At 41.7% G+C, this 72,089-nt stretch overlaps 2 protein-coding genes and 1 long non-coding RNA gene across 3 annotated transcripts; 1 reads left to right on the top strand and 2 right to left on the bottom strand.

Annotated features, from left to right (window-relative positions):
- Positions 1–13,527: 13,527 nt before the first annotated feature.
- On the bottom strand, positions 13,528–15,042 carry LOC120548444 (D(1)-like dopamine receptor). Its single transcript, XM_039784703.1, has 2 exons — positions 14,505–15,042; positions 13,528–14,432 (listed from the first exon to the last, which is right to left on the bottom strand). Exons 1-2 carry the CDS (start codon positions 15,040–15,042, stop codon positions 13,528–13,530), a joined length of 1,443 nt encoding a protein of 480 aa, XP_039640637.1.
- A 2,331-nt stretch (positions 15,043–17,373) lies between these two features.
- On the top strand, positions 17,374–59,355 carry LOC120548519. The gene is made up of 3 exons (XR_005637183.1): positions 17,374–17,578; positions 21,708–21,792; positions 59,248–59,355. It is a non-coding gene; the product is annotated as an uncharacterized LOC120548519 (long non-coding RNA).
- On the bottom strand, positions 55,383–67,435 carry LOC120548518 (cytochrome P450 26C1). Its single transcript, XM_039784798.1, has 7 exons — positions 67,261–67,435; positions 65,689–66,052; positions 62,655–62,879; positions 60,428–60,703; positions 59,953–60,111; positions 59,227–59,619; positions 55,383–56,999 (listed from the first exon to the last, which is right to left on the bottom strand). Exons 2-7 carry the CDS (start codon positions 65,893–65,895, stop codon positions 56,658–56,660), a joined length of 1,602 nt encoding a protein of 533 aa, XP_039640732.1. The 5' UTR covers positions 65,896–66,052; positions 67,261–67,435; the 3' UTR covers positions 55,383–56,657.
- Positions 67,436–72,089: the final 4,654 nt, after the last annotated feature.

Genomic DNA, 72,089 nt, shown 5'->3' with positions numbered 1-72,089 from the left:
TTTTTTAAGTAGCTCACAGTAAGCAGCTGCGGAAATCAGGAGTGCACTAAAAATGTTTCAGGCTCGGACACAAAATGACATTTTACAAACCATTAAAAGTGTGTGTGTGTGTGTGTGTGTGTGTGTGTGTGTGTGTGTGTGTGTGTGTGTGTGTGTGTGTGTGTGTGACGACACCTCGAGGGTTTTGGATGCTTCAGTGTCCTCTAGCCTCTATAAGCAAGTATTTGCAGGTCAAAACACTTTCTTTCCTTCTTTTTAAAATTCGTGTGAATGCTGAAAGCTGAAAAGCTAACCTCGACTGCTGGCTTGAATGCAGAAGAACAATGTTTTAGGAAAAGTGGAAACGGTTTTTAATTAGTTGGAATTTGATTGAAAAGTGAAGAAGAAAAAAAAAACAGTGAAAACACTTTTACAAGTTCAGGTTAAAACTGGGTTGAATTTAATGTAAAAGTTTTAGACAGCTACTCGAGCAAGCAGCTCTGAACTGTAGAATATGGAAATACGTAGAAGCCGACTGTTCCTCCTGAATGGGAATGTGACATGAGCTCCCGCAGAGCCAGTGGCCTTTACTGCACAAACCTGCAGCCCATTTACAATGACCGATAAACAAAGAGAATTATAAATCAAAATCTGATGAGCTTCTCATTTGCATGTATCCCCAAAATAATCCATAATACATGTCCCGTCGCACGAAAGAACATTGAAACTCAAAGTCACTTTTTCTCCTTTTCTATTGGCCCAAGTCTCTCTCTCTCTCTCTCCCCCTGTCACTGCATTCATACCAGTAAGTAACTCGGCCCTCAGCGAGATGAATGAGGAGAATCTTCTCTCTCCTCCAAGACAAAGAGTCGTGCGGGAATCTGGGTCACAGCTTAACCCCCCGCAGACACCCTGCCATCGCCGCCCAGCTCCTTCGCATTCAGCCTATGGGTTGCTGGAGATCCGAGGACGGCTCTTTCCCTCGCGCACGCTGCCAAAAATCTGCTTGGCGAGAGAAGGATGTTCTGAAAAACAAGCACGACGACGGTAAACATGTTGTTCCGCCCAGTCAGGGCCAATCAGGAACAAATATGTCACCTTGTTTTCAGCTGGAAATGCACTTTTAGCAGCAACAATCTGAAAGGCAAAATGGTAGCACTAAGAAGCACCATTTACTCAAGTTTTGCCAGAGGCAAGTCAGCGGCGTCAGGGTTTAACTCATGGAGGAGAGAATAAATGATGTGTGGAACTGAGATGTTTCTCATCCAATTTGGTAAATTGTTTTTGTTGGGTTTGTTTTTGTACCGGATCATTTTTTCTTCTTCTTTTCCAACAAGTTTTTATTTCACATTTACTTGTTTTTAGGGCTGCAACTGACGATTATTTTCATAGTCGATTAATCTGTCGATTATTTTATGGATGAATGGATTAGTTGTTTGGTTTATAAAATGTCACAAAATGGTGAAAAAAGTGGATCAGTGTTCCCCGAAGGCCAAGATGACGTCCTCAAATGTCTTGTTTTGTCCACAACTCAAAGATATTCAGTTTACTGTCCCAGAGGAGAGAAGAAACTAGAAAATATTCCCATTTAACATGGTGACATCAGAGAAGTTTTTGCTTTTTTCACTAAAAATGACTCAAACCGATTAAACGATTATCAAATTAGTTAGCGTTAAATTTAAAAGTTGACAACTAATCCATTAATCTTTGTAGCTTTCACACAGTGGAAGAATAGAACCCACATCCTTTATTTCCACACATCCTTTTACTTAAAGCTGCATTCATTGTTGTCAGGCCACCAGGGGGCAGAATAACTCCAAAACAAGCTGACATACACGCAAGTATGACAATCACAATATTTACTCTCATTTGGTCTCCACCAACTCCACCAAATATATGGCTCTTTAGCTGCTAGATTTTCCACTTTGTTCCAGTTTTGCAAACCTGTAACTGCCCGACACCGACAAAGGTCAATACTGGAACCAACCAGGCCCCCAGGAAGTGCTCCGCTTTGCTTTGAAGCAAATTGAACATAGCAGCCAAGCTCCGGGCCTGTCATGTGATGCCCCCTGGCCCAAAAACACTCTCTCCATAGACTTACATGGCGAAAGAGACGTCACAACCCCGAGGAAATGACTCGTTTCAATGTCAAAATTGTATCCATTCCGTCCATTTTCGAATGTCTAGACGAGCCGCACAATTAAACCATTTCAAAACATTCAAGTTAGCAGAGCTTTAGTCTATATCCACGACGTTCCACTTCTGGGATTGCTCCGTTGCTGCCAGAAATTCCGCCGATGCATGTCTTTTCGGCCGGCTGTCCGTTACCTTCCTCTTTCTTTGTGTTGGCGTTCTAACCTCCGGTGGATTTGTGAGGACTGTGGTTAACTGCTCCTCAGATCTCTGCAGGGTAAATCCAGACAGCTAGCTAGACTATCTGTCCAATCTGAGTTTTCTGTTGCACAACTAAAACTACTTTTAAAAACAACAACGTACACATGTTCCATCAAAACAAGTTCCTTCCCGAGGCTATTTTTCAGAGGCACCGTGGCTCTGTCCGGCATTTAGCGCCACCCATGACGTTTGTTATTGGTTGAAAGAAATAATGGCAATAAACCAGAGTTTTTCTCCCATCCTGGAAAGCTTTGTGGACTCGCTAGACCTTCCTCCGCGGCGCTGTGGAGGAAGGTCTAGCAGAACTCTAAACAGGAAGTAGCCGGTCTCTAGCGCACCTGCTAGTGTAGATCATCCGAGTAATATTTGGCTCTATGAAGGCTTCATCCGCCACTGAGCAACTCTCATAGGACATGCTGTATCCAGGTCCTATACATGCATGGAACCAACCCATTACCTACAATTATGTGCAAGTCCATTCTGGACCGGACCCAATCCCTTTTAAGACCTGCAAACCTGAAATCAAATACATGGGCCCAAAGACGGCTGCGCGCATTCCAGACATCTATTCATATAGATGCATAACAGCTGTGGAAAGTCTATAAATAAATACATAAGTGATACAAAACAACAAAGCAATATGTGTCAATAGATGATACACCTGATGAGACCAAATGGCATGTCACCAACAATTGGCATTGTCACACTCCAACTTCTCCAAAATAAAGAGCCTACTTTGAGATTAGCTGTTTTCTGTGCTATACATTTTTAATCCAACAGAGATTTAAATATGCATTTTAATACAAGACAGAAAAAGTCAAAAGCACAGTAAGAGATGGTAGTAACGATTGGAAAAGAAACCTGTGGTCTGATCTACAGTAAGTAGTACCGTGTGTGTGTGTGTGTGTGTGTGTGTGTGTGTGTGTCTGTGTGTGTGTGTGTGCTGTTATATGTGCCTCTGGTGTGCGTGTCTTGTCAGAGATGTCCACAAGTCATTTTTTGGAAGTCCAAGTCAAGTCTCAAGTCTCTGGCCATCTAAATATACAATGTGCCTGTTCCCAGCATTAGCACAACACTTAGCGATGGTTAGCTTGTTTCCTGTGACGATATATGCTAAATGTAACTTCTCTTTCACATTAGATAGTGACTGACCTATCTGGGTGCGTTTTGGAGATGCCTGATGAAGTTCGACGTTGTTGACCCGGCATCATTTATCTTGGTGCCACACACACCTTGCATGTAGAACATTATTCTACATATGTTGCATCCTCCAATCCCTTTTGAGCCTTGGTTTGATTCTTTAAATGGAGGCTGTAACAGTGCCTCCTTCCTCTCTTTCCCCAGGTTGGTGATTGCTGAGAGAGCACACACCTGTGTTGAGCTCCCTGGATAAAGGAGAGGAAACCTCCCCCCTCCCACCACCACCACTTTGGCCTTCCAGAGTCTTTGTTGTGCTGGCTGGCAGCAGACAGTGCTCTCTGGAGCATGTTTCAGTAGTTTTGCTCCTTTTTCCTCAAAAGGAGGGTGTTTGTCTTGTGCTTAGGTTTTGGTTTGGTCATTTACCAACGCTGTTGTTCTGTTTCATCGTAGATTGGCCTCCGCCTGAGGCCGTGGCAAGCTCGCCTTTGTTTGTCATTGTCCTCCGCTGCCGTGGAGCAGCGTTGCACGTTACTGTTGGTTTTGCTAATAAATTGAACTGATAATTTTGTTACAAGCGCCTCCCATCCTTCCTTCAGTTATTTTTACATCAATGGCCACTCTCTGATTTCACAGGGTCGTAACAGTAAGTGTGAGTGGCTGTGTGTCCTTGTGTGTTTGCTACATGTCCCAATTCATTGGAGAAGAGGTATGCAGCTGTTGCCTCCTGTTGGTGGTTTCTAGAAACAAACTCAATCAAGAGAGAAAGCACTGCATAATCTTAGAGGAAAAGTCTGACGTGCAAAATCAAAATGAGATGATGGAAAAAATATGCCAAAGCTTTACATCTGTACTTCCAAAGAGACATATGATCACCTGTTCTATGTTAAAATCAACTGCAGATTTCATCTTTGCACACTTCTACACATCTGTTCTTGCCACCAAGCACGTGCAACACATGTCTTCATATATAACGTTAAATATACACATACAGTCAAAGTCTGTAATCCCTGAACGGAAATTCAAACTAAAATGAGTAAATGTTTTATTATAGATTCAGTATTTTTATCATTATTATTCCTTTTTAACCCTTGTGTTGTCCTCAGGTCAAATTTTTTATATCAGAAATATCTTTCAACCAAATTCCCCAAAAATAACATGGAAGCATGGATGTATGTTGTATGGAACCTATACATCGTTTTAAAGAATGAATGCTTATTTCCATAACATTTTGGGTGTTTTATTGAATTTCATAGCATTTGAAAAAAAACTAATTCAATGGTTTTAACACAGTATCCTGGCTAAACTTCGACAGTCTGTGATCCATTTAACATCCTCTGATCTTAACTAACAGTCAAAATAATTCATAATTTATGCATATTTTTTATCTTAAAAAAAAAAAATATATATATATATATATATATATATATATATAATGTCACATAAATTAGGTTTATTGACTATGAATTAGAAAAAGCATTGAAAAAAGTGACAAATGTCGTAAAAAGCGGAAAACGTTCATTTTAAATTTTGCCCCGGAAGGACAGCAACTATTATTAACTTATTTAACTACATTATTAACTTATTTCAATATATTATTGTACTATTTTATCTTGTTTTTACCTTGTTTTATCTATTCTAAAATGTTTCCATATATGTTGTACCTCCTTTTGCTATTTCTTATCTTATTTTTTTGTCAAGCACGATTTTTGCCTATTTTTTTCTTGCTTGCTTTTATTTTGAAGCACATTGAGTTTACGCCTGTCGTAGGAGAAGTGCTGTATACATAAACTTGACTTGACTTTACTCCACATCTGAGTGTGTGTGTGTGTGTGTGTGTCTCTCTGTGTGGCTTTTTGCAAGTGTGTGTGAGTGTGTCTGCAAGGTCACTTGTCTCCAACTGTGTCTGTGTGGCTCTGTTTGTGTGTGTGTGTGTGTGTGTGTGTGTTGTGTGTGTCTCTCTCTGTGCGAGTGTGTGTGTGTCTCTGTGCGCGTGTGTGTGTGTGTGTGTGTGTGTGTGTGAGATGAGCCCTTGACAGCAACCAAGGAGTCCACTTTCTAGTTTTCAACGGTCGTTGAGAGGCGGCCGCAATCAGCGCTCCATCACCGCCGCCACCTCCTCTGCCGTGATTACTGCAGTCATTAGGACTCTGAACCACTACCTCGAGTGTGTGTGTATGAGTGTTTTTTTTTTTTTTTGTCAGAGAGACAAAAGGGAAACAGATAGAAGGTGACATGGACAGAAAATGGTATGGGACTGAAAAAGAGATGCCTGTCATTAAAAAATCAATTTATAGCTGAGAGAGCTGTTATCTGTTTAAACTGCTGCTGGAGATGATCATCAGGATGTTCCACGTCTTAGCTGCAATAACAACGGTTGAGTTGGAGATGTTAGTATTCATTTTCATTCTTCCTGTTCGTCTTTTATTTGCAGGTTAACTAATTATGTTCATATACAACTATTTAGTTTTCATGATATTGTACAAAAACGTATGCACAACAATTCAGGTGATATCTTATGAAATTACGGCGACAGTTGGCTGGTCATGTGACGGAAAAAAATGGCCAAAAAAAAGGTGACTGTGAGCCGGGTTCAGTGCACCTTGAGGTGATGGGTGTTTCAGTTAAAGTGCTCATATTATGCTTTTTGGCTTTTTCCCTTTCCCTTTATTCTGTCATATATGTTTTTTGTGCATGTTATAGGTTTACAAAGTACTGTCAGAGCACGCCCTCATACTCATACGGCGGCTCATACTCATACGTGACGGTGACTGGAGGTGGAAGGGGGGAGGAGGAGGGTTTCACTCTTTGCCTGAAATGACAGCTGACAGCAGCAGAGAGAAGAACAGATTTTAAGCAGGGATGTAATGCTGTCATTGGCCGATTCTGATTGGTTTAACTGAAAAATGAATGCCTCGAAACAGCTGATCAGTATTAGGAAGCGAGAAAGAGGTGATGAAGTTTTCCTGAAAGAATTTACACTGAGCTTCATAAAGACACCGGTCTTCCAAAGACTCGATGCCAGATTATTGTTTACCAGTATAGCCATGGTCTCTCAGTCCAACAAACAAATACTGACTTCTGGGGCGGCTGTGGCTCAGGTGGTTAAAAAAGGAAGGTAGGTGGTTCGATCCCTGGCCCTGCAGTCCCATGCCGAAAAAGTGTGCTCTAATGTATTTTAGCAACCCGTTCTCACTCCGAACTCGTAAAACACGGACGTTTGACAGTGGCGGTCGGAGTCTGAAGCGACGAAAAAAGCGCCCTGCAGCGTTTTTGTAGACCGTACCGAGGAGAGCAGGCAGCTACACGGGGTTTAGCGAGTAGTATGGCCGAAATTCCGCGTAGGGAAGTTGTCACACACAGGACTATTACCCAGGAGAAGTCACTTTCTTCTTTAACCGTCCCGTTATTCCCGTGTGTCACGGAAGCGTAAGCCCACCCACGACCTTTTCCTTAACATAACTGCGTCAAAAGTCCCGACCAAGCGCGTTATGTGACGCTAAAGGATACTTTTAGCGGCAATAACAACGACAAAGACACCTGACCAAGCGTCCGTATTTTTACGAGATGGGCGTGAGAATCTGTTGATTTTAGCGGGTATACTGGACCTATATAAATATATGGACTGAAAATTTTTAGCGTCACAGACTTCATTTCCTGCAATCTGATACACTTTTTTGCACCAACTTACGGTGGAAATACCTTTATTTAGCCTATGTGAAGGAAAACACAGATGACAATTCAAAATATATCAAAAATATAATGGAAAGTACGTTGTTATGCGTCATTGTGCGTTTTTAAGTGGGTATATGGAAATCCTGGAGCTTTCTTAGTGGGTATACTGCGTATACCTGCGAATCACGTAGACTACACCATTGTGTCGAAGTGTCCTTGGGCAAGACACTGAACCCCAAAGTGCTTCCGATGCTGCGCCATCGGAGTGTAAATGTGTGTGAGTGTTTATCTGATGAGCAGGTGGCTCCTTGTACGGCAGCCTCGGCCACAGTGTGTGAATGTGTGTGAATGTGTGTGAATGGTGAAAGGTGAATAGTTCCTGTGGTATGTTAAAGCACTTTGAGTAGAAAAGCACTACATAATAAATACAGTCCATTTCCATTTCCATTCTAGTCTCTTGTAGCTACCTATTGCTTGACTCCCCCAAACACACACAAACACACACACACACACACACACAACACAGCCTTATCCTTGGTTATCTGTGCTTTAACCCTTGTGTTCTCTTCCCGTTGACCATGAACTTTTCATTTTGGTCACTTTTTTAGGATTTTTAAACATTTGTCACTTTTATCAATGTTTTTTTTATTCATGGTCGTTAAACCTAATTTTATATATAATTATACCTCATTTTTTTGTTTAAAAAGGCATAAATTATGAATTATTTCGACTAATAGTTAAGATAAGAGGATGTTGAGTCAATTACAAACTGGTATATGTCAAAGTTTAGTCAGGATACTGTTTTGAAACCAAGTGCTATAAAAATGAATTAAACACCCAACATTCAATAGAAGTAATCATTCATTTTATCGGCAAAGAATGTTGTATGGGTTCCATACTGTACAACGTGCATCCATGTTTTGGGCAATTTGGTTAAAAAAAACAACCATATTTCTGATATGAAAAACTTTGAAAACGGGTCAAATTTGACCCAAGGACAGCAGAAGGGTTAAATAAATCCTGTTCCTCTTTACTCCGTCTCCCATGCTCTGTCCCTGCACCCAAGTCCTCCTCTACACTAACATCCTTAACATAGGTTACATATTAATATTCCTGACAGCATTTTACTGACAATATTTTAACTAGTACCTAAGACATGTAACATTAAAAGGTATTATGTCTGCAAATAACTGTATAAAACAAAAGTGAATACTACAAGGAAGAAAGATAATGGAAGGTGTGAAACAATCCACGTGAACATTTTGTCATTAAACTGATGAAAATATAACTAACTAGTGGATTTGGTTTTTGTAAACCCTGTTCATTGCTGAGCCGACACACGATGCACACTATTTTTCTGAAAAATAAGCCCTGTTTGCTTTGCACCCTCAGGAACACACAGGTCCTCCTCTGCAGAACACCATCCCCCTTTCTGTTAGACTCTCCTCCAGTCTGACCGCACAGACCTTGGATCCCTTTCACTCTCCACTAAAATCAGAGTGGAGTACAGTCTCCTACTATTAGTGCCCTTTTGCCACCCTGTCTACTCACCAGCTTTAAATGATGCTTCTCCAAAACAATGAAATCAGTGTGTGGGCAGACAGACAGACAGACAGACAGACAGACAGACAGACAGAGAGACAGCAGGTTTGAATGTGACCTGATCGTTTGTTATCTGGATACAGCCTGATGCAGATTGCATTTTAATAGCAGCTGTTTAAAGGGCTCTACGTGTGTGTGTGTGTGTGTGTGTGTGTGTGTGTGTGTGTGTGTGTGTGTGTGTGTGTGTGTGTATGTGTGTGTGTGTGTGTGTGTGTGTGTGTGTTTTCACATTAACAATGCAACGGACGTTACTAGGGGCTCGGAAACACCAGAGCAGGGGGAATGAGAGGGGGAAAAGCCAGAGCAGGGGGAATGAGAGGGGGAAAAGCCAGACCAGGGGGATTGAGAGGGGGGAAATGCCAGAGCAGGGGGATTGAGAGGGGGGAAATGCCAAAGCAGGGGGAATGAGAGGAGGAAACGCCAGACCAGGGGGATTGAGAGGGGGAAATGCCAGAGCAGGGGGAATGAGAGGAGGAAACGCCAGAGCAGGGGGAATGAGAGGGAGAAACGTAGCAAAAGGTATTTGTTTGTAAACCAAAACATAGCGATGTAAATGTAACCTAGGTTTCCATATTTACAGCCTAAACTGCCAACGCTCCGTCATACTCGTCACATACAGAAACACAGTGATGATGCACTGCGAGTCTGAAGCTGTAGGAGACACCTGTGGGGTTCAGGGTGTCATCCCCTCTGTGGCCCCTGGGTGCCTCTGCTCTGTTTTAACTATACTACCGACTGAAGATGAAAGGAGCAAGCAGAAGATGTGGGTGGAAAAAGACAGAAATACTGAACCTAGCTGAGCAAATATGAGCGGAACAAAAGGCAAAGCCCAGAATGCCCCTGTTCTCTTTGTTCATCTCTAATTTAGGTTTTATTTCATCGTGAAAGATTTCTTTATTAAAGTGAATTTGTGATGGATCACCCACAGGCATGAATCGCACCATCAGAGATATTTTTTACTGAAAGATTTTTTGGTCACATTAGCGACTTAGACACCAATACATGGAAAAAATAGGGTCCAGTTAACAAAAACAACTTTGATTTGTGTTCATTGTATCAACCTTTTTCACAAAAAAGAGCTGATGACATAATTTGCATGTGCATACAGTTAAAGAAATTGAGACATTCAGTGGTTCCGTGTAATAAATTAGGTTTTAATGTCTGACAAAGCATTTCGTTTCCCTAAAAGTCATCATTTAATGTCCAACTTTACTGTGTCCAGGATGTTTTCATGAACCGTTCATACATATAGCTCCGAAAAATCACTGTTATTCATATGTATTCAATGTATTTTATTTTTTTTTTTCAATAACTGCTGCTGTTTAAGAAAACCCGGGGACGCGTAGGGAGGAAACACGGGGACTGCCCATTTCTCCGCCGCTCCATTGTTCCGACCTCTCAATAACCCGAAAAATTCCCTTTGGTCCTACAGCCCACTAGTCCGACGTCCCTTTGGTGGCGAAATTACGAATGCCTCTATGGCCACGCAAAGACCCGCCCTACGAAGCAGCTCGATTGGTTGGGATCAGGCATTTGACCTCGAATGGTTAAGGTTAGGATAGCCGATTGGTCAGGGGGTAGGACCTGTACAAACGGGGTTACGTTACCTTGCGTAAGCATGGACGCCTGGCCAATAAATGCTATTGAAGGGCGGGTCTTGGCGTGGCCATAGTGGGATTCATAATATTCAAGATTTACTTTATTGTCCCACATCGTGGAAAATTTGTCTAGGGCACTTAACCCATGCTGCAGCCATAGTAAAAACACAGTCAGCATGTACTAACAACAGACACTGTACAATACCATACAACATTCTATGTACTGGGTAGTACTATGGTCCTGATGGTGTATAAAAAACCCAACATGGTGTCATGCAATGCATTAGTTAAACATTGCTCAAAATAAATAAATAAAATAAATTAAGATCAGAAATAGACCATTTTGTGCTGGCCACCACGAAAAAAACGTCCCTGTCAACACGAATCAATAGACTAAAAATAACGTGACCATTTCACGAACTGCCGTGAGACCGTGTTGGGATGACCAGATATTGCTGGCCAGATATTGCTGATGGACGTCGGACTAGTGGGCTGTATGACCAATGGGAATTTTTCGAGTTATTGAGAGGTCGGAACAATGGAGCGTTGGAGAAATGACATGGCACCGGAAACACGGGGCTTTCAAGCCAGGGAGCGGAGTTCGAAACAAAAGACTTCCACCCAGGAAACGCGTGTTCGTTCCTCGGAGAGCGTTCCAATCCAAGCCACGATCTTTTTCCTAAACTTAACTAGTCGTCGCCGCAGAACGCTCTCTTTTTTGTCGCCCAAAAATAATTGTAATGTCCGCCGAAATGACTGGAGGTTCGAACATATTCAAATATCAATTTTCTCGCATTAAGTCATTAAGGGGGCAAACCAATACAACGGCAGACATAACTACTTGAGAAGCGTTAGTCCTCTCTCCATCTCTCTCTCTCTGGAGCGATCAGGCGGCAGACAATACAATACTCAGCAGATTACACCGCCGTCACGGAGCAATTCCTAATTTGGCCGTTCGGTGAATTTGTCCGACGATGTTTTCTTGTCTCTGCAGTTAGAGATTAACGTTAGCGTCTTTGTGCCATCTCCTTCTTCTTCGCCTTCATTGTTTGTTTACTTCCGGTAGCAGCAGCCACGTGATAGAACGTCAACACGCCCACTCGCTCGCTCTTCCCGACTGGCTCAATCAGGACAGGAAACTGAATGCAGCAGCGGCGCAGATAGCTGCAATAGTCTGTTTGTTTTTTACTATTCATGTATGTTCCAATTTAGAATATTCATTGACAGCCCTAGCTCGCAACGCTCTGTACCCGGCTCAAAGTCACCTTTTATCAGGTAAACTTAACTACTAACTGTAGCTGATTCGGCGACATCTCGCGGAGCTCTGTAGCCCAGCGTCACGCTACCGGCCGGTGAACGCCTATTTTCGTACCATATCGTACGAACCCGTTCACGAGAATACTTTGCTGTGTCAAGCAGGTCTAATAACTAAATCTGCTTCCATTTGTACAAGTACACCAACACAAAAGTTCAACAAAACAACCCAGCAGTCACATAAAAATAAAATATATATATATATATTGGCAAGATATTGGCGTTTTATCTAAGGGCTCCTGCACACTGGCTGCGTGGCGTGAGTGTGGCGGCTGCGTGGCGTTTTCTATGTCATTGCACACCAGAAACGTGTCTGACGCGGCGCTGCTGCTGCTGCTAGCCTCGTCTGGTTTCCCATTGATAAAATTAAATACCATGTTAAACATAAATATATACTGATTTGATTACAACAAAGACAACGTCGGCAGCACTGACGGCAAAATAGGCTCCAGAATATTTCGTTCTGTATTGACCGGTGCGATATTTCAAAATCGATAATTATTTATTATTTTTTTAAATTACATTTATATCTGCATTTATATCAAAACCTAGAGACTTTCAAACATCAGAATGTCATTTATAAATATGTATTTGTGTCAAAATGACATATAAACATCTTTTCCTATGGAAACGCTTCCAACACGCGTGCGTGTCGCGTGAAAAATAGGCCTCGGTTCTATTTCTAGCATGACAGCTGACACGCTCACTCCACGCAGGCAGTGTGCCGGAGCCCTAAAGCTCTGACTTTACAGTCGACTGTCTCTCATGTGTTTTAAAGAGCTTAAAGGGTTATAAAGTCCTCCATTATTTCAAATGAATCAACATCAAACATTTTGGAGGACAAGTTTGATTACAGTTGAATCAAAGTTCATGTTTTTTTTATTTTTAGGGCAACACAACCTAACTTTAGGGCTGGGCAATATATCAATATTATATTGACGCCGATATATGAGGCTGGATATCATCTTAAATGTTGTCGTCTTTTCCTGGTTTTAAACGCTGCATTACAGTAAAGTAATGTCATTTTCTGACCTTACCAGACTTCCTAGCTGTTTTATTATTTGCTTTTACCCACTTAGTCATTGTTTCGACATTATTGGTGAAAATGTATAGAGATGTTCCGATACCGATAACGGTATTGGAAATGCCTTGGCGAAACTTTTCAGAGGTTATGCGAAATTATGCACCGATCCGATACCAAGTGATTTGAAGCCCTGAACAAAATTCTAATGACTGACAAAATAGACAATAAAAAAGTTTTATGTCATTCATTCTCTGTCTGTATTTGTTCATGTTTCACAAAGGGTTTAACCTGAGCCTGGCCGTGCAACAATGACAGCAATCATATCACATCTGTACAGGGTTATACAGCTGTTAAAACACAATTCTTTTTTTTTCCCTTTCGCATTGGTATCTGATCAGTACTCTGCATCGGCCAATATGCAAATTCAGGTATTGGAATCGGTATTGGGAAGCAAAAAATGGTATCGGAACATCTCTAGGTATTTATCAAAACTCTCATTGTGTTAAAGGTGCTCTAAGGGATGTCACACGTTTTTTAGGCTACAATATTTTTGGTCACATACAGCAAACATCTCCTCACTATCTGCGAGCTGCCTGTCCCCTGAACACACTGTAAAAAACGCGGTCTCTGTAGACAGCCCAGGCTCCACAAACGGCAACAAAAACAAACTGCGCCAACCTGCACCACCAAACATAACAAATGTTATTGGCGTTCCAGCCAATAACAGACAAGAAGGATTTGGGGGTGGGGGTTGGACTTCCTGTTTAGTTATGGCCGTTTGCCAGCTCAATGCCGTTTTCTGTCCTAGCCGTCGTGGTGGACTTGTCCTGGTATCAGTGCATCGCTCTCCAGCCCCCCCGCGGCCGCCGCAGCCGCTGACGTGAACGGCGTGATCGTCTCCAGGGAGATTTCGTGGTCGTCCTCGAGCTGCACGGTTGCGGGAAGCAGCAGCAGTCTGTTGCAGCTCCGAGAAGCATTGGAGATCATCGACTCTTCGTCGAACTGCGCGCTCACGTCCTCCAGGTGATCGGACCCGACAATGATGTTGCGGGGAAGTGGCTGGGTCGGCGCCAGCTGCGGCGCCGCCTCCTTGTGGAGCGTCGTGTCGTGGTGGTAGGAAACCAGCTCGTCGCTGAAGTTCACCGCTTCCACCGCATTGTTGGAGCGCATCTGGCCGCAGCCCAGGATGGTGGCGAAGGCGCGGCGGAAGTCGGCGTTGAAAGCGTAGATGATGGGGTTGAGCGAGGAGTTGGCCCAGCCGAACCACACGAAGACGGTGAAGGTGGCGTCGCTGACGCACGGCGGGTCGCAGAACGGGACAGCGCAGTTGAGGACGAAGAACGGCAGCCAGCAGAAGACGAAGACGCCCATGATGATGGAGAGCGTCTTCAGGACTTTGGTTTCCTTCTTAAACGACGACTTGAGCGAGGCTTCGTCATTGGTCCGGGGGTGCTGCTGCCACTGCTGCTGCTGCTGCCGGTTCCGGTTGGCGCCGTGGCCGTGGCTCTGCGCCTGCTCCGCCGCCCGCTCCAAAGAGGTGATGCGGCGGATTTGGGTCTGAGCGATCCGGAAGATGCGGGTGTAGGTGGCGATCATGATCACCACCGGGATGTAGAAGCTGATGAGTGAGGAAGAGATGGCGTAGGTTTTGTTCAGGTTGGCGACGCAGCTTCTGGCATTGGCGTTGCTGCTGTTTGTGAAGTTCCTGCCACCACTGTTGGCGCTGGCGGCGGCCATCATTTCCACCACCTCTGCCATCACGTCCACTTCCTCTTCCACTTGGTGCCAGTTGAGCTGCACCGGGATGAAGGAGATGAGGATGGACAGCAACCACGCCACCCCGATCATGACAAACGCCACCCGCTGAGTCATCTTCTGCTCGTATTTGAAGGGGCTGGCGATGGCCCAGTAGCGGTCCACGCTGATGATGCACAGGTGCAAGATGGACGCCGTGGAGCACATGATGTCGAAGGCGATCCAGACGCCGCAGAAGCGCCCAAACAGCCACGTGCCGGTCACCTCCGTGATGGCCTCCCAGGGCATCACGAGCACCGCCACGAGCAGGTCCGACACGGCCAGCGAGATGACGAAGAAGTTGGTGACTTTGGAGCGCAGGTGGCGGAAGCGGACCACCGCGGCGCACACCAGCGCGTTCCCGAGCAGCGTGGACACGATGAGCAGGGACAGGACGCAGCCGACGAGGACGCGCAGTCCCCTGCCGCCTCCCCCGTCCTCCTCCTCCTCTCCCTCTCCCCCGCCGCCCGGCCCGTCCAGCTCCGACAGAACTCGGGTGAAATTACTCCACGTCGTGTTTTCCATTTTCTTTCACCTGCGCGCACGTATTAAAAAGTGGCACAACGGGCGATTAATATGCACACGGAAAGGCGCGTCTCTTCTTCTCTGCGTCTCCTGACACACAAACCATCCTCTGATGTCTCAGTGAAGAAGACAAAAACAGCAAGGGAAACTGATGTCTTCAATATATCATATAAAATCCTGTATGCGTCTTTTTTTTTTTTTTTAATAAGATCCACACTCCGGACGCAGAAAGCAATGCATTTATCCAGAAAAAAAAGCGCTCGGCAAATAGCCCGTTTATCCTCAGAAATGTAAACAACAATAAGTGCTTTTTTTAAACTTTGCTAATAAATGAATAGCAGTGATACTTATAAATCCAGTCGTTGTTCAATGTCTCCAAAGAGGGGGTAAAAAAAGCTCTCTGTCCCGTGTCTTTTTGTCCCGGTGTGCCTGGACTCCGCTTTCTTTATGTGACGCTCGGACTCAGTCAGCCGTCTCTGCGCGGCTCGTTACCTCTTCAGGACAGGTAATAGATTACTGTCATCCAATCCGGTGCAGAGCGTTAGTCGAAATGAATGTCTGGAATACGTATATTCTGAGGAAAAGAGGTGCTCTTGTGTGTTTCAGTGAGAGAGAGAAACCAACCTCTAATTTAACAGAAGATAAACACGACTCTAAAAAGACTCTTTTGAACTGAATCTACGCAGTTCTCTACAGGGAACATAGGTTGTCGTTTGGACTATAATTACTATATTATCATCATTATTACTTTATATGTGACAGGGTGTGCATGAACTCCTCAGATAAAAGCAGAAGCTCAACACTAGGGTGGGTATTTCAGAATAAAATGCAGAAATTAACAACGAATAAATGAATGAATGAATGTCTTTATTGTCGTTGTATGTGAGCATGCAACGACATTCTTCTGTCTCTCATGAAAGAAAACGGTTACCATTCACTCTGCTCAAACACACACACACACACACACACACACACACACACACACCCCATAGACAAACAGTATTATTTTCTTTTATTATTATTATAATAATAAATAATTAAATAGAAACATATTTTCCTGCCTCCTAAATCATTGTGTTGGTAACACTTTACAATAAGGTACACAAAACAAATAGGTAGTTAATGATTATTGAAAGAGTAACGAATCGTTACTCATTCCAAAAACAGTAACTACCATTCTGAAAAACAGTAACTAATCATTAACTACCTATTTTTTTCTGTACCTTATTGTAAAATTGTGTTTTTCTGCCCTCTCTCCCGGTCTGCTTTTATTACAGAAACTAGAGACTATAGAATAATAATAAGCCAATCAACTTCCACTCAATAGGAAATAAGCAAGAAAACATCAGCACTGACTGTGATCCTCTCTCTGCCCATATCCGTTTCAAAATTAAACCCACATCAGCTAAAGAAAGTCATCATAAAAGCATCACATTTCACAATGACTGCCTGTCCCAGATGGATGCAGTCATGCAGAAGCATCCTTCACATTTAAGAGCTTAAAGACCAAAGTTTGGTTTTTTTCCGAACAACAAAATAATAAAATAAAATATTAAAACACAATAAGTGCGTAGCAACACGCCAAAAGGAAAAACAATATCTATAAAGTGTTACAAACATGTTCAATCTGTCCGAAAAGAAGCGTGAGGAAGCCGAAGCTTGTTATTTTTCCCTCCCCTCATTTCACTTGAAATAGTTCCTGATGTATATTACAGCTCAAAGACCAACGTTATAATGACAGAGACGAAGAAGTTTTGATCTTTTTGAGGGCTTTTCCCTTTATTCCATAGTGACAGTGGATAGACAGGAAAGGGGGGAGAGAGAGAGAGAGAGAGACACAGCAAAGGGCCACAGGTCAGAATCAAATATGGGCCGCTGCAAGGGACTCCGCCTTCACGGGGCGCACGCTCTAGTGAGCTAGAGGCCGCCCCACATTTCCTGGATTTAATGAATGCATTTTTTGTCAGTGTTACGTTTTAGACAGAATTGAACCCAAATGACAACAACACAGAGCCGGAGAAGGTTTAACAGATTTATTCCAATGTTCAAAGTTCCAGGTTTTAAGAAAAGGGGAGAACAAGTCCAGGTCTACAGAGGGGTACAGGTCCAGGGGTTCTGAGCAGGAATAATACCGTACAGTCCAAGTGTCTGTGTTGAGTCCTTTGTGAGGTCCAGTAGTGGCTAGCAGGATAGGTGGATGGCAGGAGTGAAGCGGAGGTAGGAGTCCGGTTCCAATATACTGTAGCACAAAAGAAAACAATTAGGACAGGCCAAAAAATACACAAAGAGCAACTAGCAGGTTGCATCAGCAGCAAGACTAACATTGTTGTCTTGACTATGATCCAATGAGGAGTGGTAGGTTGACCAGGTATTTGTAACAGAGGTGATTAGTGTACATGAGCTGCAGCTGGAACCCTGACTCCCACACACCAGACTTCACTCCTGCAATTAAGGACAGACAGAGGGGAGGGGGAGAGCAGAGACAGAGAGCTACCTAGCAGCAGCAGCCACCGCAGCCCTAACAGTCAATTTAAGGGTGAGTGAGGGGGCCAGGATATTGTGTTATGTGTGTATATCTGTGTGTGAAAAGCGCTATATAAATTCAATTTATTATTATTATTATTATTATATGTGTGTGTGTATGTGGGGGAGACTTGTTTTGGTGGAACATGTGTACGTTCAAAAGTAGTTTTAGTCGTGCAACAGAAAGCTCAGATAGGACAGATAGTCTAGCTAGCTGTCTGGATTTACCCTGCAGAGATCTGAGGAGCAGTTAACCATAGTCCTCACAAATCCACCGGAGGCTAGAACGCCAACACAAAGGAAGAGGAAGGAAATGGAAAATACATGTAGGCGGAATTTCCTGCAGCACCGGAGAAATCCCGGAAGTGGAACGCGAAGGATATTTGTAATTTGTAATTTATTTATTTGATCAGGGACAGTGCACAAAAAACATTAATACATGTCTTGTGCCAGGTTGTAGCAAATTGCTAGTTTCCGGGTGTAGTCCCTGGGCAGGTAGATGGCGCAATAAAATACAGTATTTACAGTATACAATACAGATACATAAAGTCATAAAAATCTACAGACATTAATTTCCCCCTATCACACCCCATCTAGAGCTAAAACTAGCCCCAGAGACACACTAATTTAGCATCAATTCACTGGTGGGCGCAAGGCTGCTTTGTTAACAACCAATGCTTTGCTAAGCGTGAGAATGAGTGGAAGTTAGTGCATGAAATTAGCTCTGTAGGAAGAGTACTCCACTGATATACTACTCTATACTATATACTACATCAGCTGAGAGTCTGGATCCAAGGCCTCGGGAGACACTGCAGTGTAAAAGATTGAACTCCTAAAAATCACCATGAAGCAGCCGGTTACTCACATTAAGACCTGTTCTGAAATTGTATGGTTGAATATGCAAATTAGGCATTATCTTACGCTAACTATTGGTGGATTTAGGAGGCATCTAAGAACACAAATAGACAAAGTGTGGTTCTTTCCACTAGTCTGAAAAAAGACAGAGTGCTAAGGCACATTGTATTTCATTGCTGTGGTACTTCGTACTAATATGCATATGACAATAAACTTGAACTTGAACATTTTATGGAAGCAAAAGTGACAGTCTAGCGCATGAAACTCATTGTTTTGGCCTGTACAGGGTTTTCCGCCGCCATTATAAGGTTTGGGTGCAGCACCCGAGCCATTTTTGCAGCACCTAAACCCAATGAATGTAACTAAAAGACTTTTCTCAGATGTAGTGACTGTACCTAGACTTCTTTAGCACAAAGAGATGCAAAAACTCATAAAATGGCCAAATAAGCGCACCTAAGTCTTCCACAAAGCTAGGGAAACCACTGTACTGTAGTGTCTGGCCTTCAACCTAAAGAAATGATCTGACCATGGAAGATTTATTGCAATATATTATTCCACCGAAGACATTTTGACTAAAGCTCAGATGCAACCACCAGATGGCGCCAGCTGTATGCTGTCTTACATATATTGTACTCCCAACACATGAAGTAGTTAGAGAAATGTTCTGGATATACACACTTAACCAAGGGCGTAGGTTTTGTTTCAACATTGGAAACATTGAAATTGGGGGGGGTCTGGTTCCTCCCGCAGAAAATGTTGAGCGTCAAACACTGCATTTCCTGCACTCTGGTGAATTTTTATGCACAAATTTGTGCCTTTTCTGCATCAATTTATGGTGCAAATGTCTTTATTTATACAAAGGAAATGATTACACTACTGTATTACTTAAAACTTTCTGCATATTCAAAGCATCACACATTTCGGGATGTTTTTTTTAGTTACAACGTACATCTCAAAACAAATCTGTTAGAGAATGAGACCTTGTTGAAGCCAGACGCTCCAAAGTTTAAATCTACAGAAATCTATCTTTATTTTTCATGCTCCTGTTGTGTACTTTAACCCCCCGATGTAGTAACCCTACAGTCACATTAGCTACAAGAGACAGAGACAAAGACTACAGTTTATAATGCTTTCTGAGTTGAGTCTTTCTGGAACATACTGTATGTCCCATTAATGCCAACCAACGTACGGTCTCAATGGGCTGAAACTGTGTGCTGTAGGGCTTTGTTAAATTGTATGTAATGGAGTTTGAATCACGTGTGATTTCACTGTATCTTTAGTGCAATGGGATGGGGTGATCTGATTGGTTGCAGTGTGTATCTCACCAAACTGAACCTGATTATTTCAAACGCTCTGAAGAAGGCTTTGTGCTGCATTGCCAATCATAGGTGTAATTTACAATAATCAGTGTTGGGAGTAATGCGCTACAACGCGTTACTGTAATTCCATTACTTTTAGCGGTAATGAGCATGTAACTAAATATATATTTTTTTAATCAAGTAACGCAATTACAATGACTGAAATTTCATACACTAATCGCACAATGAGCATTAAACCACAGCATGGCCGATAGTGCGGATAGAATGAGCTTTCTCTCCTGGAAGTATGGACATTACTTTTAGCTCGTCGAAATTAAAGACAAAAATGTAGTGGTGAGTTGTCAATTATGTGCAGGTGTAAAGAACCTATCCACATCTAAGAGTAGCAATTCAATTCTTATGAAGCACCTGTTGATTACAATAAATAGGTCTAAAAATTATGTTTGTGTTTGACTTCAATGCTGACATAAAATAACTTAAAAGTGACTTTCCCTAGTAACCAATTACTTTTGATATACAGTAATTGGTAAAGTAATTCAATTACTTTTAAAGAAGTAACTAGTAACTGTAACTAATCGCAAATTTTCAGCAACTTGCCCCCCCCCCCCAATAATCAGAACTGGCCAGTGCAACCCCCACCCCAAAAACCTATTATAGTTTCCTTTACATTAATAAGGACAATTGCACTATGAATTGATGCAGAACCTTTCACCACAATGCAGAGAATGAAGTGTTTGCTGTTCAAAATTAAAATTTTGCTCAAAAGTGGAGCTCACCCCCCCCCACAATGTGGAACCCCGAGTTACGCCCTCACTGTATCTTTAGTGCAATGGGATGGGATGACCTGATTGGTTGCTGTAGTGACTCTGCCCTTGAATGTTTTTTTATTGTGATGTGAGCATAATTAAATAAGAGAAATGACAGTATGTCGTTAATTTGGCAACTTCAGATGTGTTCCCTTTTCTTCACTTTCTGGAAACATGCCTGTTGGATTTTGGATTTAGCACTCCAACGAGAATCTCCATTGTTGAAGCACAATTCAGGCTGGGCAATATATCGATATCATATCGACATCGGTATATGAGGTTAGATATAGATTTTGGATATCCTAATACGACTTACAAATACGAAGTGTTGTCTTTTCCTGGTTTTAAAGGCAAGTCATGTCATTTTCTGAACTTACCAGACTGTTCCAGTTGTTCTATTATTTGCCTTTACCCACTTAGTCATTGTTTCCACAGCATTGGTGATTATTTATCAAAAATCTCATTGTGATGATATTTTGTGTCGAATTGTCAACCCTAGAACATCAGCGCATTGACATCGATGTATTTGGTAAAACATATGGTGATATTTGATTTTCCCCATATCCCCAAACTCTATGCGCAATCTCCTTTTTCAACTCATGAAGTAGTTATTCTGAGTTACTCATTAAGCTCATTTTTGTCCTTTTCAAATTTTATTAAAGATGATCTGATGAACACTTGTTGTGGACATCAGCATACCGAAACTACTTATTACCACTGGATTTCAAGTGTTGTTGTTTGGCAGCTTTTCTACTGGCACAATTTCAGTTAATTTAGATAAGTTTAAAGGATCAAAACATTGATTTCGATGCTGCCCTCAAGCCTCAAAATTAATCTGTCATCAAAGTGACTTACATAAACCCCGGAAACACGAATACCTGTTTGTCTGCCTGGAGATCAAAGTCAGTTCAACACCTTCACTTACTGCATTTGTAGCTGTGAGACTCAGTACGAGTGTGTGTGTGTTGTGTGTGTGTGTGTGTGTGTGTGTGTGTGTGTGTGTGTGTGTGTCAGACTGTTTACCTGCACATACCTGAGCTGAACACTTTTTTAACATCCCTAATTCTTTGTGGTTGCTTCTGTACACTTAGTTTTTAGATGCACTCACTTAACCTAACCATGCGTGTGCATGTGTGTGTGTGTTGGCGTGTCTCTGACGCAGGTTGCCTGGACCACGCCCCGTCTCCTCCCCTCCGGTGGTTGAGCCCGGTGGCAGATCTGGCGGCGTCTGACGGTTCAACGGCGAGGTGAAGAGTTGAAACTCTTAATTACTGTTTTTGGCGCGACTGTTGAGGGGCGGGGACGGCTGCTTAGTGTGAGTGTGGGATGTTTGTGAAAGTGTGTACACTTTTTGTCTTTGCATGTTTATGCATGTGTTTTGTGCAACCCCATTCTCGCTCCAAACTCATAAAATATAACTGATGCTGTGTCAGTGTCTCTCAGCGTCAGATACCGACAAAATAATCACCCTTCAGCGTCTTTATGGAGCAGCAGCTCGACCGCGGCGTTGTAAAATGACGTAGTATTAAGAGAGACAACGGTAGCGAGTAGTATGTAAGACCGAAAATCCGCGTTAGGAGGCAGGTTGGGGGGGGGTGGATGGGTCAAATAACACAGGACTGTCCGCCAGGAGACCGCGGTTCATGTCCCGTTCTTCTCCCGCCAGGGCCGGCGATTGCTATAGGCGACCTAGGCGATTGCCTGAGATTTACCGCATCAGCAGAGCAATCACGTAATGCACAGCAGACTATGGTGTAGGTGGATTATGTTCCGAAATATAGTGACTTTATTCTAGTAATAGCCTATTGTATTATCACTTAATTTTTCTCAAAATATCACGACTCCTCCAAACCTCAGAGAACACAGATGAGATATACTGTATTTTGAATGTGCACAAAGTTTTGAACATGAGCAGAAATCTTGCTCAAACACATCTAAAATATTACAGTCCAGGGGTTTATTAATTCATTAAAATGAATTCATGAATCATTCAGGTGAATAATCGTCATATGCACATTTAAGGAGGTTACTTCCTCAACAAAAGAAGCAAAAGTGGGAAGAGTATATGATGCCTAGGCTACATGTGTGCTGACTCAGATATAATTAGAAACATTGATCCAAAGGAGAATAAATAGATGAAAGCAATACAGAATGCCTGAGAGCATTACTGAAATATATTCCATTATGTTTTTATATTTGGATTGTAATCTATTTTCCCTTTAGATAAAGATATTTCCAGCATAAATTGATTCAGAAAAAGGTAAAGAAAAATAAGTACATATTCACCAGAATGCAGGAAATTAAGTATTTAATGCTAAAAAGTTTCAGGGGGTGGACCCCCAGACCCCCCCCCCATCATAAGTCACCATGCACACGTAAAACTCAATCTCGCCTAGGGCAACCAAGGGGCTAGAACCGGCCCTGTCTCCCGCGCCACCATCTTTTCCTAAACCTAACTGTAGCGTTGGGAGCGTGCCTATGTTCCCACAGCCCTATGTTCCCACAGTTACCACATTTCTAAGATTCTTTTCCAAAATTAGGCCCACGTTTCCGTTTTCATAAATTTGTATGAGATTGTATCCCCCTTTCTCCCAATTTGGTAGCCAATTACACCCAACCTATTATCCAGTAGTAAATGGACTACATATGGAATTCAATTTTCAATTCAATTCAATTTTATTTATAGTATCAAATCATAACAAGAGTTATCTTGAGACACTTTACTAGAGTAGGTCTAGACCACACTCTATAATTTACAAAGCCCCAACAATTCCAATAATTCCCCCAAGAGCAAGCAGAGCGACAATGGCGAGGAAAAACTCCCTATTAGGAAGAAACCTGGGACAGACCCAGGCTCTTGGTAGGCGGTGTCTGGCGGTGCCAGTTGGGGATGTGAAGAACAGAGGCAATAATAGTCACTTTAAAGATAAGGAACAGTAACTTCAAATGGTAGTCGTAGTAGTTCATGTCATATCAGTGCTCTGCAGGGCGTTACAGGATGTAGCGTGGCACAGCAGAGCATGGATGGACGTAGCAGGAAGCAGCAGGGTTCAGCAGGATGAAGCAGGACACTGCAGGGCACCGCAGAGCTTAGCAGGGAGTGCAGCAGGACCACGGCGACAGCTGCAACCAAGATCTTGGTGCCAACGTGCTCCAAGGAAATATGCTGGGTGAGAAAAAATCCAAACACAAGGACTCCGGGGAGTAAACTACTCAGAGCCTGTTTACTAACAGGCATCCCGTGGGACGGGATACACAGAAATGAAAAGTGAGAGGAGAGAGCAGTCAAAGGAAAGAGGAGAGGAGAGAGTCAAAGGAAGGAAGGAAGGAAGGAAAGAAGTCCCCCAGACAGTCTAAAACTATAACAGCATAACTAAGAGCATAACTAAGAGAGACAGGCAGTTTAAGGAGAGGAGCCTGTTCGGGTGTTCTTTTATAAAAGGGTCAATGACGTGACATGCAACTTTTTGTGTCCAAGTGCATTAATTTGGTTTAAAATAATTTAAAAGAATTCATACAAGCATCATTTTATTCTATAAAATCTGTATAGTTTGAACATATTTTAGTGTAATAAAATGGTATATATTTTATGTTTGCATCAAAACCCTCAAACTCAGGTGGTGCAACCGTCCAAGCAAATTAACACCATGTGAAAAGTATTAAATATGGAATTTAAAAGTTAAGGAAAAAAATAAATATGGGGCATACTTTGAATGAAACAAATAAAAAATTTACTAGTTAAAGCTTAAAGTTAGAAAATTGAAAAAAACTTTGTGAATGCATATTGAAATTAGAACCACATAGAACTTATTTGAAGTGAAGAGGTAAAAGAGAAGGATATTGCACACAAGAGACCCCAACTACTGAGAGTGAAAGTGTAAACTCTCATATTATAAAATAGCAACTCTCATAGTTAGATTGTAAGTTTACATGTAGGTGGTACAACCAAAAAAATAGCAAAGAAAATTTTAGGTTCAAAAAGTTGTATATTGAAATTATAAAAAGTAGGTGGCACAACAGTAAGTAGTGGCCAAAGAAGGAATACTTCTGATTAAATAAAATTTAACTCAATTATTTTATTGTATATTTTACAAATATTATTAATTGTACATTAATAGTTACTATATAATAAATATTTTTATGATTATATTAAAAAATATTCTTTCAATATTTTAGATGCACTACAGAAGGAAAAGCTGCACCTAAGGAAGGCATAAAATATAGCTGCAACAGAAAGATATCTTGCAAAAGGAAAGAAAGGTAATAATCTTAATAACACAGTTTTGTGTAATTGATAATTTTGTAAGCAATCAGTAGGCTTTATTTTAAATAGAATATGCAGTTAACCTTAGTGTTATGATGTTTTATAGTTATCAAAAGAGGAAGAGAGAGGGAAAATAGTGAAGCCCCAATCACGAGCTGTCCAGAGCAGAACAAAAAGTGAGGAAACAATGGAAGGAAGATCAGAGACGCACAGGGAAAGGGAAAGAGCTATGAAGGAAATCTTAAATTGACACCAGAGTCATGGATACAACTCCCATTGAAGCACCTGAGTCAGTGGATCCACTTCCCATAGCACAGCTAGCCTACCCCGACATTGATGCAGAGACAGTTTAGATCAACAGCAAACAAGAGCCTCTTCCACACCACTGAGAGCAAGTAGCTTTAGATGGCAAAGAGAGAGAGCAAAGTTCGCCGTGATGAACATGAAAAAGGGAAATGGAGGCTGCCAGAAAAGAAACCGAAAATTTCGAAAACGCCTAGAGATTAAGACAGAAAAGAACCAGGAGACAGGGAAATGCTAAATCTACTACAGAAGAAAACAGGGGTGCAAAGAAACTGGCTGTAGAAAGGAAAGAGAAAGTTGTGGAGTTCCTCTGTCGTGTGAGAACAGTCGCTTGCTGCCAGGGAAAAAGACACAGTGACAATGAAAAAAAAAACAGCAGAGGCGTGTTCTCGTTAAACCCTAGCTGAACTCCATTTATCATTTAGTTCTGAAATGGAAAGGTCCCACAGGCTCTCTCTTACAGACAGTTTGTCAGATATTGTCTTTCTATGTACTCAGCCAAAAACGTCTGACAGGAACACATGTCTGCATGGAACATGAGAATGTCAAACTGTTGTCTGAAAAACTGCAGCAGAAAGGTCTTCTGAAAACAACCAGTGTCTCTCAGCTGTTGTCGCAATTGTGTGCAATCCAGACAACAAGGCCTGCATGTACCGAGTGTGTGCAAAATGCTGCTATGATGAAGTGGAAGTTCAAAACCCCAGACAGAAGAGATGGTGATGTGGTCTCAGTGGGTAAGAAAACCTGTCACGGAGGAGCAGAGGACCTTTATGAACTTCGTCAAAGAGACACAGAAGGGCAATTTCACTGATTTGTTGAACTTTTTAATGAAGCTTGATGGCCTGCGAAACACCACTAATTGGCTTCACCAGGCCAAAGAGTGCAGGGCATTAAAGGAAAGCCTGAGAGGGATGAAATGGTCCTACATGTTGATTTTGCAGAAAACTTTGGCTGCAAACTGAACAGAGAAGTGCAGGCTTTACTTGGTGGGAACAGAAGGCAGGCTACTGTCCACTCCTGTGTTGCCTACACCTCTGCTGGTGTGCAGTCCTATGCCAGTATCTGGTGCCTCGCATGATGAGAGAGCTGTGTGGGCCACCTTGAGCTGTGATAAAAGATGTGTTGGGCAGTGGAACCCGTCCTACTACTCTCATGTGATGAGCGATGGACCTGTCACTCAGTACCGTAACAAAAGAACTTTGCTGGCACCATCCCCTTCCTTTCAGGATTCAATCAGGTCACTTGAACTTCTCTGAGAGGTCTCACGGAAAGGTGCACCAGATGGGGTTGGGGGTGTGTAAAGGATTGTGACTCTTCTGTCAACCGGGGGCAGACATCCAAACCCTGAGGATTTTACAGATTTTAATGGAGAGACAGGCATCAAGTGAAGTAAAGTTCTCTGGGTGGAGGAGGACATCAGAAGATTTGATGAAGCTGTTCCTGACGTCGTCCCTTGAGGAATTTGGGAATACACCAGGTGATCTCATCAGAACCAGGAAAAATACTGCACCGAACTCTTTCTGCAGGCCCCACATCTGTGAGTGCCATAACACCACATGGTCAGATTTCCAACAAGCAGTGCGAGGCAAGTTCAGGATCAGATTCATTGGAAAGTTTTTGGTGAAATAGAGGAGACATTTGTGGGGAGGTTCTTCAGGTGGTTGGTGAGGAGATTGAGGTCAGCTGCATGCAGCAGTTGGGAATAAAATGTGTACTTGCCCCATCCTGCAGATGTGATATATTACTACCTAACCGATGTTCTCCAGTGATACGAACCAGAGCCTCTTAATTCACGGCACACAGAGCTTACCCATGCAGACTGGGCTAGCTTCAAGACACACCTAAAAATAAGAAATTACAGAGAAAACCACCGGAGCTCATAGAGCCAACGTGGGTAGATAAATGCCTGATCCGCCTGATTCATACGGACGATTTCTACATGCCAGTCACAAAACGAGTGTTAAACATTTCAGAATGTCTTGTTAAGAAAAGCTTTAGTTGTTTGTTATATTATCTATGTTTAAGTTATATGTTCAATGTTACTATTTGAGGGGATTAATGTTTTAAATTGAGTATTTGATATTTACATATTTAAAATACATATTTTAGTGGACCTAATCAGATGTGTTTTTTTAACCAAACTAAAACAACTCGTTCAACTACAGTACAATTTAATTAATCAAATTTAGCTATTTTCTAACAAGATGAAGTGTATTTTGTCATTAATATTCCAAACAATTTGTTCTGATCAGTTTATAGGTTTACTTAAATAGATAACAGTTTTAATCTTTACCAATTGTACTTTAATAATGTTAACCGAAACCTGTATTATTGTATTAATAAAATGCAATATATTGTATTATAATCTCGGGGTACAACCGCATCAGGTGGTGCAACCAGGTAAAATACTACTTTAAACCAATAAATAATAGATTCAAGTGAAGATATGGTTGGAAAATGTGATGTACATAATTATTCTATAAAATATATTAATTTCTAAAGTATTTATTCACATTTTAAATGTAAGTTGGATGTTGAAAAAAACCCTACAATAAATTATGCAATAGTTGTTTTAATACCAAGCTCAACTACAAAATAATAATGTGTTAGGCACAGTAGACACTCTCATATACTTACCAAAAAAAACACTTAGAAAAGAAAGAAGGGTGTTGTGTTGTTTAAACTTTGGTTGCCTAACTGACATTTTGGGTGGTGAAATTGCAAATACAGTCTAAAAATGTATCAAAACCCCTGTAAATGTTGTGCAACCATTAAGACTTGTTTAAACACACTCTTCCAAATTCAAAATAATGTATTCTGTCCATTTTTAAAGATTATTTTAAAAACACATTTTTAAAAGCCTTATTTGTCATTGACCCAAAAATGTTTTCAAATGCAATAAAATGGAATAAAACGTAGTGAACTGATTATGTATTTTATTATTATTTATTGGTTATTTTTTTTTACACTTTTGTTTTACAAAATCCAAATTTTTTATATAGAAACTTTTTATAAATGGGTCAATTTTGACCGAAGGACAACATGAGGGTTAATTGATGCAGAAAAGGCACAAATTGTTGCAGAAAAATTCACCAGAATGCAGGAAATGAAGTGTTTGATATGCTCATAATTTTTGCTCAAAAGTGGAGATCCCAAAGTTACGCCCTTGCATCTCGCTAACATAAACAAGAGTGTTGCGGCTAACAGGGCGCGGCTCACCTGCAAGGTAGTCTGCATAATTAAAAAGAAGCAAAAGAAAAACTTGAATCCATCTCTTCCAAGGCTCTGTATAGTTTACACAAACATTGAATCCACTTTGAACAAGAATCTGATGACAAAATAGACCAATAGTTGGTTTAATTCACAAGAACACTAGTTTAGCACATTGGCTACGGCAACACTTAAAATCACTGCTGACTTTTCTTTTAGATGGTTTTGTTCCAGGTTTTAGTTCATTTCAGTACATCATAAAAAAAAATAAAAAAAACCTTGCAGAGACTTGACATGTTTTTGATAATGAGTTGAACGGGAGCGTGCCTGTATTCCCACAGCCCTATGTTCCCACATTTCCTTTTTCATAAATTTGTATCACATTTTATACCCCTAACCCTAACCCTAATTGTAGGGACACAAGACCTAATTTTGAAAACGTCCTAGAAATGTGGGAACATGGGGGCTTAATTTTAAGAAAAATCTTAAATATGTGGGAACATAGGGCTGTGGGAACATAGGGCTTAATTTTCAGTGAAAAACAAATTCATAGAAATCTGGGAACATAGGGCTGTGGGAACATAGGGCTGACCCCCGAGCTGAACAGTGACAGCCTGCTCTTTGAACGCCTCCGATTCCAGAAGTGACTTTTCCCCATTCATTAAATGCTTATATAAAAAGTTTTAAGCCTGGAAGGAATCCAACCAGCTATGTGATGAATCATAACCATAAAACATTGGGTTCAGCACAAAAAAAAACATTTTGAAAACAGCAAAAAAGGCAAAAGGTACAAGACTGTGTACAGAAACTATCACAGACTTTAGTTGTAGCAGCTCACTTTAGCCATTCACAGGTGCAGTAAACATTTTCATGGTAACAGCGAGCTCCACTAATCAGAGACGTCGCTGTTAGGCTTAGGATTGTGGGTAGTGTAGTACTTCTCCATGACATCGCAAATAAAACATGTTTTGTCTTAAAACAAGGTTGAGTTCATACTGACTTGTGGCTTCTACAGGAGCAGAAAACTTTGTTTCACAATCATGGAGCTCGTGGTCAATCTACCTTGGATGGTTTAGACTTTATGGCTGATAATCAAAATCCTGAGCTGCTGAGCTCTATAGGAAGGCTAATCTAGCCAGAGAACTAGACGATCTGCGATCTGAAATTTGTTATTTGATCTGGCAGATGCATTTTGATGGGTGGGCGTTAAAACACAGGACTTTAATGCCATAGAGCAGAGTTTGCTTCCTCTGGGTAAATCTTTGTTCCTTGGGAGTGTTTTAATCCAAACCACAATCTTTTTTCCTGAACTTAACTAGTCGTTTTGGTGCCTAAACTTAGCTTTCCTCGCTGTGTAATGCTCACGTTTTGTGGCCTGAACGTAACCATATTGTCCGCCGAAACGACCGGCAGCTCACGGTGCTCCGGACCCGGCTCAAAGTCACCTATTCTCGGGTAACTGAACCACCAACCGGAGCAGCGTAGCCGGTGTCGCAGAGCTCTGTAGTGGCTAAACACATCTACTAACTGCCACTGATCAGACCAAGCTGTGACAGAGGTCTGGGGGTCAATGTTCCCACATTTCTACGATTTTTCTTAAAATTAGGCCCCATGTTCCCACAGCCCAATGTTCCCACAGTCCTAAGATTTTTCTTAAAATTAGGCCCTATGTTCCCACATTTCTAGGACATTTTCAAAATATGGTCTTGTGTTCCTACATTTCCCTTCAATTTAAGCCCCAACAGTTTTTAGGGTTAGGTTTAGGGGTTAGGGATAGGGTTAGAGGGATAAAATCTGATACAAAGATATGAGAAAGTAAATGTGGCCTAATAAGGCCTAATTTTGGAAAAGAAAATCTTAGAAATGTGGGAACATAGGGCTGTGGGAACATAGGCATGCTTCCGAGATCTGTAGCCAACATCCCAAAACTCTGCAGCGGCTTAAACAATTAGCAACTGGCAATCAGCATCATGGAGCTGGTAGCCGGTCACCTGACCAGCCAGTGGTTTCCTAGTTTGGTACAATAGCTTACGTTTTGTTGTGCAAATATTTTCGTACTATATCATACGAACCCGTTCATGAGATTGCGTTGTGAAGCTACACCATCACAGGTCATCTCTGTTTACATTTGTCAACATGTTCTAAGACGACTGGGCACCATAAAAACAGAAATACATTCAAAGAAAAGTTATGTATTTTACAATCTTGCCACACCATAACGTGTCGGAAAACATCCAATCCATAGCAGAGGTTTAGTGAGGGGAAAAAAAACTGAAGTTGGGTTAAAGGGGGGAAAAAAAGAGAGGAGAGAGAGAGAGAGAGAGAAGGGCAAGGAGGGCAGAAAAAGCCAGACAAAGGAAAGTGGATGCTGACCCACTGCTGAACCATGGAGGAATAATGACCCTGGAGGACAAGTGTGTGTGTGTGTGTGTGTGTGTGTGTGTGTGTGTGTGTGTGTGTGTGTGTGTGTGTGTGTGTGTGTTGAACATGTTATCGCGGCGGCCATGCTTGCTTTAGATCTTATCGTATAGTTTTCAGGGTTCATGTGTTTTAGAGTTAATAGCTTTTATCGGCCATGTTGGCTCAGAGTTTTAAAAACACTTCACCGTCAGGATATTTTTAGCTTTTGGGGGATTTTGAAAGGTTCATTTCTCATGATGGTCATCTTGTAAACCATAAAGACGATAGACGTGTTTCCATTTATTTGTCAGGTGAATTTTAAGCAAACTTTGTAAATGTGAATAAGGTGCATTTCCATTAACTACTTTGGAGCGAATAAACTCAACTACAGCGGAGTTCGGTCAGAAGTTGGTTAACTTTATTTGGCTAAACTGGGCAAGTTTGTAGTAGCAAAGCACTAGCCTGGTCCTACCAGACTCTGGTACACTAATCTGGTCCTACCAGACTCTGGTACACTAGTCTGGTCCTACCAGACTCTGGTACATTTCATTTGTACAGAGACTCTGGCCACTCTCCATTGACAAGTGTTAAGTTCCTTGAAGTTTCAAATTATTGGATCTGCCCAGAGCCACTCTGGATCTGACATAACCAATCGCTAACATTTGGTCGTGACATCGGTTTAGCGTCGCTAGCGTTAGCTTTCACCAACTCCTTCACCGCTAACCGAGCGAGCTGGAAAATTGAACTTTTCCCGAACCCCGTGGGGAGGAGGGCCACGACATCATGGCCACCAACACAACTCAGCAAAGACTGTTCTTGCTCAGGCTTTAACTTCTGGATTTTCGGCAGCATTGCCACAACGGTCTGAATGGCTTCGCTCACATCTTTCTACGCCGCCATTACGGAACTACAACTCAAACTAGCGCACGACCTCAACGTCATCGTTCTCAGCCACTCCCTCTGTTCGCTGATTGGACCGGTAAAGACTGGCTGGAGAAAAACCAGACAGAGTACTGAAGGAAAATGAAAATTGAGCAGAAGTATGTATGGAGGGCAGAGCCAGGCTAGCAAAGCAGCACAGGACAGAAAATAAGCAGAGGCGACAGATAAGTCGGACCTTTGTGTTTAACTATATATCTTTAAATGTTACAGTTAAGAATAAATTTCACATATCTCTGCAATTCAAATCAACCGTACTTTGTCTCCCCGGAGATGATTGTTGTGTTTGTGCAACGTCGCAGTGATTCGGTTTATAGTATTCCAAGAAGAAGAACCATTCTTCACAGTTAATACTTTTACTCAGTGGTGGTATTGGGGGGGAGGGGCCGTAATATTAAGGCTTGACCCCACCTCTGTCCCCCCTGACTTTGGCAAATATTTTCTATCATTTTTAAACCCACCGTCATCCCCAATGAGAAAAGGGGATATTATTCATGTGCAGTGATAAATAAAATGTAGGTTTGTTGTTATGTGTGTATCGTTAGTCTATTGTAGAACCAAACCTATGGTGGTATGTGACACTTATATAACAATATATTTGGTAGCCCTAAAATCGCATGTGGCCCCAGCCTGGCCCCTCCATTTGAAATGGTCTAGAAACTCCACTGCTTTTACTTTTGATACTTGCACTTGTACTTTGAACACCTTTTTGCCTCTGTGATTGCCACAGAAAGCGGTCCAGTCATAAATCCTGCTCTTTGACAGCAAACACACGGCAGGGTCAATGAGAGAAACACACACACACACCGGTGGTCTGTAGCCCCTGGCTGCCAAGAGGCTGAGAGAGAAACACAGAAGTGTGTGTGTGTGTTCACTATATATCAGTTCATCAGCTAAATGAGAAACAAAGATCTCTGTCAGCAGCTGTGTTTACATGGAGTAGGAGCCGAATCTGTTGTTGTACAATAACTAAACCTTAATTTGTATTCACTGTGTGTGCATTAGGTGTCGCTGTGCTGGTATCTAAGGCTCAAGTTCAGGCCTCTAGGAAGGAAAGTCACAGTTGTCGTCAGGTGTTTGAACCCAGAAGGGGAAAGGGTTTTTGACCGCTGTGGCGCTAAAAGATTAAGTAACTAACTATATTACAAGACAATTGCCTTGGTGGATGGTGCATACAACATAAACATATTAAAATTAAAATAAAACTATAAATGTAAAAGAAACGGAAACATAAAAAAAACGTGTGATAAAACTGTTCGGTAACACTTTACTTGAAGGTATCTACATAAGAGTGACATGACACTGTCATGACACATGAACCCTAACTCTAACTCTAACCCTAACTTGTCATGACAAAAACCAAATGACACTTGCTAACAGAAGAGTTATGTCATAAACGTTTATGACTTGTTTATGTTAATGACAGTGTCATGTCACTCTTATGTAGATACCTTCAGGTAAAGTGCAACCAACTGTTCTAACAATGAGAAAAGAAGGCTTTATGGTTTAGTGCAGGGTGGGCAGAGATGTCGATGAATGTGCAAAAAGTCCAGGATATGTACTTTGTGCAATGTCATGCTGGTAGTTAGGTGTTGTTTTATCGATGGAAACTGGAAAATGGGATTTATTCTCATTTATGCACCGAGGAAACAATAAAAAGGATTGTTATTCTGGGTCGAGGCATAACCACACTTTGACTTACTCGTGCATTAATAACTACAAGAGCTAAACACACGGTTTTGCCAGGCCGCATGTAAAATCAGTGGGCTTACCTGTCGTTCTGGCCTCAGCGGTTCTTTGCTCTGTCATTGACCAGCTCGGCCATTGATGCAGCGTCGACACTCCATTGGTAGTTCCTTTGTAGACATTTAACCCTTGTGTTTTCCCCCGGTATAATTCAGAAATATGTTTTTCTTTCACTAAATTGTCCAAATATAACATGGATGCATATGTTGTATGGAAGGAAGCCATAAACATAAAAAAATATATTATTTCCTTAAAATTTTGGGTGTTTTATTCAATTTTATAGTGTTTGAAAAAAAAATAATTGTAATGGTTTAAAACCCCTAACCCATACTAAACTTTAACAGTCTGTGATCCACTCAACATCCTCTGATTGTAACTAATTGAAATAAAAATTAGGTATAATGTCATATAAATTAGGTTTATTGACCATGAATTTAAAAAAGCGTTGAGAAAATGTCACTTTATGAGCTTTTTTAATGTTAAAATGCATTCTCTCCCAGCCTGCCTATGGTCCCCCAGTGGCTAGAAATGGTGATAGGTGTAAAGCCCTGGGTATCCTGCTCTGCCTTTTGAGAAAATGAAAGCTCAGATGGGCCGATCTGGAATCTTCTCCTTATGAGGTCATAAGGAGCAAGGTTACCCCCCCTCTCTGCTTTGCCCGCCCAGAGAATTTTGCCCCCATGAGAGAGAGAGATCATGGCTTTCAAAGGAGCAAAGTGGCACCACTAAGGTCTATATAAAAGAGACTTCAGATACAGTATTAGGGGACCACTAAGGTCTATATAAAAGAGACTTCAGATACAGTATTAGGGGACCACTAAGGTCTATATAAAAGAGACTTCAGATACAGTATTAGGGGACCACTAATGGCTATATAAAAGAGACTTAAGATACAGTATTAGGGGACCACTAAGGCCTATATAAAAGAGACTTCAGATACAGTATTAGGGGACCACTAAGGCCTATATAAAAGAGACTTCAGATACAGTATTAGGGGACCACTAAGGTCTATATAAAAGAGACTTCAGATACAGTATTAGGGGACCACTAATGTCTCTATAAAAGCATCCAAAAAGCACCATGTCATGGGACCTTTAAATGCTTACCTGCTTCATGTAGTTCTACTCTAACATAGGGTCAGTTTCAGCAAATATGAAGTATTTATAAGTTTCATAAGTGTTACCTACTGCACCTTTAAGTGAGGACTAACTTACAGTCAACATGCTGACAAGAGTGAGACAGACACCTGATACGGAGACCAAAAGGAGAAGACATGCGGACGCTGAGCTGTCTGAGAAAAGAATCCGTCTCAACAGTGGGAAGAGCTTTTAGGTCTGACAGCAACGCTGAGTGAACGTCTGAGCAACAGGAAGACGAGGAAACCTCAGTCCTAAATATTTACAGTGAGAACAGACAGGAGTCATTTTGGATCTGTGATTGTGTTTTTGTCACACGGATTAGAGAAGAAAGAGCAGAGGGTCAAAGACAAAAGTGCAATCCTCTCATTCAGTGTGTGTGCATTTTCTGAACCAAGAGAAACCGATGAGCAGAAGTACATTTATTTTTATTATTTTGTACATTATTTTGTTTGGTGTTATTCTCTATTTTTTTAACAGTTTGTCTGAGTAATTATTACAGATGCAATTAACTTCTTTTTAAACGTGATTGTATAAATTATTATACAATTATTATAAATTGCACGCCACATTTGAGAAGATTTCGTTTGTCAAGTTTATGCATTCTTTTTTTTTTTTTAAGATTATTTTTTGGGCATTTTAGGCTTTATTTATATAGTACAGCTGAAGACAGGGCGCAGTCGAACCTGCGGCTGCTGCGTCGAGGAGTACACCACCATAGTTGGGCGCGCGCTCTACCAGGTGAGCTACTCAGGCAGCCAAATTTATGCATTTTAAACTCTTCCCGTTCCCTGTTCTAACTTCGCTTTTTTGGCGACGAGGATTCCTTCCCCTGTGGCTCGGCATAAGTAAGATCCTCCGTTATGAACTAAAGGGCAGTGCAGACTTTCAAATTTCCCGGGGGCAGTGACAACCGCCTCTCACTGATCTCCTTCTCAGTTTCAGCTGGTTTCAGTCTCGTGATGCTGGCTCCGAACAAAAACGCGTTGTGGATTAGCTAGACAGGTCGGCTAGCGCTTTATGTCCCTCTCAGCGATTATAGTTTTTCAAAAAAGGCAGAACGACGTGGAAGCCTCCTTGGACTTGCCCATCCAATGGAAATACAGATAAGAAAATCTTTGCTTACGAGGATAAGTCAGATCATTGGCAGAGGTCATTTTACACCAATGAGGATATATTTATGAATGAAGACATTGATTTTAGCTAATAAAATACTTAAACCTACAATATGTAACTTTCTGCCGCTAGGGGTCTCTCAACCAAAACCATGGATTGTAAACACAGACGTTTGATGACGTTGGGAAGTTGCGTGGAGTTATGATAGTTTTTATTGCTAAACACTATCGTCGATTAGAATGCATCTGTTCACGGACGAGTTTAACCATTCAAGTTTATTCATGTCATGCTAATAAAATAGCTGCAGTTTCCCCAACACTATTACGTTTTACTTGATTCAATCTGTATTGGTAGCTAGCTGACCAGTTAGCTAGTGAGCCAGCAAGCTAACATCAGCGGCTAACGGTAGCAGGTTTTACCACACTATCACAGTATATTTGACATGCCAATGTCACCTTTTGGATTTTACCGGGCGGACGAGGTTGGTTGTAACGCTAGCTAGCTACTCAATGAGGCTGAGAGACGGGTGTGGGTGAGGATTGCAGGGGGAATCTCCGCGACGGCGAGGATGTTCGATGCCTGTTGTCAGTAGCAGAACATCTCCCAGCTGCCCGATCTCCCCCTTCACTTTTCTGTAATCTTAACTATTCGTTTTGGTGCTTAACTCAGCTTTTGTCGGGTTAATTTAGCTAGCTAACTGTAAAGACAGCTAAACGCGAAGGGGGGAGAAATTCGGCAGGGAGGAGATTTTCAGTACAAACACCAGTAGCGTTTACAGAGACGTAGCTAGCTAGCTAATATTATGGATGGCCGATGTTGTGACTAGGATGTCTGGGTCTGATAGTCTCTGTTTCCCGATGCTTCATTAAACTGCGTAAGCACCCGGCACCGGCTGAGGCTAACGGTAACTAGCTATTGCTACATGTCCCAGCTGTGTTGTCAGCTATCATCCCGAATGAAGTCTCTTTGTGCCGGGGAGTGAGGCAGGCAGATCGGAGTGTGCTAGCTGGCTAAATTAGCATTAGATTAATCATCTATCTATACAGCTAATATTAACGTTCCTAGTGAACTTATTCGTAGGTTAGCGCAGTGCTGCAGTGATCCATGGTCAAAACAATCATACTACTAATAACTTGATGAGCGTGTTGAACGATGTTGTAACCCTATAATGTTATCCACCAAGCATTAGCTAGCATTAATGTTAGCTACTTGTCAACCAGCACATACATTGTAGTAACATTAAGCTGGATTAATATTGATATGTATCAATAAATAAGGTTTCTGCTGTATTACTGTGTTGCAAAGTGGCATGTAATTAATCACAAAATGATGCCTTTTGGCAGAAAAAGCAGTGTTAGCAGTATTTTTTTCTGGGACATTGTATGATTTACAATTACTCTCAAACGTAGCATCTGGGTGCCCGTGTTTTGACGGAAGTTATGAGTAACTAGATGGTGAAAGGTTCTACGACGCCACTGACTGGCGACTAAATGAAACGTGACGTGTCTGAAAATAAAATAACAGATTTCTCTGGGTTTGCCATTTGATGGAAACATTTGCCACACCACTCAAAAATATATATAACATAGGTATGGTCGTTTTTAGACATTTTAATGCAGAAAGGTTACATATTGTACCTTTAAAACACTACACAGTGTACCTATAAAGGGTTAAAGAGACAGAGCAGCTCTCACTCTCTGTCTCTAAAAGCTTCCAACAGCCAGAAGCTCCGACAGGATCCGAGCTTTCAGACCACTTGTTGCTAATAGAGGGATATTTACCCTAACGGGAACAGAGAGAGAGTGTAACCACAGGTCACTGCACTCAGCAACAACACTGAAACAAAGACACACAGACAGCCTGTTCTGCTTTTACAGCGGGGACAGACGGATACACTGTCAAAAAAAAAAAAATATATATATATATTGTTAGTCTGATGCAGTCATGTAAGCTCTGTTTAAACAGGCAGCTGGTTCAGTATGGGTCACGCTTGTTTTCAAAAATATCAGCAGGGATCAAAGCAACACAATTCACAGTTTTCATCTAATTTTTTTAAAAGTCTTAATTTCACTCCTGCCCCGCAAATTCTCAAGCATGTCACGTTTGCCAAGCAATCAATCAGTGATTACAGCAGGTGTTTTGCGTCCGCTGTGAAAGCACCTGCACCTGCTGTGACATCACTGGCTGGGGCGTGGCTAGAAGTGCAACAGGGAGAATCAACAAGTCAACATAACTGCCCGTTGATTCAATGTTTTTTTTTTTGTCTGCTTCCTGTTGTAATGATGTGATTTAATGTACTCATGCACGCTCTTTAAATCATGACTAGAAAATATAACAAAAGCAGTGACAATTTGGGTTCCCTGCAGGATAAATTGGGATAAATCTGGTGCCATTTTCTTGATAGCAGTAAAGTTTCTGAACAGATCCATAAGCAAAATACAAAACTAAAAACTCAAGTCGTGCATTTGTTGAGATGAACGTTTTCTGCACCGTGGGCTCAATATCATTACGTTAGATGAATATTATGCTATATTGTCTGTCCGTAACTAACTAAAACTGCATGGTAATTTAAATACACAGAGTCAGAAAACACAAGACACATTGAAATAAAATTTCCATTAAAAACCTGGTAACTCCATTGGTTGGGTGGTTGTCGGTTCATGTCCTTTTTTGTTTTCATGGTGGTTCTTTGTTATCTGAAGAGGCTGCTGAATTATGACAGCCAATCATAACAATTTAAAGCCGATGAAAGGAAGCTATTACAACAGAACCAGGGCCCGACCGGGCTCCGCTGGACTGAGTTAAGTTCTGCGGGGGAGGGGGACTGAGGGCCACAACAACACCTTACGTGAAAAATAAATGGATTAAAAAAAAAACGGAACACTGATTGAGTTAAACGTCCAGTGTTGTCAGCTAAGCCCCGGCTTTGGGAAAACACCATCAAATTAGCCGGAACAACATCCCGGCCGTGTTTGTTGTCATTCCGGAGCCAGTTATGCCTGGCGCTGCTCCGCTGTAACCCCGCCGCGGTGACACCTATCTCGGCGTTAAACAAATACGCCGAGGTCCTGACCCCTTCCGTGTTTGGATTTGCAGGCTGGGAGCCCAGACAGCCGCGCAGCACCACGACGCACGTATCAACACAAACCTCCATACTGGAATGCAGCCGCGGCCCGTTTGACTCGGCCAAGGACCCCATCGTGACCCGGTGTGTGTGTGTGTGTTCATGTTCACTCATGAGTCTATGTTTCTGTCTCTGAAACACAGATCAAACTGCCTCCAGTACACACTGACAGAACTGCAAACGCACAGCGAAGCGCAGGAGCAGATTTGGATTGTTTGTTGTTGCTCTTTAGAACGTAGCTAATTGCTGCCATTAAACTCTTTAATTTATGGATTTTTCTTTTGTCTAAGAGTGAGTCAAACACACGCACACACACACACACACACTTCATGAGCCTTTCTTAATAGAGTACGCCAAATTCTGATTTGCATCTTTGCGACTTCAAACGGGCCTCCATGTCATAAAGCTCCTAGCCTCGCTTTGCCAGACCCTCGCTTTGCCAGACCCTCGCTTTGCCAGAGCGCTCTGGAGGAGGGTCTGGCTACTCCACACAGCATTCGGGGATGGGAGGAAAACGTGCTCTGGTTTATTGGCATTTCTTTAAACCAATTACAATCGTCTTGGGCAGTGCTAAGCAACGGAGAAAAGCCGCAGGGCCTCTGCAAAATAGCCTTAGGAAGGAACTTGTTTTGGTGGAATGTGTACGTTCAAAGGTTGTTTTAGTCGTGCGACAGAAAACTCAGCTTGGACAGACAGTCTAGCTAGCTGTCTGGATTTACCCTGCAGAGATCTGAGGAGCAGTTAACCATAGTCCTCATATATTGACCGGAGTTTCAAATGCCAACACTAAGGAAGCCCAAGGCAACGGATATCCGGCCTAAATGAGTGAAATCCGGCGGCAACGGAGCAATCCCGGAAGAGGAACTTCCTGTGTAGACCCAATCACAATGTTAGTTTACAATAACTTCCTGGTAGAAAACTCCTGTGTCCCCTACATACAGTTGAATGCCGCTGAGCAAACGGGTGAGGAACAACTGGATATACTGTCATCTGGATTGAGTGCAGAATATCTTTTCCACAATTTGAACTCCAGCCATTCAGCCTCTGTTTTCTTATGTTAAACAACTATTTTGTACATATTTGTTTCTGTATTTGTTGTTTATTTCATATTAATGTTTACAGTTTTTTTCGATTGCTAAACGACAGTGGGCACAACTGGAGTCACGTGCAAAACTCTAACTACAGTCTGCACAGCAGCAGTTCATGTGGACCAGACTCTAGTTCGTTTTTCATTGCTTGAACACAGTTTTCTAAACTCTACACACTTATCCCATGACTTTAACCACAACGTGCACAACACTGTAGATTTACAGCACTTTGTTCAGATGCTAACACACTGCTGTCAAAACTGTTAACCACACATTCAAAACAGAATAGATTTCAGTCTGGTGCCTATCAAACACTGCTGATTGCAATTTTAGCTGAAAGCCTAAGCAGGTGTTTTGTTTTAGACTAATGAACATATATGGTATTTATACAGAGAAAGATCAGAAAGACTTTTATTGTGTACAAACACTAAATAAGAATGAAACAATTCTACACTGTACTGTTTGAGAGAAACAGGTAAAAGAGCAAAGATACCAACATGTCCAGGTAAGATGTCTGAGGTTATATACACAGCTATAAAGAAAAAGTGAAAAACACTATATCTTTACAATATTAAAACTGCGTTCTTACTGTTTTTCAGAAAGTAATGGAGGTGAAAGCAATAGAAACACCACATTCATTTGTATTTAGAGATGATGAAGACATCCAATGTGATGAAGAAAACTTGCCACATGATGCTGGAGAGAGGCAGGATTAGTCACACTATTCTTTGGTACTGTTACGTATGCACCTTTAGTTTTTTTTCTCCAGTAATTCCATAAATTACTAGAGACAAAATACTTTATTGAAGAAAACTGCTGATTTTCATTCCTTCTTGTTTACCTTATGTAAAAATTGGTATGCTATACAATCTATATTTGTTCCTTAAATAAACTGTTGAATAGTGTCAAGTCACTCAAATTGTTCAAGCTGTAAAGTTTGTAATTTCTGTATTGGTGTTTGATGCTAGTGTTTTTACCCTTAGTGTGTTCTGAGTGACAGTGTGTGTTATCTCACTGAGGCTTGTGCATAGTGTTTGGCTGCACTGAGCCTGTTTTGAGACGTGTGTTAAGAGTTGTGTTGCTTTGAATGAGTTTTGCAGCTGATGTGAACTGTTTAGTTCAGGTGACTGTAGGTAGTGCAGACTGTAGTTAGAGTTTTGCACATGTGACTCCAGTTGTGCCGTCGTTTAGCAATTTATGTATGCACCAACCACCAAGGCAAATTCACTATAAGTGTACCTTACTTTGGCAATAAAATTCTGATTAAGATCTCAATCATCTAAAATGCATGCTTGATGCTTTCATGTGTCAACAATGTGACTAATGTCAGCATGGAGAGCTAATTTATGTGTTGGGCCACAGACTAAAGAAAATGACACCGCCCAAACTAGCAGTCAGTCCGACCGACGGTGACATGTTGCTGTTCCTAACACTAAAATTGGTTTATCAAAGACGCTAGCAAAGCAGGACAGAAAATAATCACAGCAGAGACCACAGATAGCTCGAACCTCTGTGTTTAACTATATGTCTTTAAAGTGCTCATATTATGCAAATTTTCAGGTTCATAATTGTAATTAGAGGTTATATCAGAATAGGTTTACACGGTTTAATTTTCACATTGCTGCAGCTCCTCTTTTCACCCTGTGTGTTGAGCTCTCCGTTTTAGCTACAGAGTGAGACATCTCACTTCTGTTCCATCTTTGTTGGGAGTCACACATGCGCAGTACCTAGGTAAGGACTACTAGCCAGTCAGAAGCAGAGTATGAGGGCGTGCCATGCTAGCAGCTAGGCGAGCATTATAACGTGTGTTCCAAAGTGACCAGGTTTGTCTCTGAAGTAAAGGCTGGACTACAATAGAGCTGTTTGGAGCAGTTGGTGAACAGTGTTTTCTGTTGGACATGGTAAGTCCCTTTGGGGGGGGACTTTGGGTTTTTTCACTTTGTAAACTATAACATGCACAAAAAAGATACATAACACAATAAAGGAAAGGGGGAAAGCCAAAAAGCATAATATGAGCACTTTAAACATTACAGAAATAAACAAGTTTGCAGATTTCACATATCTCCAATTGAAATCAGCTTTATATTTGTGCTTTGTTGATTTCCAACAGGCTGCACCTGGGTCGGGGTGCTACTTCTGGCTCTTGTGAAATAGTGGTGTTCGAATTTTCAGCAGTTAATTTAATTTCACTATATACTCCCCTATACAATACCCACAATGCACAGGTAACTAGAGCTTACATACAATGTACCCTGCATTTTACTCAAGTAAACCACAATGCAACACGGCCATGTTTTCCTGGTGGTTAATGAAGAAGCAGAAGGATCCGCGAAAACTGAAAAGGAAAAATTGACCAGGCTTTCGTTTATAACTGGAAGTCTAAGCATTTTCAGTGTTTGACACGTTAGTGACCTAGACTTTGAACGTTTTTTGAACTGCATCTTTTGAACTTTTGCAAGGACGTATTACAAGTATTTTTGTTTGGGTTTGTTTGCATGATGCTGGGCGCGCCCGCCTCCATCACACAAATATCTGGCGCGTCTACTGACGAAAACAGCGTTAAGTAGTTTTCAGTGTGGTGTCCGAAATCTCATTTGGTCATTCCTTATATAGCTTACTATTTAATAAACACTATATAAGGAATAGTAGGCTAAGTGAGTAAATGAGGGAAAGGTTTCGGCCACAGCTACAGTTTGTCCACGCCCACATGGAGGTCCAATCAGGCAGAATAAGTGAAAACACCTGTGTGGGTGGACCCTGCGAGTGTAGAAGCTTTAACACACATTCATGTACAGGCAAACACTTCCACACATACTGTGGAATCAGTAATGCATGAGGACAAAAAAGGACAAAAAAGCACAAATACACACACACACACACACACACACACACACACACACACACACTCACTCATACACAAGGCTTTAATGTGCCGCTGGCTGGGTGTGGTGCCCCGACAAAGTTCACGAATTAACTGAACTCTTGAACTGTACTCTGGTATGTGGCAGACAGTCATTCAGACAACCATTCAGTCCAACTGCACAGGAATATTCTCTGTCTTAACAAGCCTGCTACTGAGTCCTGCAATCTTCTTTTAACAGGATAAAAATAAAAAAATTCAGGAGAAGTCAGCCAGTGAACAGTATTTAGGTTGATCCCTCAGACGAGTTTTGGAAATGATGTGTAAAATGTTTGATGCCAATGAAAAAAACACAACACAAAGTCTTTGACGTCTGTCAGTCAGTCAGTTGTTCAATATGTTGTAAAATCAAATCTGTAAAGCCGTTTTCATTTCATTTCATTGTTTATCTTGAACAATCAACAATGTTGCAAAAAAATAAATAATAAAAACCCCAAAATTCAAACGGAAACAATCAGAATTTACCACAGACAAAAAAAAATAATAATAAAAAAGTATAAGTTCAAGAAGGAGCAGGCAGAAGCAAATAGCTTATTTGGTCCTGCCCCTATTTCCCAATATCATATTATTACAAAACAAATAGATTTGCAAATACAGCATACAATCTTTCAGGTCTTACAATAACTTACAACAATACATTTTTTGTTTTGTGTCCGGAGAATCAGGTCAGGAATAAAACATGATATTTGAACATGTCAGCTTGATCTCTGGGAAACTGTGATGGGCATAATTTTGCCATTTTCAAAAAAATGTATAGCCAAAACCAAGGTTTCCCAAAAATAATTCACAATTACGGACACCTTCAGACTTTAAACCTTCAGCTATGTACCCCCCACTCCTTCACTCCTATGTGATTATTTTTATTTCCACGTACCCCCATCACTTTGCGTACCTCTACGTATCTACACGTACCCCGGTTTGGGAACCAATGGCCAAAACAATGAATCAAAAACAGCCAACAGTTTAATCGATAATGCAATGAATCCTTCATTTCAGAGCCATTTTCTCATATGAACACCGATCAGGACACTGTCCCAGAGTTTTGCTTTCACACATGTAGCACACAACAGGAGATTGTCCGTGTCAGACCCGTTCTGACATCCTGGTAATACTCTGTTTGGTTTAGGTGAGGGGTGGCGCCTGGGTAGAGTGTGCAGGAGGCAGGACATGATGCGGATTACACCATGGTTCTTCATGTAAATCACACTTCTTCTTCTTCTTCACACTCAGCTGTATTCTTTCTTCCGGTTTCACGCCAGCTGCATGTTAGAAAAATCATCGACACGTCCACTCGCTCGCTGTGAATTGTCACAATTGTGACAATGAGCTGCTCTCTATAGACCTTTTTCACGGCAGACATGTTGTAGGAAAAGCACAGGTGTATTCAAAACCATTACTGATGGCTGCATTCCACTTAGGAGAGGTCCTGGTATTGTGCATGCTGACTCACTGAAATAGCTTACTGGGACACTTGATGGAATTGAGCCATCGTTAAGGTTAGGTCTGTCTAGCAACTCTCCGTTAGCTTGCGAGCTGGAAAAACCAAACTCTAGTCAGGCCAGTCACATCGTGTATTGAGCCGGTGGGCGGGCTTAACATAATGGCGGCAGAGTTGCGACGGTTCCGCGTGAATTTCCTGCTACTTCAAAACAAAGAAGATGGCTGCTGATGCTGGCGAACAGCGGCCCTTCTAATCGGCTTTGGCTGGAAGACTTGGAGTTCAGCTTTTCTTTGAGAAAAGAACAAAGAACGGCACCGAAGTCATTCTTAAAAAAGGAAGATGTGTTCAGAGTTTAAAGTTTAATCTATCAGCTAGCGTAGCTCTGGTTGGTTGGAGCGCTATCCTATTGCGTGCAGAGGGAATTTGAAAGACAACCGTTTATCCCGCCCCTCGGATTGAGCCCAGCCAATGATGAGTTCCCAGACCCAACATCTGGATGTGGGTCTGGCTTGTCATGCTACTGCTCTATTGACACATGGGCTGAATCGGAGATTACACATTTGTATTACACTTTGTACTCGGGAGCTGGCAGGGTAAAGACCGTTTAATGTCCTGTCCAACTGATTCGGACATTTGCGTCCTCACTTACAGCACCTCCGGGTAATGTATTGATAAATTCAGGGTTGCAGTGCTTTTGTGAAAGGGGCTTATGTTATATAATCCGTCAGTAAGACAACCCATAAATCTGTCCCTCACTGGTTTGCCATGTGTTTGTGCCTCTTCCCCTTCTCCTTAGTCTTTTCTTCGCTTCTTTCTTTGCAGTTTCTTTCTCCCTCTTACCTGCTCCCACATCCCTTTATCTCTCCCATGTCTTTCCTCGTCTCTGCCCTCCTCCCTCCTGCTCTCACTCTCTTTTTAATCCCTTAAGGGCAGCACACCTGCTGCTTCATGTAGCGTTGCACCATTAAAATTGACGCTTCTTTGACTGTTGAGATGCATTGATGCTGAAAAACACGACAGTGGTGTTTAATGGCAAGGCATCTGACGCACCACTATTGTGTGTTGCCCCTTTAGGTAACAGTAAAGGACCTAGGTTGTGACCATATCTTATGGTTAAAGTGTTTACTTCGTCCTACATGGCACACTTGAATGAGGGGTGAAACTGAGACTGTAAAAAAAACAAGAAAGGAAGTTCAAACCCCGCCTCAGTTCAACCTTCTGAACACCTGAGGCCTGTACTACGAATCAAGATTTGGTGTTACCGAGGTAACTTCAGGTTCAAACCAGGGTTTTGTGTATCACGAAGGTGGATCACTTGTTACCGGGTTAAATTGCCGTGGTAATTTATGCTCTGGAGCAGGTTATGTTGGAGATCAGAGATCAACCGGTGTTAAAGCACCGCCTACCAACCAATCAGTACGCGGTTGATAACGGCGTCACCTTTCTTATAGAAGATCCGGTGGAGCTCGGTGCGCGGAGAGAGCGAGAGAGAGGGAGAGAGAGAGAGAGAGGGGTGCCCTCAGAAAAGTTCAAACATTTAGAGACCGACAACCCCGTTAACATCCCCTGATGTGTATTTTTATGAAAGATATAGATTTTCAGCTGAGGGAATTACGTATAGGCTATTTGTCGGCTTCTTGAGCCGTGTGTTGCCAATGCGCACATCGGTTTGAATTATGTTTTTATATTTTTTTATTTTCCTCTCACGATCTAACTTCTCAGTCCCTCCCCCCCTTTCTGCTAAAGCCCAAACAGTATCCTAAGCCCCTCCCCCCACAAGGGAGAGCTGTGCATGATAGAGCACGTGTGAAGAGGGGGGGAGGGGAGGACGCTATGAAATGTGTGTGCCTGAGCAGTGATTGACACACAGTTAGACACCCCCTCGGTCCTGATTGGAGCATCTGAACAGGGAGCGGTGGATTTTCACAAATCACACTACAGGCTGTAGGTGGAGCCAGAGGAGCCAGATTCTTTTTATAAATGACCTGCTTCATGTAGTTCTACTGGAACATAGGGTCAGTTTCAGCAAATATGTCAGAAAGTTAGTTTTATAAGTCTTACCTACTGCACCTTTAATTAACCATGAGAACAACTTAGTCGGAATATTGTCTTTTTCAAAATAAAGGCAAAACTGGAATATTATGTGCATGTAAGTACGCAGTCATTGTAGAATCTGTCGGACACTCCAGAGAGGTCAGAGGTCATGGTCAGCCTGAAGGCAGTCAGTCTTGGTCAAGGACACCGCAGCAGGCCAGACAGGGGCGTTGAACTTGCGACCCTCCGTCTGAAGGTTCAGACTCTCTGCTCACTTAAACATGAAGGTGAACTCCAAAAGTGTCCGAACCCAAACGCAGCCTTTTGCCTTCCTGTGTCTGGCCTTGTTTCTATCTGTCTCTGCGTCTCTCTGAACTCTGCAGATGTATTATTTTTTTTTTTGCTTGTCCTCCTCGAGGCTGACGGCTGGAATGCTGACATAACAGATGTTGTCTGACAAAGCCAATAATTATCTGCTGTACGGCTGTATGTCCATACCCACTCTTCTTCCTCCCCCCTCCACATCCTCCTCCGCCTCCTCCGACTGCTTCACTGTCTCGGTTTCCACCAGCTGGTCTGTGATTCCACAAACTTGTACCACTGCATGTGAAAATGACATATAGATTTTTTCTTAACATGCAACTAAAACTTAACTTAAAAACGTATGAATTCATTCAATTCAATCCATTCATGAAATTACCCTAAATTACACTCTCTTCCTTCTGGCGGTATGTAGCCGTGCAGCTGGTTTTGGTTTTATTTCTGAGTAAACCTGACCTGACTATGTGTGTTGAGTTGGGCAGGTCGCTGCACTGCACCGCGGGGCCCGAGCCAGTTAGTTAATTTTTCTCTAAGGGGCGCTCTTTTACCTCATTATAGTAATGAAGCGCTTGCCAAATGACCTGAAACAGCCATTTAGAGAAATCTTTATTGATGTGTAGCTTTTGTTTTCAACCAGAACACAAGCGACACGAGTCCGGCGAGGGGAGGAGGTCGGCTGGGAGTCGATTGACTTCAAAAAGTTCGACACTTTACTCGAACCAAAGTTCAAAACCCTTGTTCGTGTCTGTCTTCTTTAGTCTGTTGGCTATTTAGGGTTTTTTCCTGGCACACGTCACTTAGACATTTTACGCTTACTGCGGCGTCTTGTGTAGACTGTTTACATATTTGTGCTCATCATATGGACATTTTATGTAACGTTACTGGTGTTATTGTTGAATACATTGTGAATACATATTTGTACGATTGCACAATGTTTTTGTTGAGTTATAATTACACACCTTGTTGAATCCTGGCCCTGACAAATAACCCATGTTAACAATACAACTAATAGAAAATAAACTAAACTAGCAAACCCGCTTTGAAACTAATTAAAAAACTAATGAAAAATGCAAAACTATAATAACCTTGCTTTGGATTGACATTTTTAATTTCACAGCAGAACAAAGACAATGAACATAATCGAGCCGAGTTGGATGCATGAACTTCTGGTGACACTCCACGACAGGCAGAATTTAACTTCAGTCCCTTTTTTATTCCTGAAGTCACACAATGCAGCCCCGAAGGTCCGCGTCACTGACTCAGCACATAAATGGCAATGTAAACTTTCAATTACAAGTACGCAAAAAGAAAAAAAAACCACAGAGATTGCAGCGTTGTGGTTTGTCCCGTGACAGCCGGGCAGCGATGGAAATAAACTTAAAGAAAACACAAGCGGGAGGTAAAATATCTGGACCCACACACACCGGCTGGCTGAGGAGCTGATGTTGGCCACCAAGAGCTTTATCCAAGGCACCATCTGACCCCGTTTTCCCCTCATTTTGCAAATCGGTGTCCCTTATCGTGCCCAAGAACTGCCATTGAACCAGAAAACACACAAATAAGAGGAGAAGGAGGGTGAGGAGGCAGGGAACCTGAACTTTTAGCTTCCCTGCAGAGGTTTTTATAGCTCCGAGGGAAAGAAAAAATAGATTTAATGGGACGGATAAAGACATGTAGCAGAAACACATCAGGAATCACAGTCGGTTGCTAAATGTTTTCTTTCTTCTTGTGTCCATCACTCATAAAAGCCTTAACCCATGAAATGCAACGTGAGGAACACATTCACAGAAGACTGTCAGCTTTTTCGATGTTTTTGTCGATTTCTTTTGCGCTTTATTTGAAGTTTTTTTTTTTTTTCACGTTTTTGTGATTTTTCCAACATTGTAGTCATTTTTTTCAACGTTCTTTTATAAAAAGATTTTTTCAAATGCAATAAAATAGAACACCAATATTCAATGAAAGTAGCGAACTGATTATGTATTTTACTTGTGAAGAAATGTTGTATGGAACCATCCCGGTTATTTGTTTTGACAATTTTGTCACGAAATCCAAATTTCTGATATAGAAACTTTTTGAAAATGGGTCAAATTTGACCCGAGGACAGCAGGAGGGTTAAAGCAGCTATACGTTTTTAACTGGTTATGAAACAGTCTCAGTTTAATACTGTTGCCTCTATATGACCTACATAAGCAAACAAAACTGTCAGAGAATTTCTATATTTTTTCAATTCCCCGCCAAATCAGACGAACCAATTCACCAATTTTTCTTCAGCGATTTTATCTTTGACGTTAACTGAAAAATTGTTGACAGAATAGCAAAACAAATGCTGAAAGAGACAGTGATAGAGCACGGGCAAAAACATGAGTCAAACCCCAGTCACTCATTTACCAGATGAATTTCAAAAAAGGATCCTCAACTGGTCCTCTTCCACCTACACAGATAAATATAATATGTCTATTTTATTTATTGAAATACATGGCGAGATGTTTTACGTTACATGGAATTTACGTTCCACGTGGCTAAAACACATTACTTTGTTTCACCATCGTCATATTATTAATCTAACGTAGCCACAAATAGATATCTTAAGTCATGCTATGAATCCTGCAAAGAGCTGTGTTTCAAGAAATGAAAACTAGTATAAGAAATGAGTTTTGTTTTCTTTCACTCACACTATGCAAATATTCGTGCTAGCAGCCAGATCAGCGACACACGAGGCGCCGTGGTGCGCGCGGAAGTACTAGCGCCATGGTGCTCACGGAAACACTACCGCTATTTGAAAATGAAAAATGACAAATTAAAGAGATGCGTTAAGTAAACGCAGCAATGCTGTGTCGACACAGGATGGTGTTGTTTTCAGCCAGTGCGGTCTAAATCTGTCACGCAAAAAAAGTCTGCCTTCAGAAATTCATCGAGAAAGAGAAAATCTTTTCGGACGGGATGATGAAAGGACACCCTCTGCCTTGCCTCACCGCTGTAATCTCAGGACCCCCCCCCCTCCCCCTCCCCCTCTTTACCTGTGCCCTCAGGTTGACCCAGATCTGCCATCTACTGCCCTCTTTGCAGCCTCTCTCTCTCTCTCTCTCTCTCTCTCTCTCTGGGCCATCTTTCAAAATACATATTTCCAGTATGGAGTTGGGGCACAGCTTCGGTCTCCATGTTAAAGCACGTTGGCGTTGTCTGGTAGAACAGTGTTTCCCAAAGTGGGTTCCTGGGACCCCAACGGGTCCTTGAGGGAATTCCAAGGGGTTCCCGACAAAAAGGGGAATACTTATTTTCCATCCATTAGTAACATAATGACAGAATGTACAGTGCCTTGCGAAAGTATTCGGCCCCCTTGAACTTTTCGACCTTTTGCCACATTTCAGGCCTCAAACATAAAGATATAAAACTGTATTTTTTTGTGAAGAATCAACAACAAGTGGGACACAATCATGAAGTGGAACAAAATTTATTGGATATTTCAAACCTTTTAAACAAATAAAAAACTGAAATATTGGGCGTGCAAAATTAATCAGCCCCCTTAAGTTAATACTTTGTAGCGCCACTTTTTGCTGCAATTACAGCTGTAAGTCGCTTGGGGTATGTCTCTATCAGTTTTGCACATCGAGAGACTGACATTTTTGCCCATTCCTCCTTGCAAAACAGCTCGAGCTCAGTGAGGTTGGATGGAGAGCGTTTGTGAACAGCAGTTTTCAGTTCTTTCCACAGATTCTCGATTGGATTCAGGTCTGGACTTTGACTTGGCCATTCTAACACCTGGATATGTTTATTTGTGAACCATTCCATTGTAGATTTTGCTTTATGTTTTGGATCATTGTCTTGTTGGAAGACAAATCTCTGTCCCAGTCTCAGGTCTTTTGCAGACTCCATCAGGTTTTCTTCCAGAATGGTCCTGTATTTGGCTCCATCCATCTTCCCATCAATTTTAACCATCTTCCCTGTCCCTGCTGAAGAAAAGCAGGCCCAAACCATGATGCTTCCACCACCATGTTTGACAGTGGGGATGGTGTGTTCAGGGTGATGAGCTGTGTTGCTTTTACGCCAAACATAACGTTTTGCTTGTTGCCAAAAGTTCGATTTTGGTTTCATCTGACCACAGCACCTTCTTCCACATGTTTGGTGTGTCTCCCAGGTGGCTTTTGGCAAACTTTAAACGACACTTTTTATGGATATCTTTAAGAAATGGCTTTCTTCTTGCCACTCTTCCATAAAGGCCAGATTTGTGCAGCATCACTGACGATTGTTGTCCTATGGACAGAGTCTCCCACCTCAGCTGTAGATCTCTGCAGTTCATCCAGAGTGATCATGGGCCTCTTGGCTGCATCTCTGATCAGTCTTCTCATTGTATGAGCTGAAAGTTTAGAGGGATGGCCGGGTCTTCGTAGATTTGTAGTGGTCTGATACTCCTTCCATTTCAATATTATCGCTTGCACAGTGCTCCTTGGGATGTTTAAAGCTTGGGAAATCTTTTTGTATCCAAATCCGGCTTTCAACTTCTCCACAACAGTATCTCGGACCTGCCTGGTGTGTTCCTTGTTCTTCATGATGCTCTCTGCGCTTTACACGGACCTCTGAGACTATTACAGAGCAGGTGCATTTATACGGAGACTTGATTACACACAGCTGGATTCTATTTATCATCATTAGTCATTTAGGTCAACATTGGATCATTCAGAGATCCTCACTGAACTTCTGGAGAGAGTTTGCTGCACAAAAAGTAAAGGGGCTGAATAATTTTGCGCCCACTTTTTCAGTTTTTTATTTGTTAAAAAAGTTTGAAATAGCCAATGAATTTCGTTCCACTTCATAATTGGGACCCACTTGTTGTTGATTCTTCACAAAAAATTACAGTTTTATATCTTTATGTTTGAGGCCTGAAATGTGGCAAAAGGTCGAAACGTTCAAGGGGGCCGAATACTTTCGCAAGGCACTGTATACTATAACTATTTTGGTCATGGGTTTAATATACTTTGTGTTTCTGTGTAAAACATCTAAAAGCAAAATCCCTATCAGATAGGGGCGCCCTGGGTCAAAATCTCATCAATCAGAATCAGAAAAGGATTCATTGTCAAGTAAGTAATGCAATATTTGCAATATTTATGCTCGCTACAAATGAAGTGCATATATACATATATAGTTGTATCCACCAGTTACAGTATTAATAATGTATTGTGTCTTTTGCACTCTTTTGTATAGTATCTAAGTTTGTTTGTCTTATTTTATTTTAATTTACCTTGTATAATCACAACAGCCACTACTAATGCTTGCTCTTGAGGGAATTACTGTAATTGTTGGGGCTTTGGAAATTATAGTGTAGTCTAGACCTACTCTATCTGTAAAGTGTCTCGAGATACCGTCGTTATGATTTGATACTATAAATAAAACGGAATTGAATTGAATTAATCTTTCTCTATTTTAGTCGGTGTCGTTCTTTCCCTTAACTCTTGTTACTCATTTTACTCTTTACTTGACTCAAAGAGCTTGCACAAAAAATCCTATGTGCCTGGACCGTTTGGTGTATGCAAAAATGGCAAAAAAAAATATTCAATCTTGAAGTAACACAAGAAATTAGCTTTTTGATTTGTTTGTTGACGCATACATAAACATATTAAACATTAATATGAAATAAACAATAACACAGAGACATTATGCGGGTCCGTGGTCTAATTTGTGTCAGTTCTTGTCGGTCCTTGATATGGAAAAGTTTGGGAACCACTGAGGTAAACACCCCCCCCCCCCCCCTTTTTTTTTTTTCCCTCCTTCTTTTTTTTTTTTTTTTTTTTTCCTTTCGTTTTTTTTTTTTTTTTTGAATCCCCCCCTTTCCGCTGTGTACCTCATCTGCACCTCCCCATCAGCTGACCAGTCACTGACCTGCAGCCGGTGGCACTGGAGTGAACTCTGGTTCAAAACGTCGCCGAGTTCCCAGTGACTGAGCGTCCATCAGATAACGACCCTGGCAGAGCCGCGGCGCCCTGCAGCGGATATAATTAGGCCAGGCTGTTTGTGTCTCATTCATTTTCTGCCACATAGCTTTGCCCTATTCTCTGCCTGTCAATGAAGGCGGTCAGGTGGAGGCTGGAAATGCCTGGCGACCTCAGCAGTGACCTCAGTGCTGATCAGTTTTGTCTGTAATGAGGTCAAGATATGAATGGCTACTGTTTCTACAACTTGTTGGATCGAGAACTGGTTCTAACTTGGAATCGTTTAAAAAAATTATGATTCCAATAGATTTTTTTATTGAATCGTTTGGAAAATTTTGTTTCAAATGTGATCATCGGTTCAAGATTTAACATGCGCAAGTTTTGATTTCTGTAGCGGCCACTGTATTTCCAGGCACTTGTTGTGTTTCAGCCATAGAGCACTTTAAGCATCGTTTTGAAGTGTGGCTTTATTTTACCTTGAAAAAGCCCGGTAAAACTGTAAAACACCATTGAACAAAAGTAACATTTTGCTTTCATCTGTGAAATAAGTATGTGACCCGTTTCAACTCCACCCCTCAAAGAATCGATAAGAGCCAGAATTGAAAGTAAGAATCGGAATTGGAATCAGAATTGTTAAACTAAAAACGATGCCCCTACTACTTTATTAATCCTGCAAGGGAAATTACAATGTTTTCACTCTGTTGTTAGAATACACATAGTCTTGCTTTGTCTGACCCTCCTCCAAAACGCGCTGGAGGAGGGTCTGGCTACTCCACACAGCATTCGGGGATGGGAGGAAAACGTGCTCTGGTTTATTGGCATTTCTTTAAACCAATCACAATCGTCTTGGGCGGTGCTAAGCACCGGAGAAATAGACTCGGAAGGAACTTGTTTTGGTGGAACATGTGTACGTTCAAAAATGGTTGTGTCATCTGCATACATAGAGATGTAAACAAAGATGTGGTTGGATGGAAGTTGGTTAGTGCAGAGGTTCTCAATCTTTTCTTCAGCCAGGACCCCTTACAAGATTGAGAATATACTGGGGACCCCCTCATGACTTTGGAATTTTGATGAAGCATATTTATTACACTTCTATAGTCTTAATTATGTGAAAGAACAACACAAGGGAATTAGAAAGATATTAGACATGCATTAAACCCATTTGCAGATTCTAAGAGTTATAGGTTTGTGAAATAAGAACATAATCTATAAACTATTGTAGATTTAATTTAAATATTGTTGATTGAACTATGAAGCAAAAAAAATGCCATGACAATTTAAATGAATGAATCCAAAACTTTTCATGGACCCCTGGCAGAGTGCCACAGACCCCACTTTGAGAATCACTGGGTTAGTATCTAGTGATAAAAGCCACGGAGAGAGCATGAACTTGGGGGCTTCAGTGCTGAAAGTCAGGGGGTAAGACGATGTGTTATTGACCCTCTTTTTATGAAAAAGTTTAACTTAAACTTTAACTATGGTGTTATGCATGTGGGCGTAGGTGAGGGGCATGATTAACTCCATCATCGACAGATGTGCTGGCTCTATGTGCAAACTGGTCAGGGTCCATTTGGGGAGTAGAACAGGTTTTCAGGTATGCAAGGATGATACGCTCAAATGACTTGTTTGGTGCAATTGGTCTAAAGTGAACCTGCCACGCCAGATGGTTTGTTACACAGAGCCATCTGAGAAGCCGTCATTGGAAACTGATTGTCTAAAGTGAAATAGTGGAGGTTTGGGATGTGTGAAGGGCTTTTGATCAGTCCAAACATTAGTTATTAGTGGAAATGTGATGTTTGTGTACGACATAAATTAAGCCATTCTTGTCAAACTCATAAAACGACAACTTGTTTTTGTTTTTCATCTTCTAATTTACTCTTTACATCAACTGTACAGCAGCTACATCTGATACACTCAATGAATGCATAAACAGGACAAATATATACAGACTCCTTAAAGCGGAGAAAGTGCTATCTCCTTCCACGAATCCATCCGTACGTACAATTTCACAGCGCGTCTATTAGGCTTCAAAACCAAGACAGAAACAGTCCTAAAATTAGACCAATAATAACACCAATAATAATAACGTTACTCTCTATATATGCTGCTCTAAACAATGGAAGATCTCTATGTTCTAGCAGTGAAACAAACTCCACAGTCCTTTACATTACAGGTTAGTGTCTATCTATTCATAATTACAGCAAATATTGTTACAGATAGAGTAAAAGTACAACAAAAAGTATACATCTGCATTTTAAATACAGCTTATTCATAATGCTACTTCATTTGATACACACATAATAGCACTGTTATACTGGATACTGGATATATTTATCATTCATGTTCAAAAAATAGAACAGTTTGAATGTATTTTGACCTTGACGTTTTAGCGTTTTAGTGGTGGAGATCATTGCTAAACATCACGACTAAGACATCTGGACGAGTCCAGTCTCTCCTGTTTCCAACGTGAGTCTGGAAAGTTTTCCAAAAGGGTCCAAACATTTTCCCACTGCAGATCACTGCATATCTGACTGTAATCAGGTTCTAATGAGAACTGTCACATTATGATTGAACAGATAACATTTCCATGGAGCTGGCAGGCATTCAGTGTCTTGCTCACAGGCAGTTCAGAAAGCCAAGACAAAGTGATAAGTAGGGTTGGGTATCGTTTGGGTTTTATCCGAAATCGGTACTAAAACGATACATTTAAAACAGGGCCGATACTTTAAAAAAAAAAAAAAAAAAAGGAAGAGCATAAACCGACAATCGGCGACATTAAAGAAAGGCATGTTTATTGCCATATGGTCAAAATGTGATGATTTATTAAAAATGTAATAAAATAACTTATAACAATAATTTACTTCACCAGTAAATTGCTGGTAAAACAAAAACAACCACTGAATGGGAAAATGGTATTTTTTTCAATAACTTTGAATGCACCTCAAGGCTTACTAGTTTCAAGTAAACATACCGTTGGCGTTTTTACGACAACGGCAGCTGCAGACTGTTGAACGTCCTGGTGTTGGAATCCTCTACAGTGAAATACAGTCACACTCTACACCGTTTAACTCTCATTTTAACTTTGTTTAATCCAGCTACTAGCTAACGGTAGACTAACGTTACCTGCTGCCAAGTGTAGTGTTAACTAGCGTCACGTTCAGCGATACTTTTTGGAGCATCAGAGAGCAGCGCAGGCATTTAAGTGGCACTGAAATGAGGCAACGAAATCCGCGTTGCCATTCCGTCAGGTAGATACCGGTGGTTAAGGCACCGGTGCCGTATTAGCATGGAGGTTTCGGCACCCAACCCTAGTGATAAGATGTAAATAGAAACAACTTGAAGGTCTAAACAGTCATTGAAGGTGATTTTCCCACTTCTGTCCCTAGACTGGAAGAATTTATTTTTGTGAAAAGGCTCACCGTGAAACTTAAAGGTTTTGTAAATGTAAGTAGAGTCAAATACTTATGACTAATGTCAGCATGCATAGCCCATGGGTATGTCCCTACTGATACACATTGATGTAAAAGATATTAAGATGTAGAAAATATAAAAGTGGATTTTAAAATCTGTAAACCGCTTTGCATATCACAACAAAATGCTGCATCTTTGTCCCTGGGCTTCATCAGAGCCAAGAAACTTGGAGCAAAGCTGGCTTCATAGAAAGTCTTTCTATTCTGTTATACAAAAATGTGCCTGAAGTCTTTTCATGAGGCACTTACATGTTTGTTTTTTTAGCTCTGAATAGAAACGTTTGCTGTTGTAACTTAAGTGTGCATGCAGTCCATTCAGCAGGGCAAACCCTGACCTTCTGTCTGAAAATAAGGAAGAAAAATGCTGCTTTTTGCACTGCAACTCGATACATGAATAACTTAAAAAATGCATGTAAAGAATAGTAAAAGCTGGGAAATGGCAGGTGAACAGATTAGGAGGTTAAAAATGTACTTGTGCTACGACAAGTGGCGTCTTAGTTTTGGACCAAACCACCAAAGGGATGATGACGCGCTCCAAACCAGCGATGTAAACCCCTTATTCATGTCCGTGGAAAAGAAAAGGGCACCTAAACTGTGCCATCAGGCCTGGCATGTTGTGTGTGCCTCCTTCCTTGGGCTTGGAGAGTTTTTTTCCAGCACCACATTGAAAGTTAAATTACTTACGCAGGTAAGTGAAATGCACATGCAGCCCGTTTACCGGGTGCACTATCGGCACTGTCTGCATCTTGGGAAAGTTCTCCGTGGCCAGAGTCCATTTGCAAGTCCCGATCAGCTCCACAGCCAGAGTCTTTAGGATGATCTGTGCCAGTTCTTTCCCTACGCAGCTCCGCACGCCACCGCCGAACGGCACGTAGCTGAACCGAGCCGACCGACACTCCTCCCGTTCTGGGCCGAACCGGTCTGGGTCAAACAGCTCCGGGCTCTGGAAGACCGCTGCGGTCTCATGGGTGTCCCGGATGCTGTACATTACACTCCAGCCTTTGGGGATCTGGTAGCCCTGAGAAATGAGCACAGAAATCAATAAATATAAATGAGGACAAGAAAGCTTTTAGGCTTAGGATTTTTAACAACAAATAGTTTGGTGCATTTTTATGTATTCAAATCTGCACTAACTCTTCAGGTTTCTAAACGTTTCTGGCCCTCAAAATGAATGAAAATGGCATGACTGTTCTCTGAAATATTGAAATTACAAATGTGTACACATTTGTTTACAGTCAAGGTTCACTGGAAAATATGCTTACTTTATGAGTCAGATGTTGAACTTTTATTTTTGACAGAAGTTTAAAAGCTTGATGAGTTGTATAACTTGGAAAACAGGGTTAAGGCTTTTCTCTCGGGTGGTTTTCAACTTCATGTATCCATACCTTCATCCATCCATTGATCCAGGCCTCTTTATAACCTAATCCCAATTATTTAGGAAGGTGCACTTGAATGACCAGGCATAATGACATTTTCTGCAATTACTTCTCAGCTATAGGGGTTTAAACTGTCAATTGTCCCCAAAATAACGCAGCAAATTGGGGGCACTGAGGGCAGGGAAGGGGCACGTAAAGACGAGGGATGAGGCCATGATGGGGCAGCAAAGGCCACGCAACTCTGTATGTGAATATCTTTGGTTGTTAAAGAGCAGTCAGGCATGCAGCACGACTAATGGAATAAAACAGAATTCAATTGAAGCAAGATTTAGTTTTATTTCTCCTGCATGAAGAGTTAATTAAAGATCTCCAATCTGTGAAGTTAAATATTTTTGTTGGGAATAAATCAGCTTTTAACTTACTCACTAACTCATTTATGATTATCAGGCTGCTGATTCTCCACAAGAGGAGCTGTTCTGACCAGGTGGACACATCAACATAAAGGAAAGTTATAGCTGCGCCAAGCCCCTACGGATGCATCTGTAATGTAAAGCGATGTTGCACGATGCCGACTAGCCCAAAAAATAATTTCCCCCCCCTGTACAATTGTTGGGAAGAAGCGGTTGTCAAATGGTAACCAATTTTTTTATCCATTTGGTCTAATATCTTTTGAAAAGTATAAAAGAGCCACTTAACAAAGAACTCTAGTCTGCATGATGTACAGCCTAAAAAACACAGACTTGAGGAAGCCTGCCGGGGCTTTTTCAGCTTATGCGCCCAAGTGAGCAACTTTAATAGGAATGAATGTGTCGCAAACTTTGAAAGCGGTATCCAGTTCTCATTCATACATCCATGAGCATCACCGGTTTAGACTTGCAGTTGCGAACATGTAGAAGCCGCCCCCCTACAGGCCAAAAGTTACCACAGTATAAACGGTACAGGAAATGTTGGTTGGCTAACGGTCAGGATGTTCTCATGAACCATTTGTACATATAGCTACCAAAAGTAATACACATATACAACAACCCACATTGACTGCTGCGGTTTAAGACTGCGAATATATGCGTGAGTAGGAGGTCGCGCTGGCTTTTAAAACACATTTCAAGCAGGGAAGCGGATTTCTTGTCCCGGAAGTTCCAGAAGTTAACAGGAAAAAACACAAGCCTATCCCCCAGAAAACGGGTGTTCATGTCCCGGGAGTACTATTTAAGGGGACCAGTGTTTTATCCAAAGCACAAACATTTATCTAATCCTAACTAGTCGTTTTGGTGTCTTAACTTGACTGCCCCGTTGCAGATTGCCGTCAACTTTTTGTGGCTAAACTTGACTGTAAAAGCAGATGTCACGACCCACAGACACCTTTTCTCGGCTTAACCTAACTGTCACGTGGCCAGTTGGCGATCGCCGTAATTTGGAACATATTCATACGAATTGTTGCGCAAACAAATTTGTACAATATCATACGAACCCGTTCATGCAAGAATGTGTTGTAATGGTACATATCGTTATATCACCACTCCTACTGGCTGGACTTCTCTAACCCAAACCCTTTTTTACATCTACTTTCAGTTAGTTACTTTAGTTACATTGCTACATTTCCGACATTGCCTTTTTACAGCTCCAACAGAAGAGGATGGAAGTTTGTCTTCAACACGTGCTGCATTGCGGTTTGATCTGCTATTGTTACTGTGAGTTTAAAAGATGGTCTTTGTCTAACCTATGCCTAGAAAAAAGCTTAGATTCAAATTCCTTTGTATCTAGGGAAAATATATAACATCCACTGCCCATTCATCCCAGATAAAAAGAAACCTCACTCACACTAAGGGCATACATATGAATGTTATATTCCTACCAGAGACTTGAACTTACGTCTAATTCAAACGTCTGCAGGGCTGTCCGGTAACCACCCGAGACTGGCGGCAGGAAGCGGAGAACCTCTTTGACAACACAGTCGACGTAGCGGAGCTGGCTCAGCTTGTCCAGGCTCAGATACGGCACGTGAGACTGGGTCTGTGGGAAACCATCGCTGTGATTTTGACAGCCTCCGTTCAGCAAGCAGGTTGTCTCTGTGTCCTCCTCTTTCTCCATGGCGACAGCCGGTGGGCTGGGACTGCTGTGGGATTCGCAGCCGAGGCCCTCGGCCTCCAGCTCGACCCTGGCCCTCTCAACCACCTCTGGATGGCGAAGAAGCTGAAGAATTAGCGATGTGGAGGCGCTGGCGGTGGTGGAGTGAGCAGCGAAGATCAACTCTACTGCCGTTTCCTGCCAGGAGGGAGGTGAATAGATGGAATTAGGGCTGGGTTAAAATAATGGATTCTCCAACTACAATCGATCTTTGTTTGAGTGATCTAATATTGATTAATAAAAACCCAAAATCGATCTGTTAATATATGCCTTTTCACCATGGATGCATAAGAAAAACATACTTTAAACAAACTTTATGGGGTTTCAATTCTTAATGTTGCTTCTTGCTCGTACAATTTACATGTATTTTAAATTTCCAAATTGTGATTTTTATTTATGTGTGTGATAACAAATAAACATATATTTGAGATATATTGAGTCTGAGTCATATTGTGGGCTTCTCTCTGGTACCTTGAGCTCCTGGATGCTGAGCTGATGGCCATGCTCTTTGGAGCTGAACAATATGTAGTCGAAGGCATCGTGGTATTCCTCCTCCGCCTGCTGCCGATCCATCTTTTCCTCAATGATTTTCTCCATGTTGGCGTGCAAGATTTCCCTGGCTTTTATCCCCTGGACAGAGAACAACACCAAAATGTCATTACCGAGCCCTGATTGGATACTCGTATTCACCTAGATAACAGAGTTGCACACTGTTTTTTTGTTCAATATACAGTTGCTTATTGGTTGTGATACTGGTTCTTGTATGTAGAAATTGACCATGTAATGCTGGGCCGATAAAACTACATAAAGTGTCTTTGAGTGTTGTAAAAAGCACTATATGAATAAAATATAAAAGTAAAGTAAAATGTGTGTTAAAATAGAGTCTCTAAGGATGAATAAACTGAAGTTTCGGCAGTTTTGCCCTGGTTTCTTCTCGCTCTCTCACCTTGCGTAGCCCACTGAGCGGAGCATCTATGGGGAGCGAGAAGAGGTTGTTCATCAGCTGCTCAAAGATTTGGGCCAGGTAAACGATCCGCTCCTCCTCCATCTGCAGACCCAGCAGGACTCTGACGGCGATGCGAAACGTCAGGGCCTTGGCGGCGCTGTAAACGTCGATGGCGCCCGGCTCCGAGCACCACTTAGCGACTTCAGACTTGACGACGTCCTGCAGCCGGGGCAGGTAGGACTCCAGAGCCCCCCGGCTAAACACTTTAGCCAGGATCTTGAAAGGGTTAAGGAAACAAAAGAGAGAGGCGTCATAAAAAGTTATAACCGTGTATGCGACACAACACCTTTCAGCAAAGGGGAGGACAGGGTGGGGTTAGGGCTAGGACTGGATAGAGGGAAGAGGGAAGATGTAGAAGATATAGGAGAGAAGACAGGACAGGGTGGTTTAGATAAGATGGGAGAAAAGTAGAGCTGTCCTCGACTTATAAAAAATTCTCAGTCGACTAACACTCATACTAGTTGGTTAGTTAGGGTTAGGGTTAGGGTTAGGGTTGAACTGAGTTGAAAAGCACCATTTCAAACCTTGTGTTTACCTAATCAAATTGTGTGCTCATTAGTTTCTTTGGAAGTAAGTCATTGAGCACGAATAAGCATAAGAAAATGACTAACCGACTAAAAGAATTCTCCGCCGACTAACACTCCCTGCTATCCTGGTTGACACCAGACCCTTCTCAGTTGTAACTGAGAGGGGTTCTGGGAAAGTTTCATTGACAGTTCATTTCCAAAGGGGCACCAACGGACGCCGCTCAAATGCCTCTGGGCGCATTGGATAGTCCTTCAACCAATCAGAGCAACGATCAGGGTGACGCTGCCCTTCGGTAGCCGTCATGTTGAATGTAAACAAAAAGCCCACCTCAACGGTTGTGATTGGTGGAAAGCCCAGCTCAGCGGTTGTGATTGGTGCCTCGATTTTGGGGACATCGGAAATGGGTTGGAATGGGCTCGTCGCCAGACTGACTTGCAGAGCAAATCTCAAATTTGCTGGAAGTTGGTCAGGGTTTACCCAGGCTAACTCACACGGTTTTTTCCACTATTGGCTTAAGTTAATTAAATCAACAGATCTGTAAAACTCAGTTTCTCCACAAAAAAATCATGCAAATGCAGCACTTTAAATCTTGTGTTTGTCAGAGATGTGCTCAGAAGTTTCTTGGAAATAAATCATTCCCAAGAAAAAAACATAAAGAATGACTAATTGACAATTGATCAAATTTTATTCGCGATTTTGGCTCCTAACGATCCTAACGATCACAAAAACAAGAGTACTCATGAAAAAAATATTTTTGCACATTACTTTTTGCAAGTAAACTGAATGAATGACGGGAAAAGTATGAAGGGAATTTTCACAGTTCAAAGTATTTTTACTGTTGATTTGTTGAACTGTTTCACAGTTTTTTTAAGTTCAATAAATGCAACATCTTACAAAAAAGTCAATGAGTAATCATGTTAAATAATTGGGATTTCAATATTGACCAAACTAATTATGATTTTTCTCCAGAATCGAGTCACCCTATTCTTCGACTAAAAATACTTGAATCGACAGAAGACCAAAGAGACCGATTGGTGGACTATTAGACTAAGAAGGGGCAGCCCTGGAGAAAGGGTTGTTGTAGATTTTAGAAGACAAGACATGATACTGAATAGGAGATTGGATTGGATAAATAAGAGAGTGGGTCTCAGCGCTGTATTTCAGCATTTGAAAGATTTATTTTAATTATTACCTCAATTTTCTTCAACATATTCACGATAATTTAACCATACTTTAAGTTCTATATAGGTTAAAGTAGGGCTGGGCGATATATATCGATATCGATACATGAGACTAGATATTGTCTTATATCTTGGATATTGTAAACATTATTATAAATATGAATTATAAATTGTCTCTTCCTGGTTTTAAAGGCTGCATTGCAGCAAAGTGATATAATTTTCTGAACTTACCAGACCTACTAGCTGTATTATTTGCCTTTACCCACATAGTCCAATGACAATAATCCACATTATTGATGATTATTTATCAGAACTCTCATTGTGTTAATATTTTGTGAAAGCAGCAATAGCCATCTCTACAATATTGCTGCAATATCGTCATCGAGGTATTTGGTCCAAAACATTGTGATTTGCTCCATATGGCCCAGTCCTAGGTTAAAGTATTCCAACTTTCTTACTTTTCTCTTCCTCTTGTGCAGGTCTCCGATGGAGTTGACCAAGGTGTTGGGTCCCAAGATGATGCGGGTGCTCTGGGGCCACTGGGTGCACACCAGGCTGTGTTCGCCCAGCAGGATCTTGCGGATGTTTTCTGCGCCCGTCACCCGGATGACGGGTTTCCCAAGGAGATGGGTCTTAAACACGTTGCCGTGACGCTCTCTGCGCGAGATGTGGAAGTTGGAACCCTGTGATAAGACATTTGGATTACAAGTTTGTCACATTTTAGATAGTCAGACCATCCACGCGCTGCGGAGCAGAGGAGGATCTGGCTAGTCCACACAGCATTCCGGGATGGGAGAAAAATGTGCTCTGGTTAATTGGCATTTTTCTATAAACCAATCACAATTGTCATGGGCAGTGCTAAGCTCCGCACTGAGCCGCGATAAAATAGTTGTGCAACAGAAAACTCAGATTGGACAGACAGTCTAGGTAGCTGTCTGGATTTACCCTGCAGAGATCTGAGGAGCAGTTAACCATAGTCCTCACAAATCCACCAGAGGTTAGAATGCCAACACTAAGAAAGAGGAAGGAAATGGACATGGATATCAGAAAAACTAGTTAGTAGTTTTGAGTGAAAGAGGATTGGTTGTTTTGATTGTTTGCAAATTCAGGATTTTTTTTGTAAAAAGTCAATATGTCAAAAAAAAGTCAATTTGAATTATAAAGCAGGACGACGTGCTATATAAAAACTGTGAAAGTATCGAAACACTCCACAGCCACAGCAATTTTCAATGTCCACAGCCCGTATTCAGAAACTGTGCCTTTAAACGAGCCGTCAGGACTTCCTGTATGGTTGGGATGTCATAACTATACAATATATAGGTGAAAAGTGGCGCTACTGTGCTGTTACAGTCATTCCCCGGCTGCAATGACAGCGCAGAGACACCAAGAGCGCAGCTGCGGAAGACCTGTTGACACTGACCAATCAGAGCAGACTGGGCTTTCTCAGCAGCGGGGTTTAAAGAGACAGACGCTAAAACGAAGCATTTCAGACAGAGGTGGAATACAGGTATATTCAGACAGACAGTATGAGTAAAATAAAGTGTTTTTGAACATTAAAGCATGTAAACATGTGCTAGTAGAAACCCAAAATACAAGTACGAACCTGAAAATGAGCATGACATGGGACCTTTAAATGATTTCTTTACATTGTGGGGCAGGTGTGAGAGGGATGCAGCGGTGGTGGTGGCATGACTATGCTCCCCCAGGAGATTGTTTTCCCCATTTATGGCAACTATGTGCACTCTTTTTCAAGCCGTTTGAGATAAAAGAATGCCTAAAAACCGATACATTATACATTATTATTTGTTTTTTTCCAACAAACAAATCATCCTGTAGAGCCGACATCCTATTTCGTATCTAACTGTTCTCCAACTGTCTTCATCATTCTGAAACCAGAACACAACAAGTATTAAAGGTCCTATGACATGCTGCTTTTTGGATGCTTTTATATAGGCCTTAGTGGTCCCCTAATACTGTATCTGAAGTCTCTTTTATATAGACCTTAGTGGTCCCCTAATAATGTATCTGAAGTCTCTTTTATATAGACCTTAGTGGTCCCCTAATAATGTATCTGAAGTCTCTTTTATATAGACCTTAGTGGTCCCCTAATACTGTATCTGAAGTCTCTTTTATATAGACCTTAGTGGTCCCCTAATACTGTATCTGAAGTCTCTTTCCCGAAATTCAGCCTTGGTGCAGAATTACAGCCACTAGAGCCAGTCCCACAATGAGCTTTCCTTAGGATGTGCCATTTCTGTGTCTGTAGCTTTAAATGCTATTGAGGAGGAGAGAGCGGGGGGGCAAGGTGGAGGGTGGGGATTTGGCCTTGACCAACTCGTTTGAAAGCCTCTCTCTCATGGGTGGGCCAAATTCTCTGGGCGGGCAAATCAGAGAAAGGGGAGGTAACCTTGCTCCTTATGACCTCATAAGGAGAAGATTCCTGATTGGTCCATCTGAGCTTTCATTTTCTCAAAGGCAGAGCAGGATACCCAGGGCTCGGTTTACACCTATCACCATTTCTAGCCACTGGGGGACCATAGGCAGACTGGGGGAACGCATATTAATGTTAAAAAACCTCATAAAGTGAAATTGTCATGGCATGGGACCTTAAATTACATAAAGTTAAAGGTAGCCTATTTTAAAACCCTTGAAGATTCTGGGCTTTTGAGAAAACATTCAAGGCTGGAGCCCCAGAAGACGCCCCCCTCCCTCAGCCCCTGTTTTTTGTTGTTTTGTTTTTTTTCTACCTGAACTACTTACTTTACTACTTACTAACTTACTTAAATGACAAAAAAAAACTAGTATCTCATAATTGTCACGGTTGTATGTTGGGATGTTAGGATGTCCACATACTTCTCCCCGTCTCCCTCTGCTTTGATGGCGAAAGGTGAGAAATCAGATAGAGGGGGGGGACACAAGAAACTCCTGAACCACACAGAACGTGTGCTGTAACGAGGCACTGTGAATGTGGAGCGGAGGGATAGAGAGATGAAGGGATGATAGTGCATTCCTCACTGTAGAAGAGACAGACAGCCTGAGAGAGGGAGAGAAAGAGAGAAAGAGGAAGAATTGAACAGAAAACGTCTGTTTTTCCTCCGCAAGAAGGAATTACGCACCGAGCATCAAGTCCGCACATGTCGCATTAACAACAGAACTCACTGCACAAGAATCTGCGAAGCTTTCCCAAGAATCTGCGAAGCTTTCCCAAGCTTCCCGAGCGCTTCCACATACGTCATCAGTAACCAATAACCAATAACCATCATAATCTGACATGTACACCTTGCAGCCAGCCAGAGTTTAGCTGTAAATTCAAGGAATCATGAGATAGAAAACCATATACGTGAGGAAGATAAATAAAGATCTACACACACACACACACACACACACACACACACACACACCCCACACAGACGCGCAGGAGGCTTAAACCTATATTTTGGCACGCTTGTAAAAAATGGAAACTACAGCAGCCCCAGACGTGTCAACTCTCACCTGGAAAAGCCAGTGGAAAGTCTCCCCGACTAGTGGCCAGCCCATGGAGCCCTTCGGCAGCGGCAGGCTGCTCTCTTTGTCCCGGGTCAGGCTCCAGCGGAGGCTCCACAGCTGCCGGGTCAGCGCCAGCAGCAAGAGCGCGGACAGGACCGAGGTGAGCGCGGTGGTCAGGGCCGACAGGACCCCGAACTGTGCCAGGGGTAACATCTCCTACGAGAGGGTCCGCTTCCCAGCATCCACCTGTGTCTGTGCGTAAAAGGCGCTTCTGTTCCGTTCAAAGCTCGGCGGTGCGTAAATCTTCCCCTCCGTCCAGTTTCTCCTACTTTTTTTCTTTTTCCTTTTCTGCTTTTCCCCCCGGTAAACTCTGTCCAGATAAAAAATAAAATAAAGGCGTGTTAGCTCAACCTCAGCTCCACGAGATACAAAGCTGAGGGGGAAAAAAGAGGGGGGGATCTAAACTCTTTGTGAACTCATCTCTGGAGACACGCAGCCAATGGCCGAGAGCCGTTATAAGCTGTTATTACAGCCAGTTAGAGGATAATAATAACAGTAATCAGCCCCCTGAATCATTCGGAAATATGCAATGATGATGATATGTCGTCACCTCTGGAATGGTTTTATTATAATGCACCAAATCAGAGAAAGTCTTCATTATTTCAATGAAAACGAACTCAAGACGTTCTCTCTTTTAGCGCGTAATCATTTAGAAATGTGATGAAAACAAGCAGATGTTCACTCCTTTCAGCATGCGTGATTATTAAATATATGGTAAAGAGTTTTCTTTGACATGCGCGCCTCCAAAGGGAAATTGGAATGGATGCGCGTCCACAGACTCATACAGCTGAACTCCAAGAGTAAATCTTAGCACAACCGAGCAAAGTGCATTAAATGCACCAGCGCTTTGTTTGCACTTTAATTATTACAGTCACTTTTTAACATGTCGTATTGTCCGTAGCAGGTCACATGTGTCCTTCCTTTACGTCCTAAGATGCTTCGTTGATCTTATCATCTTATGTTTATGCGTTACATGTTTGTGTTTGTGCTGTGAAGCAACAGATTGTAGCATATGCCTAAGACAGATTTCCCCTCGGGGACAATAAAGTGTACTCTATTTTATTCATATTTGACTGTGGATGAACTGCGAGAAAAACGTGCTTCTCTGCTGTGAGGAAACTCCCCTTCATTCCGCCGCTGCTGCTTCCAAAATGAGGAGTAGCTGTCAACTATTCCAAATAGTTTTACAGGTTTACATGCGCCGGCTTGTCTATTAGGTTATGCGCCTTTATAGGTACAGTTCAGGGGGCTCAGCCCCAACGGGCAGGCCCGAGGTTTATGGAGCAATGGCAATAAATCAGGGTTTTTTTTAAGAAAGAGAAAGAAGAAAGGGGGATTTGAATACAGTAGGCTGCAGTATGAAGCGGATTAACAGCTCTGATACAGTAAAGCAGAGGTGAGAGGAGGCGGCTTGGAAACGGAAAGGATGAAGAAAATGTTCAACAAATGACTCACTTCTTTCCCCAGCAGTACGATATAAAAAAAGGAGGTGTTTCTGTCCGTAAGCAGCAGGCTTACCTTCAGCAGCTCTTGTGTCAGCGGCGAGATAAATCCGTGCGCTTTGAAACCAAGTTCTCCTTGTCGCCTCCTCTGCCCAAACCCCGGTGACTGTTCCTCCACAGCGAGCGGGCTGCGGGGGGGTTTTATAGAAAAGGCTGCACGGCGTGATCCACCTTCAGCCGATGACGTTGGTCTGAATATGTTAAAGAGGCTCGTTCATTCACCGCGCGCACCGGAGAGAGAGATATTTAGAAGGAGAAAAAAAAAGGGAAAAGTTTTGGAGAGCAGAGCAGAGACGCGGCGGTGCGCTCTGAGAGAGAGAAGAGAGAGAGTGTGTGTGTGTGTGTGTGTGTGTGTGTGTGTGTGTGTGTGTGTGTGTGTGCTGTTATTGAGCCTAATAGCTTTTACAATTTTCAACGAGCTGATGACCTGTTTTACTGATATGGAATTTTTTTTTTTACATTGTAGATATATGACCAATGCATTTAAATATGACACACATTTGTGACATTTAGTTGACACTAACCTCACTCAGTTCCTGTTTGCTGCTTGAAACTCCAACAATATAACTTATAACGGCCTACAAGTCCAGCTGAAATGGTGCGTGCGTGCGTGCGTGCGTGCGTGCGTGCGTGTGTGTGTGTGTGTGTGTGTGTGTGTGTGTGTGTGTGTGTGAGAGAGAGAGAGAGAAGAGAGGATCAGATGGCAGCGGATGGAGAAAACTCTCAGGTAGCCAATCAGCTGCAGGTTTGGGAGAGCGCGCTCAGGATTTTCTCCGCATCCCGACTGTCGCCAGAAGAAACCTCTAGCTCGGAATATGATCTAGATTTTTTTTTTTTTAACTAATAGAGAGAGACAGATTTCCAGCAAAGAATTTAGAACATCTGCTTCAGTCAAGACTGTCTAAGTTCTAGATCCATTTAATGAATGACGAATCAAATACGGAATTGAAATAGAAAAGGAAAAGGCAGATGTCTGAGGTTATTTCTCTCTTATTTCTTTTCCATTGAATCGTGACAAGAAGTTTGTTCTTAATCAGAAGAACTGAATGCAGCCGAGAACTTCGATATAAAAAAATGGAAACGGTAGAAATAGACGGTGCCGGTACAAAGCAGGTCAGAAGATAGTTTGGATGGGATTTTATTTTGTTAATTGAGTGCTTTCTTGAGACTTCAGCAGCACAGTTTTGCACTCTTGTGGCTTCCAGAGAAGGGACCTCATCCAGATGAGATGGATGGTAGACACAATTTGTGCCGAGAGGCCTGGATTTAAGATGGATCCACACTGTGCGTAATTTTGCTTTTAACGTTAAAAAGAAAAGTTCTGAATCTAGGCTGAGTTGTTTTGGTGTAAAGAAAGTCTCCTCGGGTCCAACTTCAATCCCCCTATAACCTCCAATCATATTTGAACAAATATATTATTTTTTAGGCCTATATTATCTGATATTTTCGGGTATTTTTCTGGCGACAATGGAGTGAATACATGAATGCGTCATTTCCTGAATATCTGAACACAGGTTGTGTAAGAGACAAAAGCCTCAGGTAACATTCTTTTGGGTTGACACTTGAAATGTGTCTGGTTTGTTTATCTTATTATTTTATTTGTGTGTGTGGGTGGGGGGGGGAGACGTTTACATGTGTGAGCGCTGTGGATTGGAGAGTTTGTTGGGCCGGGCACACTGATGGAAGCACGGGCCCACTGTTGGTTTAAACACCTTTAATTAAAGGCTCTCTGTGTGAATGTAACGTGGAGTCAGCAGAGAAAACACACACACACACACACACAAACACACACAAACACACACACATCCTGGGGGAGATCCTGGGGGCTCTTAGAAGCTTTTTCTGCTCGCTTCTGTCATTTATAAAAAAAAAAAATACTATCGATTATTTGGGCTCAGTTATCATTGTATGGAGGAGGATTAGGGCCACATGTGAAAAAATGTATTGACTTCTGAGTTGAAAGTCAGAATTCTGACCCTTGTGTTGTCCTCCCGTTTTCAAAGTTTTTTATATATCATATATATATATATATATATATTTGCCCCCCAAAACAACATGGATGTACATTCTTTTCAGGTAAAATCAATAATTATTTTCATTTAATTTAGCATTTTGGGTGTTAAATTCAATTTCATAGCATTTGAAATTCTTTTTTTAAATGGTTTCAAAACACATTACAGACTGTTTGTATCACTACTCTGTCGACTTCCTCTGATCTTAACAATTATTCAAAATAATTCATAGTTTATGCTTTTTTTTTTTAAACAAAAAAATGTAATGTCATATACGTTAGGTTTATTGACCATGGATAAAATAATTTTAAAAAGCGCTGAAAAAAGTCACATAAACAAAAGTATCGAAGAAAGCGAGAAAAATCAGCGGGGAAAGAAAACGGCAAAAAAAGTTTTCAAAAAACATTTTCAATTTTGACCCGGAACTTCATGGTCGACAGGAAGACAACACAAGGGTTAAAAAAAAAATTAAAATAATAATAGACTTAATAAAACATCAGAAGTCAGAATTTAGACTTTATTTCTGAATAATAACAAAGACTTTTTTCACATGTGGCCCTAATCCTCTTCCTATCAATGCACCTGGAAACACTGCAGCTATGATGGAGCCCGGTCCAACCATAGCTCACTGTGTGACTTCAAACCTTTTCAGATGTGTAAAATAACCCAGAGACTGTGATTCCTCTCTTGAAATCAACCCCCCCCCCCCACACACACACACACTGCTTATTAATCATTTAAACGGATTCCAGAAAAAAATGCCTATAAATTACAAGACATATTCTGAGAGGTTTTTGTTTAACATTCTGGTATTTGTGCGCCACCTTTAGTCAAAAACAAAGAGCAGCCATTTGTTTCATCCTTCATGTTTGAACTTGATATTTCCAAAGTTCCACATTATAGTCACAGAGCAGTAAATCTGCTGCAGCTGACATCCAATAGCTGTGAGCTCTGTGGGGAATCCCCCCACCACCCCCCACCCACAAAAAAAACACACATAAAAAATGACACGTTTGAAGAAGGCAGCAAGTTTAATTCACAGAGAAATAAAGATGGAAGCACATTAGTTTGTCTCTCCGAGAAGATGAATGCAATTATCATTATTATTATTATTATTATTAAGTATGTGTGGAAAAGTCTCCTCCCACACATATTATATTATATTATTTGTTTGTTTTGGGGTCGTTGTTTTTTTACCTGACTTCTTGTGTGATGAACTTTTCTCCCTAAATATAATATTTAACATTTAATAATCTGTATTTCAGCTGCATTTAGAAAGGGTGTAGGTCATACATCATAATTGTATGCAGAATAGAAGTTGTGATGTTAATTAATGAAATGCTCTGGACTTAAATGGGCCCTGACACAGTTCACTTTATTTAATATTGGATGTGGTGTTTTCTTTAGCTGGGTGTAAATGTTCCACCAGAACAAGTTCCTTCCTGAGACTATTTAGCGAAGCCATCGTCGCTGCGTCTGGAGCTTAGCGCCGCCCAAGACCATTGGGATTGGTTTAACCCTTGTGTTGTCTTCCTTGTCGACGTGCAACTTTTTGTTTTTCTGGGTCAAAATGTGAAAAAAAATTCAAAGTTTCTGTCAATATTTTCTGCGCTTTTTGTCTAAGCTTTTCCCATGTTTTTGTCACTTTTCCTGACGTTTTTGAAGATTTTCCCGACATTTTTGTCACTTTTTCCGATGTTCTTGTCACTTTTGTCTGTGCCTACTTGACATTCTTTTCCTACGTTTTTCAATGTTCTATTATCAATTTTACTTTATATGCTATAAAATTGAATAAAACACCCAAATTCAATGAAAGTAGTGAACTGATCATTTATTTTACTTGTGAAGAGCGTCGTATGGAACCATCCACGTTATTTTGTTTTAAAATCCGGTTGACAGAAACATTTCTGATATAAAACTTTTTGAAAATTGGTCAGATTTGACCCGAGGACAACAGGAGGGATAAAGAAATGCAAACAACCAAGAGCGTTTTTTCTCCAATCCAGAAATGCCGTGTGGACTAGCCAGACCTTCCTCCACAGCGCAGTGGAGGAAGGTCTGGCAATGTAAAACTAAAACCACACATAAGCCCTTGCCATCATATACTTCAGCTGCATCAGTTTAAATCGCTTGTTGCTGATGTAACTTTTCCTTTCCATTTAGTCAAGTTGGAAAAGCAAGCTGTTTATCTTCCACTACTTCTACATCCCTCCCACCCTCCCTCCTTTTCTCCCTCCCTCCCTCCCTCCGTCTCCTTCCCTTTGTGATCATATTCAGTTCATACTTGTGTCATGAGCGTTCCTGGCTGTCAGCTCCCATCACCGGGGGTCTGATCATTAAGAACAGCAGCGGGGAGGCTTTCAGACAGGAAGAGGCGTGGCGTGACGTCAGCGTCTCCTGCAGGTCAGGTGACCAGGGAATCCCGTGAGAGGAGCATTCAAGCATGAAGCTAAAGGAAGCTTCTGCTTTATTACCGAGGGGGTAAGCGAGCATCCAGAAAGCGTACCTCCTATGGGGAGACTCTGAGGCTACCAAGCCATCACCTCCCGTTAGCATCCCATTGACTCTCATTCATTCTGACGTCACTTTGACAGAGAATAACTTTACATCTGAAGCGTTTAAAGACTCTATTTGTCCGTTGTTTATTTCTAAAGAAACACAACAATGTATAAAAGGCTCCATTACCTTATATCTCATGTTATGGCTCCGTAGCAGACGCTTTTATAAAAATAGGCTAACGATTGGGTCATAACCACGCGACTAAAGGCCCGGACACACAGAGCCGACGGCCAAACGTCGGCAGAAAAAGGCAGTCGGGCTGATCAGTCTCCCC

Source organism: Perca fluviatilis, chromosome 19 (genome assembly GCF_010015445.1).
Source record: "Perca fluviatilis chromosome 19, GENO_Pfluv_1.0, whole genome shotgun sequence".
NCBI lineage: Eukaryota > Metazoa > Chordata > Actinopteri > Perciformes > Percidae > Perca > Perca fluviatilis.
Note: the sequence above shows the minus strand (reverse complement) of the source record. Positions and strands in the feature narration are given on the sequence as shown.

Coding starts and splice junctions, on each gene's coding strand:
- LOC120548518 (XM_039784798.1), bottom strand. CDS start 65,895: ATGTTACCCCTGGCACAGTTCGGGGTCCTGTCGGCCCTGACCACCGCG. Junction 60,704..62,654: donor TGCACAAGAGGAAGAGAAAA/GTAAGAAAGTTG, acceptor AACCCTTTCAAG/ATCCTGGCTAAAGTGTTTAG. Junction 59,620..59,952: donor TCAGCATCCAGGAGCTCAAG/GTACCAGAGAGA, acceptor CCCTCCTGGCAG/GAAACGGCAGTAGAGTTGAT.
- LOC120548444 (XM_039784703.1), bottom strand. CDS start 15,042: ATGGAAAACACGACGTGGAGTAATTTCACCCGAGTTCTGTCGGAGCTG. Junction 14,433..14,504: donor GGTGCAGCTCAACTGGCACC/AAGTGGAAGAGG, acceptor CCAACAGTGGTG/GCAGGAACTTCACAAACAGC.